General features: G+C 31.4%; 1 protein-coding gene across 1 annotated transcript; it reads left to right on the top strand.

The window, feature by feature from the left end:
- Positions 1 to 2705: 2705 nt before the first annotated feature.
- LOC127728231 (kinesin-like protein KIF28) lies at positions 2706 to 39060 on the top strand. Its single transcript, XM_052235477.1, has 24 exons — positions 2706 to 2877; positions 6173 to 6378; positions 6968 to 7100; positions 8323 to 8402; positions 8810 to 8921; positions 9592 to 9703; positions 17432 to 17539; positions 18104 to 18234; positions 19173 to 19243; positions 19730 to 19790; positions 20170 to 20340; positions 20964 to 21082; positions 23250 to 23419; positions 24845 to 25131; positions 25813 to 25961; positions 26322 to 26456; positions 27164 to 27247; positions 27439 to 27501; positions 28337 to 28486; positions 28906 to 29031; positions 29777 to 29929; positions 30260 to 30340; positions 32352 to 32490; positions 33221 to 39060. Exons 1-24 carry the CDS (start codon positions 2832 to 2834, stop codon positions 33520 to 33522), a joined length of 3189 nt encoding a protein of 1062 aa, XP_052091437.1. The 5' UTR covers positions 2706 to 2831; the 3' UTR covers positions 33523 to 39060.
- Positions 39061 to 53904: the final 14844 nt, after the last annotated feature.

Below are 53904 nucleotides of genomic sequence, written 5' to 3'. Positions count from 1 at the left end.
TGGAATGGAATATCGGTTACATCCACCTATTATTGTACTTACAAGTCTCGTATTTCTCTGTTTTAACATTCTATTACTGCAGCTGCAGCTAGAAGAAGTGGAGGAATTGGATAAGTCTCATGCATGTAATATGCTTTTGGCTTGGGTTACGCACATACAGAATATTACGGGGTTCAAAATTTCTATGTGACCTCAACCCTTATCTTTACCTAACAGGCAGTGTAAATAAATGTAAAAGCCCTTTTATTGTTGTGCTTGACAGATTCTGTAAATATTTTTTTCTATGAGCTTAAAACTTCGCAGCAAGATCAATGAGGCAGTTATAGTAGCGTCGACTTTAAATGCGTTAAAATAGTGAAAAATTACACTTAAAATTTGGTACGTACGATCGAAGCGTTTTTCTGGATTTATCTTCATCGGGACCACTTAGAAAATGTGTGTCAGGTCAGTGAAGAGGCTTCTTAGCTGATGATATCCTCGCCTTAACAGTCTACCAGCAGCGGTACGTATTGACCCATTGCAAGAAAATGAAAATAACTCTTTGTTAATTTGGTCACGGCAGCGTCCGAAGTGTTTTTCTATATTCATTAGAATAACCAAATCCACGTTATGCCAAGTTTACATGAGATACTCGAAATATTTTGGTTTGAGAAGGGATAAATCGTATTTTGTAAAAACCAACTCTGATTCCAACGAAAAATTCTATGAACTTGACATCATCAAGATGCTTGATTTTTTTATTGACAATATATTTGTTACGTTTTTCACTAGACAATCGGCATTCCTGTGTGAATCTGCTGTGCTCCTCTTCTTTTCGTCTTGTCTTTTTATTCATATGAGGCAGACTGCATATATGAGCTTCTCAAAAAGCATAAAAAGAATTTGCATTACCCTTGCACTCCACGTTCCGTTATATAGATAATGTCATCTAACTAAACTAATCAAAGTGTGTTGACTATGTTGAACGCATCTATCCCATTGAACTTGTAGTAACGGATACCACAGGTACAGTAAATTCTGTCTCGTATCTAGAAATTGACAATGAGGATCAGTCGGACACAAAACTTTACGACATAAAGAGCTGATTTCAACTTTCCGATTGTGAACTTTCCATGTCTATATACAGATATATAGGTAGCAATTTAACATTTCCAGCAGGGTCTACATATGCAGTATATACCTTCCAGTTGTTATATAAAACAAGTCTAAATTGAAAACAACGTTCAAACCTATGATTGCATTGGATAAAAACCGCAATTTTTATACGTGTGCATGCAAACCAAATTTCTTGGTAGAGGATTCTAAATACAGCACAAACAACATTTTCCAAAAGACCAAATGAGTGAAAAAGTATGATTTTAACAAAACGCATTTGACTTGCAGGTCGAACAACTGATGTTCTTAAACCCTGCTGACTGCCATTGGCGATTGCCAAATAAACGGATCACAAGATGTAACAAAATAGATCTTCCAGTTGTTATGATATTCCAGAGCTTGCGCTTTCTATATATCATGATTTGCTTAATAGAGGATTACTGCGTACATGGAAGTTATTGAATTAGAGTTCTTAGTGGTAAAGTTAAACTCACCAATTCGAAAGTTTTACGTACGCCATTATGACGGTCTTGACCATTATGGAATACTTGTCAGATGACCACGGGTATGTTCCAATTGTCGTAGCCACCTCCTCCTTTTCTAGTCCTTTTAGTTTAACTGCGCCGGCAGAGGTGAATTTAACTGAGGGGACAGGGGGTCTAGTTACACGAGCATATAATTTTATGGTCAATACCAGGATTTGAGAATTTCTGAATATATGATGATTTATGATAGTTTGTATGAGTGTAACCAATGCAACCAATGTAACCATTATGTCAATGGGGGTTACAAAACAAGGTAACTTAATTCTGGTGCACATTTTGTGCCTTATATGGACTATAGAGATTGCGAAATATATATATATATGATCAAATAAAAAATGAAAAACGTCACAACTCATTCTACGTCACGATTTAAACTTTTAAATGGTTCTTGTCATCGGACCACTGAGTTCATATTGATTCGTAACCATAACTGATGAAAACAATATACCCGACAGTCTTGATTTTGAACCTTCTTCAAAAGTGTCCAATGGGTTGAATAATCCACAAAATTGTCAAACATTACCAGACTATTCAGTTTTGTTTTATCTTTATCGTATATAGTTTATTTGATTTTATCTGGGACTATTATACTATTATGTTAGTATAATAGTCCCAGATTTTATCATTATTAAAAATTTATATCGGGTTTGGCGTTTTTTTTCACCGAAGTTTGTGTTTTTTGGGGGGAATTTTCAGCTGCGGGTTATTTGATTTTACTTTAATGTTTCGTTTATTCTTTATTTTTCTATCCAATTTATTAAAACATTTCTGTTTAATTAGAGCATCATAAATTCGGCTAGATCTACATTGATTTGTACAGAAGGTTTCAAATAAATATGCTAGTTTTTCAGACGCTATATTTTTTCATTAAGCAAAAAAAAAGCATGAAAAAAATTAAGAGACTTGTGCACTTCAATCAGGAATTGAATAATTTAAAAATTCTTGCTTTATTGTACTATTACATTTCCACATTATTGTCTTGTTTCGACATGTACCCTATATAATACCCCATTGTGTGCTATTGAAACCAATCGAAGTATTTTGACAGGCTCCCTAGCAACCAGCCAATGAAATAAAGCTTCACAATATGGCGACCACAATTCCGACAAGAGCTTTCGATGCGAAATGACATAAACTTTTCGAAATAGAATATATTTTGAAAATTTAGGACACTGTTAAAAACCAGGCAAGATGTCGGAAGAAAATGTGAAAGTGGCTGTCAGAGTCAGGCCTTTCATATCCTTTTTATTTAAACAAAATATATTTTTAAGTCTATTATTTCGTTTCTGAAACTGTCATGTTTGACTTGATTTTGTACGGTGTATTCGCTTTTATTTATAATAAGCTGTTATAATGAGACGCTTATAATATAAGGTAAATTTATTCACCATAAATCATCGCATATTTGTGTTGAGCGTGGAGGATACATAGTGATGTGAATTCCTCTCGCAAGTGTAGACATGTTGATTATTTCAGTATTTAGGGCAAATTATTAGCGTCATATTGGATTGTAAGTTAACGGGACGGAATCTCTGTGAGGCACTAGGCATTCAAAGGCATGGACACTGTAAAAAAAAGTGATATATAAACATAACAAGGCAAGGTAAGTCAATAAATGTGCATCAAACCAGGAACATATATATTGATATACTGTTCCCTGATCAAACCATGCAAGCATATCATATGATAAGACGTTGCCTTCTATTTCTACCAGATAATGGCTATAAATGGCATAATCAACGAACTGATTACTCTGCCATGACTGGTGCGCATACAGACCCCTCACCCCTAATAATGTTTGAAATTTAGTTCAGCTTTGTCACCGAGGCTTTTAAAGCCTTGACTGATGTTGCTGATACAACCCCAGGAGTGTTCCAATCTCTGATGGTTTGTTGGAAGAAAGAATATTTCCGGTAATCACTTGATGATGCTGGAATTTGGAAGCAATAATTCTGTCGTGCATGTTCCTTGACAGTCGTTTTGGTAGCATCAAACGACCTTTCTTTGTCACAGCAACTTTATCATTTATTTTTTTTAAAGAGCATGGTGAGTCTTGCATCTTTTCGTCTTTGTTCTAGAGATCTCCATTTTAATTGATTTAGCATCTTGTTTACACACGAGTGGTCATGGTGTTTATTCATCACATATTGTGCTGCTCGTCTCTGGGCCATCTTTAGTTGGTCAATTTCTGTTTTAAAGTGTGGATCCCATACTGGACTGGCATATTCTGTTATAGGTCTTACAAGTGTTTTATACACATTTTCATTTACTGAAGTAGATCCAATGTTAAGATTTTGTTTTAGGAAGCCAATATTTCTATTGGCTTTATTACATACATGTACATTATTAAGATGGTCATTCCATTTGAGTTCAGATGTGAATGTGCAGCCTAAGTATTTGACATGTTTGGCCGGTTCTATAGTGTGACCATGTAGATTATAGGATGCTGTAAAGGTATTGTTTTTCCGGCTGATGGTAAGTACATTGCACTTGTCTGGGTGGAAGTCCATTTCCATTTGGTTTTCCATGTAGCTAGTTTATCAGATCTTTTTGTAGGTTGTAACTAACAACCAAGTCTTTGTCTGATGCAGTGATGATATAGTAAGGTATGATATAGTGTCATCTGCAAATAGGAGGATAGTGGATTTAATTCTATCAGGCATGTCGTTAATGTACATGTAGAACAGGAATAGTGAAGGCCATAGGACTGAGACTTAATATGTGATGAGCTCTCTCTGTCCACTACTACTGCTTGTGTCCGATGCGACAGGAAGCTAGCAATCCACCTATTGACATTTCCTCTGATTCAATAGTGTTCGAGTTTATGTATAAGGAGACTGTGACTGACCTTGTCGAACTCTTTAGAGAAATCATTAATCAGTACATCTGTCTGTTTACCTGCACTCATGTTGTTGGTGATGTTGTCCAAAGTAAGGTTTTGCAAGATCGTTTAGAACCAAAAGCATGTTGTAATGGGTAGAGAATTTTGTGGCGATCTGCATGGTTCATGATGTGGCATGTGATAATGTGCTCTATGAGTTTGCAGCAGATTCAAGTCCGAGATATTAGTCCATAGTTCTCTGTTCTATATTGCTCTCCTTCTTGACGACTGGGCTAACATTGGCAGTCCTCCAGTCAGATGGTACGTCCCCTGTTTCAGTTGATGTTTTAAAGATGATTGTAAGAATTGGGGCTATTTCCAAAGTCAGTTCTTTTAGTAATCTTAGTCTTATAATGTTTGGTCCTGCTGCTTTGTTTGTAATTTTCGTAAGTAATTTTAGTATTCCGTTTTCTGTTATGTTAATTATAAGTTCCTCTGCAGAAGGGCAATACATGTACCTGAAATCGAGATAAGAACTCACGTTGATTGTATGTATCCTTGATGGAGAAAGCTGATTGGAACTGTTTATTAAGGATGGTTGCTTGGTCTACTGGGTGTGAATGTAGTAATCCCTCACTACGTAGTGGTGCCACTCCAATGCTCTCCGTTCGTTTATGTTTTATGTATGTCCAGAACTGTTTCATATTACTGTATTGGTTGTTTTCCTCTTTAGGTGTTACTATGTTTTCAATATAATTCCAGTATGCACGAGGGAGTTGCCACTGTAACAGATTTGAATAATAATTTCGTCAACAATATATGTACAATGTACCGAAATAACTTACAGGATTTTACCAGAAAATTATGTTCATTATACAGCAAGAGTCCCATATGGCACCCCATCATAAATTAACACAAGAACACATTACAGTTTATTCTGTGGAGGTGCCTTATAAGAAACTTTCCAAAATTTCATAATTGGCAATGCTGAGAGGTGTAATCACCTTACTTTCAAAGAGGGGTGGGGATTTTTTGCTGTACCTCATCTTTTCAATTGAAAGATGACAAAAAACAATTACACAACATGTATGTATATGTAGTGATGCTTTCCCTTACCTTGTACCGGTATATACTTTAGCTGTGCTAGAGGAGTACTCCTTTATCTACATTTTATAAATTGGTAGAGCTGTGGCTTACTGTTTCAAGGGTCCATGGATTAAATTCAGGCTGGTACAAGAAATTTTTTTGGAGAAAAGTCATATATACTCATCAGTTACAAAATTGGAGCCTAACTAAAAAATCCATAGTAGACTTCAAAGTTAGAGAAATGATGCCTAGCCAGGGTAAGTGATGTACATTTGTACATGTAGATATTCTCATTAGCTCCAATAGAGGATTACTCATCTAGCTCAGTTGCCATTATATCTCTTCCTTTTTGAACACATATTCTATACACTTTATTCCATTAGGAACAAATAATTTGTTCCAATGGAAATAATATTTTGAAGGAACTCTTATTTCATGACAGAGTGGTGGCTCCCTCGATTATATCCCAGCTGGTATAGTAATATAGACAAGTCATGTTTTCCGGTTATGATTACATAAAAATAAGGAGAGTATGCTAATGACACAACTTCATGTATCCATCATTTTTAGAAATGAGTAATCAGATATTAAACATGAAAATTTAATTTCCTTAACCTTATTCACAATAGAAGAGAAAGGGAGAGAAATGCAAAATGCATTATTGATATGACTGGAAATACTACTAAGATTGAAGACCCTTCATCTTCTGATGAACCCAAAAAATTTACATTTGACTTTAGTTACTGGTCACATGATGGATGTAAGGAGGAGTCTAATGGATACTATGGACCAGATACATCACATCCCAATGGCAAGAAATTCTGTGATCAGGTATACTTATTACATGTTAACAGAAAAACCTTTTGTTTGTTAATTCAAACAAACAATTGTAAATAAATGATTATTTTACAAAATTGTATTGACCAACCATGCATTTATTAAATAATGTGATACTTGTCGCAAACAGTTGACTAAATGGTGCTAAGAGAACTGAAGGAATACATGTACAAAAATATTTGCTTTGTTTAAAATGGCAGAATGCAAAGAAAATTGTGTAGTTACAAATGTAAAATAGACCCCAAAATTTAAAAACAACATAAAAAAGAACAAACTTAATAATTAAAAGCAAGCCTAAGATACATGTATATATAAATAAGGAGATGTGGTATGATTGCCAATGAGACAAATATCCACCAGAGTTCAAACGAAGTGGATAGCATTATTTAAAAAATAGTTATATGGTAACCTTAGAAAAGTAAAACATAAAATTTTTTAGATTCAAACTAAGCTAAACAATCCATAAAGAATACTTTAGTATTACTGTAAATGTTGTTTTATTTCATAAACCAATTTTCATTGTTCAGTGTAGATATATTAGATTAATGAATTTCAATTAATGTATACACTGATTTGGTTACAGATGAAAGTTTATAATGAGCTTGGCGTAGGTGTTCTAGAGAATGCATGGGAAGGCTACAATTCAACTTTGTTTGCCTATGGTCAGACAGGATCGGGAAAAAGTTGGTCTATGGTAGGATATGGTGTAAACAAAGGTAGGTTGACATACATTAGTTTCTTATTACCATTAAGTTATTCATAGATATATGAGAATATGTGATGTAAGAGTTAGTAATACAGCCAACTGAAAACTTTTAGCAAAGTAAATTTAACCTTTGTATCTTTGATGGAGTCTAGTATAGAGGATAGATGAATTTTGTGGCTGAAAGGACTCTTGATATATGAAACAACAATACAAAGTTTATAGTAAAATAGAACAATTAAAAAACAGGAGGGATCTCCCAAGCTACATTTACATGTACAATAACATTTAAACAAGAAAATTTGATGAAATCAACTGAATAATTGTTGACTTTTAATAAATAGATTTTTAATACAAACATTGGACATGGTGCAAAACAGAGGTTTTTTTTATATACCAGTAATTCAGATATCTTCAAAACATCTTTTCTGGTCCTTGTCTGATCTGTAGAAAGGGAAGGAAAAAAATTACTTTTAGGATAATAATTTGTATTACATGTAGCTTATATCTAGACTGTTAACAGTTGCCACATTGTCTGTCCACAATGGCTGTTTTAAAAGATTTCTGAATGAAAAGTTAGTGTTTATTTTCCACTGGGAAATGGAAAATGAAGCTCAATTTTCCAGTTTAAATGTGAAATTTTGAAACCAAACATTTTCTGGGTGATGATTTTAGCTTGCTTTGGAATCCCATTATATGCTACTTCTTAAAATCTCTATGGTCAGCTTATGCTGCTATGACATATACATGTATAGCTAGTGTTATGCTTGTCATTCCACACATCCATTTCAAACTGCAAAAAAAGGTTTAAGAATTTTGCTTTCCTATCAGTGTACATGTAGTTTTAGGAGATTTATTGGCTATGCCAACTTTTAACATGTTTACTATTTTTTTGCCACCTTGTAAGTGTTCAAAATTTGCTAAAACAGCAATCTGTCTTTGTTTAAAACAATAGTTGATAGTTATTACAAAGAAACTACAAGAAAGAATCTTCCCTTTTGTTTCTATTAAGTACATGTACTCTGTCATATTTTGTATATGGCAGCCATTATCACCCTGTAAACTATGACCCCTACCCAAATAGTAACAAAACAAGTAATGTTAATTTTCATAGTCATATGTTAAAAAATGCATATGATATTTTACAACTGATTCTACTTTAAAATTAACAAACATGAAACTTTAAAGAATTTGAAGCATGATCTTTATACAATATATGTTTTGATTGATCACAGGAATTGTGCCTTTATATTGTGAAAACATCTTCAAACAGATTGAAGAAAAGAAGGCTGGTGGAGAAAAAACAGAATATGAGGTATGTTAAACAGTTGTTATAAAACTGTTAGGTAAATGATTGGGCCATCATGTATTGCCTTTACTCTCGAGCATTGAGAAACTCATAGCTTTGTACAGTCACATCAAAAGAGAACTGAATATTTATACATTTAGTTGCATATTATACTTAGATCATGGTTTAAGTAGAATATGTTTCTTTTAATGTTAGTTAAATAAAGAATATACACTATGAAAGTTTTTGTTAAGAAGAATTTCTTAAAAATTAGTTTTTATGTGACCTATGACACACAGGTCACTTCTAAAGAGATTGAACAAGAAATTCTCATTAATCTTTCTATTTAATTGTAGCAGAATTTCAGATTGACTATTGTTAAACTTCTCTGTAGTATAAATTGATAAAACATTTGATTTAAATCTTCATTATAGGTCACTTTCAGTATGTTAGAAATCTACAATGAACAAATACGAGATTTATTAGACTCTAAGACAAGAAAGGGAGGTCTGAAATGTAGACAGCATCCTAAACAGGGCTTTTATGGTAAGTGATTACATTTATTTGGAATCATTTTAATGAATAATCCATAGCAGTTAAAGGTATTTCAGTCATAAAAAAGATTTAAGAATAGTTTAATGGCTTGCAAATGAATTTGACAAAAAAAAGAGAGATAGAAATGCAATATTCAGATAAAACTTCAAATTACTAATAATGCAACATGGAAATCATTTATGCTAAGAGCACTACAAGTGTTTTAGTCAATTTTGCATAGCATTATTCATATGGAGAATTACTTATATTATAAAAATGCCTGTGAAAATTTGGTACTCTATGTATTAGCATCCATGTATCTAAGTCATAAGACTTGGTCCCTCAGTCATATTTATTGTAAAAAGGGGATTGCAAGATAGTGGTTAGGAAATGTAAATTCTTAACAGCACATTGAAAACATACTCCTTCAATTAGGTTTGCATAGACAAGGAACACATTATGTCTTCTTAAGAGTTGACTCCATTAAAATTCTTATATTTGAAAAAGTACTATTTGGAGGCCTTTTATTGCTTACTATGCGGTATGGGTTTTGCTCATTGTTGAAGGTTGTACGGTGACCTATAGTCATTTAATTCTACATCATTTGGTCTCTGGTGGAGATTTGTCTCATTTACACTCATACCATTTCTTATTTTTATATATACATCGTTTTCAATTTTAGCTGAGGGACTCAAGATTGTACCAGTCAGCAGTTATGTTGATATTGAAGCAAAAACAGAAGAGGGAACAAGAAACAGAACTGTTGCATCAACCGCCATGAATGCTACTAGCAGGTAAGAAACATGGATGATTTTTAGAGGAAGGGTCACTTCAAAATACAAAACTTGAACTATTTCCATGCCTTGGAAAATCTCTGGTAAAAAGTTAATAAACCTGCCACATAAGACCACAAAAAATATTTTGAATGTATATATAGATGTCCTCTTGATTTAGAAAAAAATATTCTCTGTCCGTCAATCATACTATTATGTTAATCTTTTCATGATTTAAAACCAAATGAATCTTGACAATTTCATAGGTTCTAATATGTGAATGCATAGATATAGATATAAGAAGCATACTTTGGTCCATTTAGTGTATCCAGAAATAGGATTTTTTGTCTTCAATCTTAGACAGCACTAGTTGGTTGATGTTAACATACATAAGAGTTTCCCTATCACTATATGTTATGGTTCTCAATGTCATGTTTGTGTTTATTAACTTCTGTCAGCTTACATTTATAACTTTAGTCCAACACATGTGCCTTTGATGTGTAGCACTTGGAAAAGTGTCTTCCTGCATACTAAATTATTTACTATATCTGTTTTTTTTTGGGGGGGGTATGCAAAAAAAATAGATATGCATAAACATAAAATCAATGTAATTTCCATAGATTGGATCTCATTCAGTTACATAATAGTAATGCCACTACATGTCAGAGGCCAGTTTTCCATTCCTCTTTCCTGGGTTATGGTCTGGTCACATGTGTGTCCAAAATAAGTATTTGTTTTGTCTTTTGAAAGACGTCAACTTTGACATATTAAATTCCGGACTCCAGCTAGTAGAGCATGAAGAACCTAATCCCTACATAACATGCACATATTGTTGTATGTGTTTTCCTAGCTGAATGTTTTCACTTACCAGATTTAACAAAATGTCTTTATCTTACATAAGTTGTGCCTTTGTTAAATACATATATCTGTGAAATAATTATATGAGAATAACATCAAAATGGGGTCTGATTTGATACAGAAAAATAATATATGGTGTGTTTTGTTCTGGAATATTTCATCACTGAGCTGGCAGTATTAAATCCAGTTGAAGATTAATATCTGTTATTCAACATCCAGTAAAACTGATCCACTATTATAGCTATTTATGTTTTTTTTTATCAGTGTTCACACTGTACTAACATCAGTGAATAAGGATTTTCCAATACGGAATTATGGCAATTTAATCCTTTCTGTCTCTGATCATTGAAGAATGTCATAGAAATGATAGGAGGTAAAAGTCTTGATGAAATAAAAGATATATTTTCTTATATATTACAAATGAATACTGCTATGATATAAAGCAGCTAGCCACTACATATAGTGAAAGATGGTGGCATGCAGGGCTTCCAAAATTACTTTTAGCAAGCCGGAAATTTTATATATTATCCAGATTTTAATCCCTTAAGACTAAATAAACAAAAGGCAATTATGGTAATCAGTTGCCGAGTTGGCCATCCCAATGATTGACATAAAAAAAAACGATATTAAACTTTCTTTGATTCAAATTCAAAGTTTTGACGTAAACTGTTAATTTGTTTAATTGGCAGTGCATCATTCGAAGTGTGCAACAATAAATTACATCAGCGTACTTATATTTGCCTTAGACTCTTTATTTGTGCAAAATAACGTTGTCAAAACTTTACTTTCGTTTTTAATCTAATACCGGATGTTATCTTGACAATGGTAAAACATGGACCAGAGACGGATACGTAAATTCTGTGTACATTTGCAAAGCATGAATGAGTGGAAGTAGTTCCTTCTACATTATTTCTTCAAGAAAATATTCGAAATAAACATGAGATAAAGGTATCAATGACAATTTACGCATTTTTTGAAGAAATTAGGATGCATAATTAAATTTCACAGATGCGCACATGTGTACTAGTTCAAACAGAGACATGTCACTAGTTCAAACAACGTGGTTATGACGATGTTTCATTTTCACCTTTTTAATTTTTTCATCAAATCATAATTGTAAACGTATTTCTGATAATTTAAATCTTTTTGACTAAATTAATTAGATGCAAACCACTGAAATGTAAGAAAATAACTTTGAATAGACCGATCAATGTCCGGTTCAAAATAGTTTACCTGTCACCTGAACAGGTAAATTTCAGCTGTTCGACAACTAATTAGCCTTGATTAAAATGAGAAGGTATTAAAGTAGGGGTTGTTTTGTTAGTACTTAATGATCATGTCACTTTATGACCGGAAATGTGTGGCTGTTAAAGGCAAAACGTTGGGTCAAAAAGATCGTGAATTCTGTTAAAATGACCGTCTCTTAAAGCCTTGCAAACTAAAAAGTAGATGAACATTTCATGCTTTGCCAAGCCGGACTTTTACCGGACATTATACAAATGTCCGGCAAATATGACCGTTTTGGAAGCCTTGGTGGCATGCCTCTATAGAATATCCTGACAGCTTTTTGGCAATTATTACCATGTACATGTATTATGTATTGGAATGATACATCCTCTATAGACTAAAATGCAATTGTTTGTTATGAATGAGTTACACCAGTTGACCCAAGGTCAATCTGCATAAATGACGTCATTGAACAATCAGTTCTTACTGTGATGTAATAACATTTAAGCATTATGACATAAGAAATGAGCAGAGAAATGCATGCACTTGAAAGTTGTCCATGCTGTATCTTTGGCAGTACAAGTTGAAAGGAAATCTGAACTTGTAAGCAGATGTATTATAGATAATGGTCAGTGTCTGGGCATAACTCTTTTATATGCTTCAATAAGTTTAGTTAAAATTATAAAGTTTTGTAAGAATTAGAAATGAAGATGTGCTTTTTGTAGTAAGACAGAAATCTGGCAAAATTGGAATGACATTTTTTTTTATATTTCACTGAATTTGATTCAAGTTAATTTGATATAAAAATAAGAAGATGTTGTATAATTGCCTACGAGACAACTCTCCACAAGAGACCAAATGACACAGAAGTTAACAACAATAGGTCACTGTACGGCCTTCAACAATGAGCAAAACATATACTGCATAGTCAGCTATAAAAGGCCCTGAAATGACAAATGTAAAACAATTCAGTATACATCAGATCTCTGTAAAGCTGTGCATTTGTTTAAAACTAGATCAATCTGACCTACTCTCCATGTCCATTGGCATTGTTATAACACAGAGTTAGGAGAGAATACATGGCAGTCTATAACTATATTTTTTGATTTATTTATTCAATCCTGAATTATTTTTGTTTATAAGTATTTTGAACCTTTGATGCATGGTTACATATGTCTGGATATAATAGCACTCCCTCATACCATTGTCAACCCTTGTATATTTCTTTTGAGAAAAAAAGAGCAATAAAAGCAACAGGCAACCCCTGAAATATGGTTGATAGCATGTACCCTTTGAAGTAGAGCTTATTTGCACTGCAACAGTCATATCTTAAAAAAATGCATATATATACCTAGTAGGCAAAGGTGGAAAATTAGATTCAAAGTAAATAAATCCAATTTTGGAAAGGTATTATAAAGCCATGAAAGTGTTTTAATCTTGTTTGCAATAATGTATTAGCAACATATAAAATAAGGGACTTTCTCAAAGTTGACAAGTACATCCATTACCTTAGTAGAAAGTGTTTATAGAGTGTTGAAATGTCTGTAAAGATAAATCAATTCTGTAATTAATGATCTTTATTACAGAATTATCTCCTTATTCAACCAACAGAACAAAATAATCTTCAATATAAGGCGCAGTACAGTTTAATTAAATACCTTGAGAGAACAATGGATTGGCTTTCATACATGTAAATAGCTTTTAGTGCTACCATGGCTTCAATATAAATATTTTGTCCCTAATCATATTTCTAGACTGGTTATTCTATAATGAGGTTTATTTTATTGATTGTTAATTTCTGTTGTGTACTTATGTACAAGCAATGATTCGTGAATAACTTAAATGTAATGACATAGCTCTTAAGTTACATGTACCGAGTATTAAGAGTAAACATGATGAAAGGACAAAAAATTCATGCATATTAATAAGCTTATGATAAAAAATATTTCTTTATGTATTGATATTCAATACTTTCTACTTTCAATCAAAATTTTAATGTTACATGGTCAGTAAATTCTATATCTTATTCATTAAGTAAACTAATATTCAAATTTTCAATGAAATATAAGTGTTTCATATTCCTAATAAAACCTATAATATTAATTTATCAGTTTTATATAAAAATTAAGTATAAACTACAGGGATAAAAAGGTGAATAATTAGGCTTAGTGAGGATGATTGCAAATAAAAATTAACATTGACTTATAAAAAAGATGAAATTATAAGTTTGGACCAAGTCACCAAGGAATTTATTTTATATTGATTATACAATCTAGCTGATCTTTATATGTTAATGGCCTTCATACAATATGAAGGTTATGTTTGTACATATATAACAATATTGCCAAATAAGCTTTCTTCCAAACATAAACATACAATCTTTCAATCAGTTTAATTGGGGTCTGGAGCTGGCATGTCAGTAACTGCTAGTAGTCCTTTGTTTATTTATGTATCATTGTCATTTTCCTTAGTTTCTTTTGTTACCTATTCTGACATCGGGGTCGGACTTCTTTTAAACTGAAATTTACTGTGCGTATTGCTGTGCGTATGTTTATTCTACATTGGCTAGAGGTACATGTATAGGGGGAGGGTTGAGATCTCACAAAACATGTTTAACCCCACTGCATTTTTGCGCCTGTCCCAAGTCCGGAGCCTCTGGCCATTGTTAGTCTTGTATGTTTTTTTAATTTTAGTTCATTTATATGTTTTGGAGTTACGTATGATGTCCATTTTCACTGAACTAGTACACATTTTTATTTAGGGCCAGCTGAGGCCCACCTCCGGGTTTGGGATTTTCTCGCTCCATTGGAGACCCATTGGTGTCTGCTCTTTGTTCGGGTTGTTGTCTCTTTGACATATTCCCCATTTCCATTCTCAATTTTAATATATACATATAAAAGCCCAAACAACAGCCACATTATGTATATATACACATATTTATAGATATGTATGCCAGAAATATTTAGCACCACAAAATTATTATACATTACAGGACTTTATGTTGATTCTATAGATTTACTTAGCAGTTAAATACATGTAAAGAGATTTAAAGCTTATTTACTGCTTATATAAATTTTCCATCTTTTGATGAGGGTAATTATGTGATAGATATGAAGTCATACTTTTTGACCGACTTTTTCTGCAGGTTTAATGTCAAGTAACACCTAAAGAAATTGACATTCATGAATAACTGCTTTGATTAACATGAATATGAAATGACAATGTTGCATTGGTATTATATTAATCTTATAAAACCTTGAAAATACAAAAATAGATTGTTTAAAATCTGTTATGTAGAGGAATTAAGTCAATCCTATTGTAAATTTAAAATGACATAATTTCAAAAGATTTAAATGTAATAATAGCAGTTTGTTTCACCTTACTTAATTTCATATATAATTAATTTATCATTTTTACTTACAGATTAATTTAATCAAAACAAATAGTTTATGAAGTGACCCTCTAGCTCTTCTCCCTTTTTTGGTTCAGAAAGATTATGTTTTTCTCAGACATGTTTCATTATTCAATCAAACGGAAACAAGCTATTCCAGTTTAAACGCAAGGCTGAATAATTAATTGCATTTTATCTTTTGTTTCAAATTTATGTGACTTTAAAGCTGCTTCTTGAATAAAGATTGAAAGTTGAAAATAGATTTTACAGTTCATACCTTCAATAATGTATAAGCCCTGTTTTAGAAAAGTTTTTTCTATGGCAGTTTATCTTAGGTGTTTCTAATAACAAATATTTCTGAAAAATTTGACCAATCCTATATGCTAGATTTATTTATTTTCTAATCATCACGCATGAGGTGTTGTTTAAAAAAAACTTGCTAGGTACATATATAAGGTATTAGTATGACACAATAACGGCATTTATAAAACACTCAATATACAATGGTGGGTCAAGGATTTTTAAAAAGTGTGTCGTGTCCAAATGGGACCACAGAAAAAAACGATCTAACAAGGTTATACATGTATTGTTTTATAAAAAAAACCCAAAAAACTCAAGTCTTAAAATGGGAACAGGCCACCTTAGCCCCTGGGACATTTTATAAGAGGTGTCACATTAAAGACAAGAGGAAAATCAATTATTATCCACTTGTCATTTCAAGATCTATTGAAGCAGTTACAAATGAAACTTTCCAGACATATGTATCTTCTGAGTTTGTAATCTACTGGTCATTGGACACATTGTAAACATACAAACAATTGTCTACTGGCTTGAATATGTTTTCAATAATAGAATAGTCTTCTCTACAAATATATCTTGAAGAAAATTACACAACAGCTGAATAAAACAAATAGATATAAGAAGATGTGGTATGAGTGCCAATGAGGCAACTCTCCGTCCAAGTCACAATTTATAAAAGTAAACCATTATAGGTCAAGGTACGGCCTTCAACACGGAGCATTGGCTCACACCGAACAGCAAGCTATAAAGGGCCACAAAAATTACTAGTGTAAAACCAATCAAACGGGAAAATCAACGGTCTAATCTATATAAATAACAAGAAACGAGAAACAATTATGAACCACATCAACAAATGACAACTACTGAACCTCAGATTCCTGACTTAGTAGGACAGGTGCAAACAATTGCAGCGTGTTTAGATGTTTTAATGGTACCAAACCTTCACCCTTATCTTAAACAATAGTGCAACTCAATTGAAATGGCTTAACTCAATCAAAAGACATATTAACACAAGTGAACATACACTGAACTAATAAATTTGATCTATGATACAATGCAAATAAAAATCAATAAAATAAGGGATGAATAATTAAAGTAACAGTCTTATACCGCTGTGAAATGTTACAATAATATTATACACAGGTAAATGAAAATAATTTTGTTGTTAGGTATACAGTTTAAATGGACAAAGGAAATATTTTTACAAAATAAATAATTTTGATGTTCATAGTTCAAAGAAGTGAAAATTTATTGTAATACCAAACACTTATCAAAGCTGGTATATAGACCAGATATAACCCTGAATAAGTAAACATTAAATAACAAAAAAGCATTACAAATAGTATCAACAGGTCAAATTAACAAGAAAGTACGATTTGAGAGTACTCGCAGTTACTGACAGCTAGTTAAAAGCCAAAAACAACTAACAATAAAAAATCATGCATCAGAGACTAAAATCAACTAAAACACATCCCAGGGATTTAGTATTTTAACGTCATGGACAGTCAAAGAAGACATGATTTGTGCAATGCCAAAAATAAGTGTATCGACAGGCAGTAGGATAGTTAGGAGTTAACCTCTTAATAGATAAAAATGAACGTGGGTGTGTCTTTATACATCCCGTTTGAAAAGAATACAAATTTAGTTATGTTTTAATTTGCTGATGACAAAATCGATACTAGTGCCAATGTAAACTATACTCAAAGATCTAATTACAACATTGGTAAGAAGTCCATTACTCAGATATACAGCATCCATCATGAATGGTCCTGCTTTTATAGTCATTTGGCTGGAGCTTGACATTAGGTTAGGAACATTCTGTAGTGTCTTGTTGATTGTCCACAGTCTTCTTTCTGTAAATGGCTTTAGGTTCTGCTTTAGACAGGTGCTACTGTTAACTGATCATAAATCATGAAAATACACAAATGTGTGTATTTAACTTTTTATTTAAATGATATATATAATTCTTTCAGTCGTGCCCATACAATAGTTGGTATTACATTTGTACAGAAATATATCAATGCTGCAGGAGAAGAAACAGCAAAGACTTCTATAGTTAACCTGGTAGATTTAGCTGGAAGGTAAGTTATAGTGGGAGGAGCTAAATAACAATATCATGACATCAGCTTATTTAAATGTTTTACTAAGTTCTAAGATCTTTTTGATTAAGTTTTTTAAGGGTGAGGAGGAAATTCATTTAGAATTTGTTTAAAACTAAGGTATACTTTTCACTGTTTTGAAATGTGGATTTTGTAATAATTGCAGATCATTGCACTAATGATTTTTTTCTTATTTGTGGATATGGTGCGGGCAATATGGCATTTTGGACTTTACTTCATTCACTTCTTTAATCCAGACAAGAACCAGTAAGACTTTCCTTCCTTTTGTACTTAGATAAGTACAAATGATTTTAGACTAACATTTTTCAAAACTATTAACTTAAAATCAATAAGATGCTGCAGTCAGACTAAAGCCAACCCCCACTATTCACTTGCGTTTGTCAGTTAATGCTTATGTTGGGAACTAATTAGGTCACCTTATTCAGGACATATATTCATAATAAATGTTATCTAAAAGTCTGATGTACTAGTCATTTTTTTAAAGATGATTTTGTAAGCTAAATATATGAAATTTGATTTGAACAGTGAACGTGCTGAGAGTACAGGAGCAACAGGAGACAGACTCAAAGAGGGTGCAGCCATTAACCAGTCTCTATCATGTCTAGGAAATTGTATTGCAGCCTTAGCAGACAATGCAGGAGGAAAGAAAACAAGAGGTAAATTACGTCTTATAAGAATTTATTGTTAAAATATTTAAGCTTTGATAGTTCTGATGTTTTATTTTACCTGTTAAGGTATTTTGCAGATTTATTAAAAAGAAATACAGAAATTTGTTAATTATTTTTAAACAAAAGTAAGTATGATCATACTATATGTTCCATGGTTAATATGTACTGAATTATGTTGTGACAGAATCATGGATGAGGTAAAGCATGGCCTGTCATAATCAAAGTTAAAACAGTAGGTAACATATGATAATGTTTTCATGTTTCAAATTGACCAGATTTATTGTACATTGAGTTATTTGGAACATGAAGTCAATATTACTATTCTGTATTCTGTATGTGATATTCAGGAAAATTTGTAAGAGGCTGTTGGAGAAGGGGGATGTTTGAAGAATTTTTCTCAAAAATACTACCTATACACATTTTAAACTTTGCAAGGGGGAATTCTGAGTACAATGTATTTTTAGTCTCCTACGGTCAAAGTCGAAAGGGAATTTAGGATTGTACTCCGTTCCTCTGTCGGTCTGGAAAATCAGTTTTCCACACTTTTTTTATTTATGCTTAAAGATATTGATTTGATATTTGGTATGTAGTTTTATCATGACCAGTTAAAGATCAAGTTTGAATTTTGCTCTGGTCTGATGATTTTGTGTAGAGTTATGGTTCTTGGACTTAGAAAATTCACACAAGTAATCAATTTTCCACACTTTTTTCATGAATTTTAACAAGTAGGGGACTATGTATTGCCATGCAATACTCTCAGAATGCTTGTTTTTCTTTGAATAATCTTTTGAACCTGTAGACACTCATACATTATAACATTGTAAATTTGATGCCTTCCGACTTTGCTGACAACATTCCAAGCATCAATCAATATTGTTTTAATTGGACCAAAAGTTGTTACATATTTTATTTTTTCATTGTTTCAGTGCCTTACAGAGATTCCGTCCTGACCAAACTCCTCAAGAATGCCTTAGGAGGAAACAGCAAAACTATTATGGTAAGGGGAGATAACTCTAAACTATCTCGAGTAAAAACTTTTTCCTATTTACATGATTGATTACAATCTTATCTTTTTTTATAAACAAGGTACATGAATATAACTGTCAAATATGAGGAATATAGAGGAATCACCTGTCTGTCTATAAACTTACACCTCACATACATATTGTCAATGAAACTACAATATGTTCAGAGACAAGTTTTTATGAGTTAAAGATGTTTATTTTAGTCACAATTATTGTGGTTTTATTAATTTTTATAAAATTCTTTGTAAATGATAAACAGTGTAAAGATGAATAAAATGATAATTGGAGTGTAAATGTCAATGAGACAACAACCCAACAACATAGAATCAATAGAGTTTATGCATAATAGAAATAAGGGGGGGGGGGGGTATTTTATTTTAGTAAATTAAATTTGGATTATTTATCATTATATAGTATATTGCTCAATTATGCATATGCTGTTCTTTTTGTTTTATTAGATTGCTGCTCTCAGTCCAGCAGATATCAACTATGATGAAACACTGTCAACATTACGTTATGGTATGTATAAGTAATTTTATAGAGAGCAAATTATAAATTTCATTGAAATTTAATGGACACTATTTTAACATATAACGCATTCTTTTGAACAAAGTTTCAAATGAAATTGTGGTTTTAATGTTCTATTTAAAATTTCAGTTTAAACATGTATGACAACAACAAAAAAGATTTAATGTTTGGTGTCATATTTTGAAGCTCAACTTTCTTAAACCCAGTACCAGGTATGTTTAATTATAGGAACAGGAACAGTTTTTGTATTGATTCACAAAACAAAATATCAAATTAATTGAAATTAGTTAACCTGGTTAAGAAAGCATTAAAATACATATTAATATACAATATAGATCTTCCATCCATAGTTTATAAACTGTCTTTATAGCTGACAGAGCAAAGCAAATTAAAACAAAAAGCTCAGTCAATGAGGATCCAACAGCACAACTGATTCGTGAGCTTCAAGAGGAGAATGAAAGATTGAAGAAAGCGATCGAATCTGGAAATCTTACAATAATCCAAGGAGATGGTGAAGAAGATGACGACATGAGTGAAGAAGGTAAAGAAACAATAGTAATATGAAAACACACAAGAGCATTTGAGCTCCTTGGACTCTTTGAAAAAAGTTGTCCTATTTATTGAGAATGAGACCTTATGAAGACATTCATGCATAGTTATTTTGTGAAAAGAAATACTTATACATTCTTTGAAAATGCCTCAAAAATGAGAGGGGAAATAAGGCTAAAAATTTTGTCATATATGCCTGCAGTATTTAAAAATGAAATTGATAACAATTATTAATGTGGAAACAATACCTCATTTTTCACAAAGAAGAATATACATGTACAACTATTTGATAGTAAAATTAAACAGCTAGTATTAGTATTAGTATTAGTATTAGCTTTCAATGATATTCTACAGTATGGAAATGTTCTGTTTTATTGAAATATTTTGATTCAAATCAAATTTAAGTAGTCAGTGTGACAATATATGTCCAGAACTTCAACTAGATTAAGTGGGCAAATTATTGTCAATGTAAGTCTTCTTTTAGTTTTAGTCAATATCAAATTATCTTGCTTTAAGTAGCAATGAGGTTTTGAATTTTCACATTTTTCAAGAGAACAATTGCCAATTAATATATTTTGTTTGTTCCACACAATATATATAACGTTGATTTTATAGAAAGGGAAAAGATTAAACAGGAGTTAGATGATGAATATAAGAGTATCTTAGAAAAAAATCAAAAGGAGATGGAAGAAATGAAGAAGACTTTTGAAGAAAGGTTAAAGGAACAAGGAACAGTAAGTATAATTCCAGTTTTATTGTCTTTCCTGTGACGAATAGGGACCAGTGTTCTCCCTAGATATTTCATATAGCATCCTGGTAAACAGGGAAATTTGAAATACCATCTGGTTTCTAAAAATTATAGCATCACATCCATAACACAATCTATAAGAAAATCAATTCAGATAGCATCACATTCAAGAAATATAGCATCACATTACCATGATGCTAACAGCCCCTCGGGAAAACACTGGGGACTACAATTTGTGGCTTTATATTTCCGAAGGTAGAAGACGTGGATGCATTATATTTGGTGTATTAAATGATTGTAAGGTGTACATGTCTGTCTGGCAGGGTTCATCTGATCTTGACCTCATTTTCATGTTTCAATGGACAATGTTCAGTTTTGAGGTTTGGTCTATTTTTCAGATATTATAAGCAATAAGTCAATTATATTTAGTGTATGGAACAATTGTAAGGTGTACATGTCTGTCTGGCAGGGTTCATATGACCTTGACCTCATTTTCTTGGTTCAGTGATCAATGTTAAGATTTTGTGGTTGATCTGTTTCTCAGGTACTATTAGCGATAGGACCACTATACTTGGTGTATGGAATGATTGTAAGGTGTACATGTCTGTCTGGCATGGTTCATCTGACCTTGACCTCGGTTTCATAGAACATTGATAATGTTAAGTTTAAGTGATAATTGTAAAATCTTCATATTACAGACTCAATATGAACTCAATGATAAGTAAAACAGTCGAGACATTTCAGCGTGTGCACTCTTTAATCCTGGAATGGAAAAATTTGTTCAATAGAATCTACTTAATTTAGTTGTCAATTGTCCGCTGTTTTTTTGCCCCGCCTATGATAGTAGTAGGGGCATTATGTTTTCTGGTTTGTGCGTCTGTTCGTTTGTTAGTCTGTTCATTCATCCGTCTGTCCAGTGTCAGGTTAAAGTTTTTGGTCAAGGTAGTTTTTGATGAAGTTGAAGTCCAATCAACTTGAAACTTAGTACACATGTTTCCTATGATATGATCTTTCTAATTTTAATGCCAAATTAGAGTTTTCACCCCAATTTCACGGTCCACTGAACATAGAAAATGAAAGTGCGAGTGGGGCATCTGTGTACTATGGACACATTCTTGTTACTTCAAAATTAAAATTGCCATGAAGGGGTGCGGATTATAGAGTACTATAAGCATAAAATAGGAGATAAACTTGATTTTGTTATGTTTGTCTACGTTGCACCATGTATGTTATTAAAATTGTAGAGGACGCCTTATTTCTTTTCAAAACTATTAATTCACCTGATCCATATCAATATGCAATTTTATTTTAAAATCCAATATAGAATGATATGTATCAATATCAAATGCTTCATTACAAATTTCTCATTTCTTTTCCTGGTATTGCATAACTTAAATTGGAAACCGCTTGTAAACAACACAACAAAAAGTGAAGAAGTCAGCTGGGAACCAGCTTATGCATAATAACGATGTATAAACTACAAAACATAATCAGTTATTCGTTCTGTTTTGGTGTTTCATATTGCTGCATGTAATTTTAGCTAAATGCCCTTCAAACATAAATGTGATGAATATATCATGTTTTGAAATTACATGAGTTTCTCTAGACGTTTTCAACAAGTCGCAAAAAGTTTTTTTCCTGAATTCCCTGTGGGGAAAAGGGGGGTGCAGACTTAACAAGGCCGATTACGGTAATTAAGTTTTATTGTGTTTTAAACACAAAAAGCAAAGGAACTGCGCTTTTATGCAGTATTGACTGTTTGATAAACATGTAGTATTGTGATAAGCATCCAATATTGACTGTTTGATAAGCATGCAGTATTGACTGTGATAAGCATGCATTAATGACTGTTTAATAAGCATGTAGTATTGACTGTTTGATAAGCATTCTTTATTGACTGTCTGATAAGCATCCTTTATTAACTGTTTGATAAGCATTCTTTATTAACTGTTTGATAAGCTTGCAGTATTGACTGTTACATTGTAAGCTAGCACATTATAAATCTGATCTACTCATGCCAAAATTAGAAAGGTGACAGATGCTACTTCTGCCTAAAATATAGGGGGGGATTCTGTCTCCCATGTACACCTACTGCTTTTATTTCGTTTTTTTTTATTTATACCTAATGTGAATGAAATGTTTTTTGTTCAAAGGGAGGTACAGATTTAGCTGATATCAAAGAGAAAAAGAAGACAATTCCACATATCTACAACCTAAACATGGACCCTCAATTAACAGGACACATGTTTCACTTTCTAGATGCTCCATCTAAATCATTCGGTGCTGCTACAGAAGGAATAGATATTACTATACATGGACCAAGGTATGGTACTAGTTTCTATTATAGAAATATGGCATTTTAATATAGTGACTGACCTGCACTATAAGTTGCATAATGCAAGACATAGGGATGCTAATCAGACAGGGACTTGATATAAACTATTTGTATAAAGCTTTATAATTCAGAAGCTAGAAGACCTGGATACTTCATATCTTGTAAACAGATGCTTTGTTTCCTGAGGTTTTCTTTTGTATATGCCTTGACTGCTTCAAAATAATTTTGTTTACCACATGATTTTCTAACTTAAAATGAGTTTCAGAACAACTATATTTGGTTTATAGAATCATTGCAAGGTATATCTGTCCTTCTGATAGGATTGAATAATCATCACCTCATTTCATAGATCAGTGATCAATGTTAATAGAAATAAGAAGATGTGGTATGAGACAACTCTCCATCCAAGTCACAATGTGTAAAAAGTAAACAATTATTATTCAAAGTACAGCCTTCAACACGGAGCCTTAATTGGCTCACACTGAACAGCAAGCTATAAAGGGCCCCAAAATGACTAGTGTAAAACAATTCAAATAGGAACAACAATGGTCTAATCTATATAAAAAATGAGAAACAAAAAACACTTATGAACCACATCAACAGACGACAACGACTAAACAGGCTCCTGACTTCGGACAGGTGCATACAAATGCAGCGGATTTAAACTTTTTATCAGGAGCCAACCTTCACCCTAACCTGAAACAGTAGTGTCACATCATAACATAAAAAGACACACTATGAAATATCAATTGAAAAGGCTTAACTCGATCAAAAAGACATATAGACAAAAACAAGTAAACATACACTGAACGAATAAATTTTGATACATTATAAATACAATAATAATAAAAAAGATTCAAAATCATGTCAAAAAGACAACTTTAACCTGGAACAAAATGACGTTAAATAAAATAATGTAAACAGGAAAATTTAAATATGATAATTTTGTTGTTAGGAGTACGTAATATTTTTTATATTTTATAAATTAAATAAATTTGTTGTTCACAGTATGAGTACAGAAGTGAAAATTTATCGTAATACTAATTAAAGGTACTTCATATTAAAAATAGTGAGACGAGATATAACACAAAATAAGTAAACATTGAATAACAAAAATGAATTTCTAGTTGTGTCAACAGGTCAAATTAACATGAAAATACGATTTTAGAGTAATCAGAGTAAAGCTAGTTAAAAGCCAAAAACAAATAAGTTTTCATGGTTAAGTCATGTTTATAAGCAATAGGTCAACAATAATTGGTATAAAATTATAATACTTGAACATCTGGTATGGTTCATTTGATCTTGACCACAACTGTATCTTTTGCATTTTAGATTAAGACATATCTGGCAAATATAAATGTTTCCGAAACCCTTACAATCAATAAATTACATGTTTTCTTCTACATTTTTCAGTATTTCTATGAAGCATGCTGTTTTCACTGAGGCAGATGGAAAATTCAGTATTGAACCTATGGAGGCAAATGTACGTCTGCTTGTCAATGGGAAAGCAATAGGAACAAAAACACAACTTTCACATAATGACAGAATTATTTTTGGTACTACTAAGTATTTTGTTTATGTTAATCCTAAAGAAAGAGACAGTTCTAAAGAACAACATAAAGAAATAACATTTGAGATGGCTCAGGAAGAAATTGCAAAAAAATCTGGATTTGATGTGGAAGGACAAAACAAATCTAGGGGTAAGAATAGTTATAAGGTTGGTTTTCTTAGTAGATATGAATCATTTAAACCTCAGACTTTCATGAGATTAAGAATACAATGTCTAAACAATATTGTTAAGAAATGTATGAAAGTTGATTTAACAGTTAAAAAACTTTATTCCCTGTATAAATTCCCCACTATCATGATATTATATATCCTTTTGTTTGTATTACAGATGATGTAATTCTCCTACATCCTGATATTAGATATCCTTTTGTTTGGATTACAGAGGATGTAATTCTCCTACATCCTGATATTAGATATCCTTTTGTTTGAATTACAGAGGATGTAATTCTCCTACATCCTGATATTAGATATCCTTTTGTTTGGACTACAGAGGATGTCATTCTCCTACATCCTGATATTAGATATCCTTTTGTTTGGATTACAGAGGATGTAATTCTCCGACCTCCTGATATTAGATATACTTTTGTTTGGATTACAGATGATGTAATTCTCCTACATCCTGATATTAGATATCCTTTTGTTTGGATTACAGAGGATGTAATTCTCCAACATCCTGATATTAGATATCCTTTTGTTTTGATAACAGAGGATGTAATTCTCCTACATCCTGATATTAGATATCCTTTTGTTTGGATTACAGATGATGTAATTCTCCTACATCCTGATATAATATACTTTTGTTTGAATTTTAGAGGATGTATTATTACAAGAGGATTTGTTAGAAATGTTACCTGCTGTGGAGGAAGCTAATGCCATCAGTGAAGAACTAGACAAGAAACGAAAGTTTGAAATCATGATTGTCTCCCCTGAGGCCAGAGGTGAACTGTCTGGACGAACAGAGGTAAGAATCGAAGAGCAGATTTGTGTTCAGAAATGTTGATTTGAGTATTGAATGCAATAATTTTAAATTGCAGGTGACAAAATTTTAAATAGTTGTATATTTTCCATAAGGCAAATAAAAGAAAAGCTGGGATTTATCGGTGAACAGGCAATACTAAAAGAACCATCCAAAATGTGACATATAAGAGGTTAACAGTAGACATGTGCTAATTTTATAATCTAATCTAATAACATTCTTAGGGAATAAGTTTATAGCACTAACAAATAATGAAGACTTAAATAATAAACAAAAATCAGTATCTGTGAGAGATTATATTTTTGAGAAATCTCAAGACAGTATCCTATATTTTCTTCCTTATAGGTAATGGTAAGAATGAAGGACTTAGAAACTAATCATGAATGGGTGTGGCCAAGACAAAAGTTTTTTAATAGGAAGTTTGTCATGCAGGAAATGTATAATGAATTCCAGGAAGGAGATCCATGGGAACTTCCAGCAGTAAGTAATTATTATTAATTTCTTCTAGTTCCAATGTTGCATAAATCAATATGCCATTTTGGTGTGAGTGGGCTTGTTGTCTTATGGACACAGAAAATTGTTTTTAACAAGCATAGTTTCCCATCTAACTACATTATTACTTAAATGTTGGATGAAAGATTTCAACTTATAATTCAAATAAACCAGCATTAAAATAATTCAACACTGTTAACCAACTTGTTTTTTGTGAATAATTTATGTACATGACTTTTGCAAGCAGAAAAATAATGCAAATATAATCTTCTATTACATGAATATATCACTATACAAATGTAGTTCAAAAATTAAGAGAATAAATCGCCATGAAGTTGGCTACAGAGTACAGACGGGTAAATGTGAAAATTAATAGCTGTAAAAATATGTTGCTTTACAGTTTTTCTGAATGTAGTTAATGAATTATACATAAAGATTTCTTCCAGTTAGGGGTCTCCTAGTCTTCCATGGATGTATTTATAACAAAAAGTAAACTTTAATGTACTGTACTGCAAAGTGATACTATACAATGTACTGTACTGCAAAGTGATACTATACAAGTATTGTAAGATTTATGATTTAATTGACTCTAGGAGAAAACGTGCATATATTCGGCTGTTGTCTGCTCTTTGGTCGGGTTGTTGTCTCTTTGACATATTCCCCATTTCCATTCTCAATTTTATATATTATTTCAGGAGAAAGATCCGTTCCTTGATGATCCTAATGCAGAATTTCACATTGGAAGTGTTAAAGTTTGGCTGCAATCTATAGCATATATGGTAAGATTTATATATCAATAATTTTGTTGGTGATCGATTTGGTCCTATTATCTTTAGAGGTAAATTAATATTTTAGTAAAATTTCTATTTATTATTGGATAGTGATATAATCAGAAATATGTCAGAAAAAGGATCCAGTTTCATTTTATGCTGTAAATTGCTTATTTTTTAGTATAATTGTTTTTTTTCAGATTGATACTAAAGAGCAATTAGAAGTGACAGATTTTAAAGGAAATGAAGTGGGTCTACTTAATGTAAGTTTTGAAAGTTATGTTTACATAACATATGGAATCCTGTTGTCCCCTTTCAACTAAAACTTACAGAATATACTTATCTCCTCGGTTTTTAGACATATTTTGTATTTGCACAGTGAAGTTGGACATATTGTAATATATGATTAATCTCATCTACAAAATGAGGTAGCATGGCAATATTTCTCATTCACTAATTTTCTACTAAGATGATAATGCTCTTATGATATCTATACTTATGTAAACTTTCACTTTGCACTCCTTTATCACCGAATTCATTTATTTTTTTGTGGTTAATGATGAACAACTGTATTTTTATGGATATTTATTTTTGTGGTTGTAACAAGTTATCCACACAAACTGAAAGGTAATTTGCCTTTTGTTGAAAATTTAGATTCATAGTTAACTTCTAACCCCAGGAATAGTATTGAATCCACAGTAAAAATAGTTTTTCCCGACTGGATTATTTAAGGATTTCCAGAATGTATATATTTTATAGAGTTCAAAAGACATTGTATCATAAGAGAACCAATATGATATAGCTAAATTCTATTTAATTTTGTTATATCATATTATGATGGTTGTACTTAGTGCCATGCTGGTTCGAGTTCTGCAAATTTTTTTTTTACAATATTGATTGAAAGCTGTTGAATACAATGTCAGCACATATGTGCTATGTCATTGCAATGGAGAAATATGTATTTTATACCATTATAATGATAGTGTAGTCCAGATTTTAATCGGCTTGCTGCAAGTCATAAGTAATATGCATATTTTAACCCATCAGTTCTGTTTGCAGTTTATTGTAAAATTATTAAGTTTGATATACAATTTATAGCTTGAAGTTGTACCATGTGACAAGTCAGGGAAAAAGGAGATAACAGAAGATGATGATGTGTTTATAGAGAGCCCTGATGAATTAGTAGGCAAAGAACTCAACTTTAATGTCAAACTTCTTGGATGTAAAGGACTCCCAAATAAATTTACAGTAAGTTAATATAATTTAATGTAAGTGAAAAGATTGTCAGACCTTTTGTCTTCTCCCACATGATTCATTATTGGAAATCACATATTTTGCGCAAATATAAAACACCTAGAAACCATGCACTCTTATATACATTTTGTTTGACTTGAATATGAAACCTTCTTTTATAATGTTGTTTTACAAGAATTTGCTTTTAAGACTTTGTAGACTAGAAGATGAAATATTTAGATTTCCGAGGACTTTTTTGTACACATGTACTATTATATTATCCTTGTTGTTACTTGTCTGTAAATACATATACAGGTAGCTATTGCCACACATAGAAACAGTAATAATTATAATTACAACAATAGTCTGGTAAGAAAAAAAGTGATGTGTACTTTATTTTTTTAAATATTATTCAATTCTTTTTTTTTTTTCAGGATATCTATGCTAAATATACATTTTATTTGGACAAGAAAGTTATTGAGACAAAGAAAATTCCTAATACCATTAATCCAGATTGGAATTTCACACAGCTTCATGCAACACCAAAGTGTACCCCAGAGGTAAATATTGTACATAAAACTTTAAGGTTATAAGATAATGTTTTTGATGAAATTTGACAAAATCCTCTGGATTTCTACCAAATTAAGTCCTAGGAAACATGGAGTGCAGGCTTCAACAATCTAAATATTCAAATTCGATAAATAGATATTATAAAAAACAGTATGTTAAAAGATCTGCCTTATCAAACCTGCTCCTTTATATGAAAATTCAGTTGATTGATAATGAATTTGTTTATATTTGTTATCTCAAATACATACCTGCCAACTTTTCAAAATCTCCATGGGGGATTTTAAGTGCAAGAGGACCTAATGCTCCTCTTATATTGTCATAAGTGCTTTTAATTCACTTCTATATTGTTTGGATGAGTATGTATGTGCTAAAATACCCTTTTAACTCATTTGAATGCCTGTTTTGAGGTGTTCAGTTTGTATAATAAAGAATTTCAAAATTCAGGTCAACACCTCTCATGGGGGATATCCCCCATAAATCGGGGTAGTTGGCAGGTCTGCAAATATTGTATATTTTTCCTTTTCATGTCTGCTTTTTTCACTGACGAAATAGGCAATTTAAATTAAAGACAATAATTAGACAGCAGGCCAACAATAAAATTTCATCAAATGCAGACATCTACAAATGTATGTTGTATTGGAGATTCTTAGTTGCCATATTGTTAAAAGGTTATATGTCATTTATTTAAAATGTGGTATATTATAAATTATGACTATTTGCATTTGTATATTTTAGTTCATCAAGTATGTTAGTGAGGGAGCTATCATGGTCCAAATCTGGGGCAAGTTTAAACCACCAAAAGAAAAGAAGAAAATTAACACAAAAGATTCCATGATTAATGCTGGTCTTCAGAAGGCTGCTACACATAATGCTAATACTAATGTGAAGGTTTGTTTATCTTCTGTCTTTAGTTATATTACATTATGCAAAAATATCATGTTAAAATCTCTTTGCTCAAAAATTTTACACCTCTCCTGTTTACCCTTTTGACAAAAATTGTTTACAAAAACAAATATATGAATCATTTTGAAATTTCAAAATTTTTATAAAATGTGTACATTCAGGATATTCATTTTACCATAAAGTATAGTTGACATTTAACAAATACTTAGAAAAATTATTTATTTTTATTTTAGAAATATTTTTCGTCATGTAAAAATTAACTGCATGTTTATTTGATAGCAGTTTTAACACTATGCTATCTGTGTGACTTTTCAGAAATATGATGCAGACAAGATGAAATACATGATGGAAACAGCAATGTTAAGAAAGAGACAGGAAAAGATGGAGAAGAAACTGGTAATATTTCTGCTTTTATCTTTTGCGACAAAATATCAAGTTGGTGTTTCTTTTTTGGCATCATTGTTGTTGTCAATAAATTTTCTTATCAAGTCTATATCAGAATTAGTACTTAACTATTATTAGAACTTAACCTAGCGCTTAGTTTTTATACGCCCGTTTACGGGACGTATTATGGTATACCTCTGTCCGTCCGTCCTTCTGTCCGTCCGTCCGTCCGTCTGTCTGTCGTCAACATGTCGGACATTAACTCAAAAATGCTTAAACCAATTTGCATGAAACTTTGGTGAATTGTTTATATCTATTGACATGAGCTCGCTTTCATTTTTTATAAAATTTAGATTTTACGTTTCCGAGTTGTGGGGTTTTATTCATTAAAAAAAGGGGGATTTTCCAGTTTTCAGACAATAAGTCAAGAATGCTTTTACCAACTTGCAAGAAATTGTGGTGAATTGTTTATATCTATTGACATGAGCTCCCTTTCGATTTTTATAAATTTTAGATTTTACGTTTCCGAGTTACAGGGTTTTATTCATAAAAAAAGGGGGGATTTTCCAGTTTTCGGACAAAAACTCAAAAGTGCTTTCAGCAATTCTTATGAAATTTTGGTGAATTGTTTGTGTGTATTGATGTAAGCTCCCTTTAGAATTTTATAAATTTTACATTTTACATTTCTGAGTTATGGGGTTTTATTCATTAAAAAAAGGGGTGATTTTCCAGTTTTCGAACAATAACTCAAAAATGGTGTCACCAATTCTCATTGAAGCTTTGGTGAATTGTTTATATCTATTGATGTAAGCTCCCTTTTATTTTCATAAATTTCTAATATGATATTGAGAATTAATTGAACTTTATTTGTTTATAGTCTGACAACAGATTTACTAAGTATTGCACAACAGCAAGAAATCTTTAATTGAATATAAATTCAATTCATATAACCAATTTCAAGTTCTTTGACTACATTTATTCAGAAACCTGTAATATGTCAAATATTTAATTACAATCCAAATTCAGACCTGAATCAAGCTTGAATATTGTGTCCATTTTTGCCCCAACTGTTCAGGGTTGGACCTCTGCCGGCGTATCTAGTTTTTATAGATTTAATAAAGATAAAGAAAAGATGTTGGTCTTCTATTAATATTGATAATAACTTCTTTATTAGAAAGTTAAGAACGATGTGTGCTTTAATTTTCTGCAATATTATATAGTAGTCAATGTTTTGGGCAGTTACATTATTTAAATTTTACATTTTTTTTTTTACATAAGGCCAATTAAAATAAATTGATAAATTTTCATCCCAGACCGACCTCTGAAATCGTCCATCCCCGATTTATTTTTATTTATAAAAAATTCTGATTTCAGGATTTCCTTCATTTCTGTTACCTGTAACCTAACTGATAATTTGTATTTCTTCTAGTTATTTAACCGGAATAATTAATTTGATATATTACTCTGCTCTATGATGGCTATATTGACTTGCAAGTAAATGTCACTCTCTGTACTCAATAAATTTTTTATACTAATGTGTGCTGTGATTCGTTCTCTTTCAATATTCTTGGGGGGTTTATCAATCTGATGTGGATGGTATTCACTGCAAATAAGGTTTTGGGGTCTATGATTTTCCTGAAGCACTACTTTATTTTATTGGTGCTAGCTCAGAAAGCAAAAGAAATTTGATGCAAGTTGTTGAAAAGAGAGTATTCTTCCACATTTTTGCTACTTACAGAAAATTGGTTTCTAAAGCAATTAGAAGAGTTGTTGCCAATCATAAATAAGATTTAAGAATTTGGAAATAATTCGAAAAAGAATATAAAAACATTAATGGTACCAATTGAAGAAATACTAAAAGGTTTCAGAGGAAATGAAAAAAAAAAAATAAAATCCTCTCACCTGCTCCATTTTTCCCGAGGTTGATGAAAATTTACTAATTAATTTTAGTTGGCCTTATTGGATATTTTATTGCTGTAGGCCTCCAAAAAAGTATAAATGAATTAACTAATGATATTTTCAGGTTTGGTTGAGGAAGATGCTTGATGTAGCAGCAGAACACAAAAAAAAGAAGATTTCTACGAATATTATAAAAGGAGTGTATGATGCAACAACAGCTGATTCAGCAGATAAATGTATAGCTTTGATTCCGTTGGAGAAAGGTAAATATTGGTACGTGTTTTCAACAAACTTTGTAGAAAAAAGAAATCAGTTTGTGAACTTCACTATAAAAGACCATTGTACATTCAGTTTCTGTAACAAGTATATAATATCAGTCAAAACCATCATAAGTATTTTTATTAACACAGGTGTTGATAAAACATGGAATTAAGCAACTGAATTTGAAGTTTCATTCTTTTGTACACATTTATCAGACCTAAACAAATAAATGTGCATTTATCAAAATTTACAGGAACAGAAAAAAGGATTTAGGGGAAATTCTTATTTATTTAGAAATTATTTCATTAGTAATTTTCAAATCAAAATAGAACTGAAAAGATGTAGCATCATTCAACAAAGTGTTCTGTAAACATGCTGTTGAATTTATGCTATTATAGACATAAGGAATAGAGCAAGTTTTATTCCCTATGACACATACATGTTTTCAAAGTCTTGGACATAGCAGGGTTTTTACACAGCAAGTTTTAGCATGCATGTTTAAACTTACTGTGTAAATGGTAAGTTGGGTTATTTAGTCTTGTACATTCTTATAGCCATGATTTTTTAAAAGTCTATATAGAATTTACTATCCTGAAATTAAAAGTATATACAAACACTTTGCAAGGGGATTATGAAATTAAAAGTATATACAAGCACTTTGCAAGGGGATTATGAAATATCAGATTATCTCCCCTGTATTTGACTGACTTTTTTAATACATTTATACTTTAGATTCAGATGATGAAGGTAGCAGTAAAAGTTCATCTAGCAGTGATAGTGAGTCTAGTCATTCATCAAGTGACTCACACACAAAAACAGAAGGGGTTGAAAAAAAGAAAAAGAAGAAAAAGAAACGTAAGAAAGACAAATCAAAATTGTCCTCACCAAAAGAAAATTCCTCTTCACCAAAAGATGACAAGAGAAAGGAAGAAAAATGGGAGAGAAAGAAATCTTCTCATGATACTTCCAGACAAGAAAATAATAGGCAGAAAATTGCTCCCAAGAACACAGCCTCAACATGTGTTTTACTCTAGACTTATCACTGTTATTTGTTTGACACTTTTTGCTCAATCTATGCAATAAAGATATGTGTGTATTTTATTATTAGATTGTTTATTACATTATTGTATGCTACACAGAGCTGCATATTTGTCATTGATTAGTATTTTAACCCTAAGGCTTTGTTAAAATCCTACTCAAAGACAAAAAATAAGGATAGACATACTGTACTGAAAAGCCCTATTCATTTAAGTTTGAGCATATAACAGGGCAAAAGTAGTTATGTTCTTATAAATTTATATCATAATTATAATAAATACACATATATTTTTATTTCTGTATAGTAATTATGTATAATTAGTTACCATTTGTTTTTTTCTAAAGTTATGATTGTTTCAAGAATGAAATAAATGTTGATTTGTAATTTAATTTGCTTAATATGCAAAACCTTTAACTTATTTTGTTTGCTATTTTTTTGTATAAAGATATAGTTTCTGTTCAGTGTGGAAAAACATATTTAAAAGTTGCATTCTTTAATTTAATTTCATCACCCTAAGTTAAATTGCCTGCTTGTCAACAATATATTCTGTTTTATGGTATGTAATGACTTTTCCTTCTGTTTTATGCATATTTTTCTACTTTATTTTATTGTAAAGATGTTCCTACTAATGACCAGTTAGTATTACACAAAGCATTCATTTAAAACTAAAAAATAATTCCATTTTTTGGATCCAGTCAGGACTAAAGACAGTATTACAATTTGTATTTCCTTGGTGCCAGTTTGCTCACCAATTTACTGTTATATATGTTTGTTGCAACAATAAAAATAATAAGATATTTTAATGAACTACTTTGATAACCATAACTGTGTTTAGATACAACCAAATTCAGTCCAATAGTACTATAGGGACTGTCTAGACTCTGTTCAGAAGAAATTTTGTAACATCAGTCTGTTGTTTGGTAGATGGACTAGAATACACAAAAAAAAAGAGTATGTGTACTCCATATAAATCAAACAACAAAGTGAGATATTTATACATGTCATTATATTGTAACTTAGGGATTGTTGACATAAGCATATCAAATATTTATACCTGTTATTAAATGTGTTGAATTTTCAAAATTTAGTTATTTATTGTAAGGTATTTAGATATATTTTGTTTTATGACAACTATAGATGGTTCTGTATATTGATTGACATGGAAATTATGATTCTTAAATGTTATAATATAAATGGTTGCATAATTCAATCTGTTACATTTGTTTTATTTTGATTGCTTTAATGATAAAACATTTCACTTAAATAAAAACCATGATTTTCAATGTTTGATTTACACCACTTATAACAACATAACAATGAACTTGCCTGTAAGAATAAATATCAGTTATGACCTCATACTGTTTGGGTTTGCAATAATATAAAAGGAGATAATATGTAATATTATCGTTGAATGCCAAAATGTCCAAGAAAGATACGAATAATTATATAAAACTTAAGAAGCAGTGACATCTTTTGCTTAGCTTTAATGTTGTCTTTTGTCTGTAAATGTTGTTGAAAAATCAAAGAATCCATGCATCAAACTAAACCAGTAAAATATAAACATGTCCCTGAACAGTTATAACTTAATTTATTGTTGTTAGATTTTTGGTGTGTTTACCTCTTCAAATTGTTTAAAGTGTTTGAAATTTTAAACCAGTAAATTTTTAAATAACAGCTTATTTATTTGTCTAAAATAAATTCTGGTTGAGTTGTGATCTGTGGATTCTTGTTTTAGCTTTATAACATAAATATAACTCGGTTTGTGTTGTAAAGTTCAAAAAAAAATAATTCATGAAATTGTGCAATATCAAAATCATATTTTTTGTAGATTTATTTTGTTGTTTTTATATGTTTATGCAGAGAATTGCTCTTGCATCTCTTGGTACAATTAGTGCTTAGGTTTCAGTAACTTATCACTTTAAAGCTTGATGTATTGTGTTATTTCATGTTCTATCAAAGAGCATAAATGATATTGATGCATCATTGCTGGTGGTATTATATTCATTATCTCATCTTTCCATTTTTTATTTAATGATTTGAATTGTGTTCGATTGATTTTTTTCACTTTCCTTTAAATTCCCCTCACTTTATTTGCATGCAGGACATTTTTATACCAAGTCTAATGAGTGAAACATTTGAAATTTAAGTTCATATTGAGAATTCTTATTAAGATGATAAGGTTTAAATCTTTTTCAATTTTATTTTTGGTTTTATACTTAAGCTTAGTTGAAAATTGTGAAGAAAAGAAATAAATTCAGCTATTCAATCTTTTGCCCCCCCCCCCCCCTTCTCACTGAGAATTGTTGTGTATATGGTATAGGTAGCACTTGCTGATTATAACACTGGCTTGATTTGCCGTGGTAGCTAGTTTTATTAACAATATAGATTATACTACCCTTGTTCTATCCACAAATTATGGATCGTCTCCTTTGCAAGAATTGCCTTCTTTGTTTTTAGTCTGTCAGAAGGATGTAACTGCTTAATCTGGAATTACTCTAGAATTCTTAAATTCATATACTAAAATTAGTTATGTGTTGTTTTGTTAATGTTGTGTGTAAAGTGATTAGCAATGCTTATCAACTGCTGCAAATCTAAACTTCTTACATTTTTATTTATCAATCTTACATTTTTATTTTAAAATTCCAAAACATTTAGTCCCATGACATGTCTTGCTTGCATGTTGATCCCTGATGATTGTGTTTGACATTGTGGATATAGTAAGGGTTTGGGTTTGTAGTGTATTAACATATTAGTGTGTGTTAATGGAACATGTTCCAAATTTTTACACTGCCAAAATATTTATGTGACTTGTCGTAGGACAAGCGAAGGCTTATCAAAGCAAGACTGTGATAAATTGTAAATAAAATAATCATTTTTTGTCATATTCATCTTGACAAATGAAGGTTAATTTGGTATCCATAGAAACTTGTGATATTTCTATGGAAACAATCAAATTTAATCTCAACCGTCAAGGTCATGTTCATTTGTTATTGGAATTATTGAAAATTGATAAACTCCAGTTGGGCCACTTTTTACTTCCAATAGTTCATTATCGAAAAGTAACTAAATTATCAAATCCTACAAGATATTGAAAATGTGAGGCTTATTTCTTTTATGTGCATCTTTATCTTTTTTGTTTCTTATTGTCTCATCTGCAAGTAAAGTTGCAGAAGCTAAGCTTAGTCCAGCTGCTGTAACTAACTGTTTCTACTGGTGGCATCAGCAGTTGTTAATGTTACACTGTCAAGACATTTCTCTGTGTCAACAGTTTATTGTTGAGAAATCTCCAGTTTTGAAAACTAAAAATTGATTTAATACAGAAACAGCATTCCATTCCTGGCATAGTTTGCCTGAGTTTTCATGGACAAGTATTTAATACTTGTTTTGTGTAAAAGTAATAAGTGGCCTAACTAAATTTATATTGAGTTTTGTTGAATGAAGATGACATTCAACAAAATATTTGTTTTATAAGTATCTAATAATAATAATAATCTTGATAATAAAAACAAAGAAAAGGACAATAAACTAAGAAACAAAGTCAAGAGAAGAAAAACAGTATATCCACATGTTGAATGGTCATTTTTTGTGTGAAAATTAATATTTTCTAATCATAAAATTATAATAATCTTTGTCAAATATCAGTTGGATGGCATTGAAAAAACAATCTTCCAAAAAATTAAGAATATTTGGGCAAATCCTGGGAAGTATAAATTTAGAGGTCATATAAATAAATAAGGCAAAAATGTTATGTTATATTAATGCTCCTTACAGGCAAGTTCATTTATAACAATATTCAGTTAAATTTTAAAAGTATATTAAGACTTCCTGACAAAAATTTATCTGTAGGTTTTTTCTTATTTAGATGTTATATTACTGATTATATCTATGAGTTGTTGAGATTTATTTTTACACATTCCGTCCAGTAATACCTCTTATGTCTTTGATGTTGTTTATAAATTATTTATTTTATACTTATTGTTATTAACTTGTTGTATTACTGAATAACATTATTTTTACAATGTTACAGAAGACCTATCAATGAATGATTAGTTTTTCAAGTAGAAATTTAAATTTCCCATTGAATGAACACCACAGAGAACAATAGCTGGTATTTATTCAATGGGACAGTTCATTTGCAAAAACTAAATTGCCAGGTAAACACCAACTGATGCTGGAGAAATATTCATTGAGCTGATTTTCAACAAAAAATTGCATTGAGGAGAATGGCTATTAGAATGGCTTTAATTTTCCACCTTATCTTGGTTTAAATATCCATGTAAAATATACAACATAACTATCTGAAAAATTATTTCTTTTTTTAAGGAAATTGCTAGAAAGTGTAATATAACAGTTTTCTTATGATATAGTACATAAACATTGCCTAAAGTCCAGCTGCCTATTCTGGACAGGCTAGCATTGGCATAATGTTCATTGTTGACCAGAGTTGGTGGTAGATTTCACATGACAAAGCTTTTAACCAAATCATTTTATATTTGTTGTTTATTCAAATGTTTATCTGTTTTTAATCCAGAAACGTTAATTTCAATATTCTATATATCCTAGATGGATTTCAGAATATTTATATTGTTTGTTTTGACAAAATTACTTGTTTGGTATTATTGCTTCCCTTTACATGAATTTAAAGGTAACACTGCAAACTTTTTAGTGTACTATTTTCTATTTTTGATTCACTGATATAGTATTCATTTAAAATACATTCCAGGCGTTTTGCTTATTCATTGGATTTAGCATCATTTAATTCAAAGAAAAAAAAAGAATTAATAAAAAAAAGTCACAATCAAGCATTCACTTTATTGATAAACTTAATATTGTTTATAGATTTGTTTATTTTTTATATTATGTTTCGTGGTCAGGAGTCATGCTGTTATATGTTTAAGAGTCCCACTTACAAAACAGAAGGGGGAAAAAAGGCAAATGTTTTAAAGGTGGGACTAGCCAGCTTCAAGTAATGTAAGATAGTGGATAACACATGAATGGAGGTTCAAATCAGATATCTAACTTTTTTGTTTATTTTTTCCGTCCATAATTTTGCAATATTTAATATATTTGTTTTCTTTTTTGTTTAACCTAGTACTTATATGCAATCATACTGATGAATGAAATATTTTTAAAGATATGTGCATTTGTACTATTCAAGAAAATTTTCTAGAAATGCAGTAATATTAGTGTTCGGTTAAAAGGTTCAACATTTAATTTATGAACATGTTACATGGTACATGTATTGAAAACAAATTGTAAGCTTTTGGCATGGTGTTACCCCATTTAAAACTAGGGAATAGTTCAAGAACACATTGCTCACCAAGTTTATTTTAAAAAAAAATCATAAATTTGCCCTCTATTTAACTATGATCATTGATCTAAGATTTTAACAATTACTATGTAATTTATGTATTCATTTTTTTATTTGTTTGCACCTTTGTTCAACCATTGAAACTGATGCACAAAGACGTCTAATTAAAAGAGTCAACTGTAAGAACAAAAATACAACAATTAAATTATTACAGTATTCAAATGCCTTGTTTTTACTTGTTTTACTATAGATATTTCTTACTAGTGCCCTTTGAACTGATGAGGAACTTATCATATTCTATGACAAAGCTAATAATGATAGCAGTAGTGGATATATTTTAAGTGTAAAAGTTCTCTGGTAGTTTTTGAATAACAAATTTCTTTTAGGTCTAGTTTGTTTGAAAATATTAATTTTCATTTTGATCTGTAAAGCATATAGTCAAATGATCGGTATTCTGACTACCTGTGCACATTTGATGCTGAACCTGTTCCTTCATTGTTTATGAATTATTATTATGGCATAACTTCAAAACAAGAGTGCACATGCTGAAATGCTTCGCCTGCTGTCTGTAATATTAAGGTTTTAGTATACAATCATGCTGTACACCAAATATAGTTAACTTATTGCTTATAGTATCTGAGAAACAGACCTAATTACGAAATTTGAACATTGACCAATGAACCATCAAAATGAGGTCTATGTCAGATGAACCCTGACAGATAACATGTACTCCATGCAATCATTCCATACCCCAAATATAGTTAACCTATTGCTTAAAGTATCTAAGAAACAGATATAATTATGGAAACTCAACATTGACCAATGAACTTTGAAAATGAGGTCAAGGTCTGATGAACCCTGCCAGACAGAAATAAACACCGAACAATAATTCCATACACTAAATAAAGTAGACCAATTGCTTATGGTATCTGGTATCTGAGATACAGATTAAAACACAAAACTTAACATTGATCAATGAACCATGAAAATGAGGTTCCGGTCTAGGTGAGATGAAACCTTCCAGACAGACATCTTTACCAATCTTTTCATACACCACATAAAGTTGACCTTGTGCTTATAGTACATAAAAAAAAGAGACCAAACCACAAAAGGTTTAACCAACATTACTTGCTACCTTAGATGAAGTAGTTCGCACATTTTACCATGCTGTCCAAACTATGTGCCATCTTTTATTTCCTTGTCCAAACAAGTAAGCAGTCATGCTGGTGGTATCTGCACTGGGCAGGTTTTGTATTGTATGTTTTTCCTTAACTTCATATGGTCTTTAGATAGGCCAAAGTTGTTTTTGCACAAGTAAAACTGGTTTACTCCCACCACGTTTTGTACCAAGTGTCCTACCTAGACCATGTGTTATATGTTGTTGCTCGTCTTTGTTGTATGTCTATTTTTTTTAGGATTTTGGTGGTGTGGTTTGTAGCACTTTCCAATGTTGTAGGATACTCCTGTTATCCTTTTAAGGTATTATAAGCTCTGCCATGTGAGCTATTGCCATCATTTTGTGTCCACCTTCTGTCTGTTAGTTGTAATCCGTTGTTTATCTTCTGTCTGTCTTCAACTTTTCTTTAAAAATGTTCTCCTTTGAAAGCAGACAAAGGATTGAAACCATAGTTTGTATGCTTTATCTTTGGGATGTCTACTATAAAGTTTGTGATATTTGTTCAGGTTGATTAACAAGCATGCTATCATGGCTACAAAAAGAACATAAAGGTCAAAGTCAAACTGCAGTTTTTGGGCTTATATCTTGACAACAAGAACTATGGAAACTTCCTAACAACGTATTGTAATTTCACACATATTTTACTGAATATAAAATGTTTTAATTCAAATGATGTCTGATTCTTATGAATATAGAAGACTTTTCGAAAGAAAAATTGTATGAAAACTTAGTTTGGACATTTTTATAGCAATTTTGAGAGCCACTTTGAGATGACCCCTATATAAAAATCTGTAAATGTCATCATCAATGTAAACATAAAAGTTTTAAACAGTTTTCGAAAATCATGTCTGATAGATGATTAATAATGATTAATTTTTCATTATAACATTGAAGTGGATTTAAAGTCTTAAAGGATTGTAAGTATGCTTTATTTTATCACCTTGCACTTTCACAACTTGACTGTGGTTTTCTACAGCAGTTTCTTCAAATTTCTGACCAGTTGAACAGTTTGGTTTTACAAAACAAATTGCAATTTGGTCAGAATTTTGAATAAATTGCAATTGGTGGAGAGCAACACTAACAGTCAAGTCACAGTAAATCATTTTGTAAGACGTTTCGGCCACTGGCATACTCCAGTTTCTTTATTATTCTTCTTAACTACACGACATACATGTCACTTTCACAATCATAATGATACTATCATTAGCAGCATATTTATGATTGTGAAAGTGACATGTCTATCACGTAGTTTAGAACGATAATAAAGAAACTGGACGGTAGGTCAATGGCCGAAACGTCTTACAAAATGTTTTAATTACTACAATAGTGTAAGATGTGTTCCCTATTGCTTGGTAGACGTGTTTTTTTTTTCAAAAGACAGTCGGTATTCTTATTGGAACAATCGTATTACTCTTCTAACTGACACGTTCCGTTATTCCAGAGACATGTGTATATATGTCTCTGGTTATTCATATAAGGATGACTTCTTTTCTTCGTTTCTGCCATGATGTTGTGATTTTCTGTTGGACTTGTGAGTTTTGAATGTCCCCTTGGTATCTTCCGAATTTGTTATGAAAATCTCTTTTCTGTTGATCTTGTATTGCTGATGATTTTTTTTTCTGTTTACAGTTTCTCTCTACCATCTTTAACTTTTGCCCAAAACACAAAATGAGTAAACAAATTGTCATTTAAAGGCTATCACTCATATAAAGAGACTACTAGCGATATCGGCAAAAGTTGACTTATTTGTAGATTGTGTTAATGATCATTTTTGTTATCTAAAGTTTCTCTTTCTTTTATAGTTTTCAAGAAAATAGGCAAAAATGCAAAACATTGGTAAAAATCGTCATTAAAGAGCAATAGCCCCAATAAGGAGTCGAATGTTGATATCGGTCATTTGCCTTTTGTGTGGATCTTGTCTTGCTGATCGTTCTTTTGCAATTTAAAGTGTCTATCTATATATTATAGTTTTCAAGATAATAGGCAAACATACTAAAAATTGGTAAAAATCGTCATTAAAGAACAATAACTCCAATAAGGAGTCGACTAACGATTTCCGCCATGTTGACTTATTCGTAGAACTTGTCTCTCTGGTCATTTCTGCCTTTACAGTGTCTTACCTATCTATTATAGTTTTCAAGGTAATAGGCAAAAGCACGAAAAATTGGTAAAAAATCATCCTTAAAGTGCAATAACTCCATTTTCGACCCTGTTGACTTATTTTAAGATCTTATCTTGTTGGATCATTTTTGATACATGTATATAAAGTGTCTATCTATCTATTATAGTTTTCAAGATAAAATGCAAAAACACTAAAAATTGTCATTTAAGAGCAATAACTCTAACAAGGAGTCGACTGACGATTTCAACCATGTTGACTTATATTGTATATAGACATTGTCTTGCTGATCATGTTTGCTTTTTAAAATTAATCTATTAAGTACAGTTTTTTAATAATTTATTAAGGAAAAAAACTTTTAAAAAAACGAATAAAAATCGCCATTAAAGGGTAATAACCCATATAAGGAGTTGTCTGACGATTTCGTCCATTTGATTTATTTGTACATCTTGTCTTACTGATCATTTTTGCTAACCAAAGTCTCTCATCTATAAGTGTTTTCAATATAATATGCAAAAATGAAAAAAAAAGTGTAAATTCATCATGTAATGACAATAACTCCTATAAGAAGTCGTCTGACTGTTTTGACGTAGATGGACAGTAGGTAGATTACAACATTCTGAACATTTTTGCTCCTTCCGATTTTCTCTTTTCATAGCGGTTTTCAATAGACAAAACTTGCATTTTACCCCTATGTTCTATTGTTCGCCATGTCGGCAATGTTGGTTGACAGGCGGGATCATAGGACAAAAGTTTTAAACCAGATTCCATTATGCAGATTGTGGCCAAGTTTTGTTAAATTTGGTCCAGTAGTATCAATTGAGAAGATTTTGTAAAAGTTAACAGACGATGACGACTGACGCCAAGTGACGAGAAAAGCTCACATGGCCCTTAGTGCCTGGTGATTAAACATTACAAGCATGTAACAGTGGCCATTCTTGTAAAAACAATTTAATGCTGACAACATACACAAGTTATAGTTATTATATTTGAAAGATACGAATACATATCACATATTCTGCAGAAATTCAAGACACACCAATCTCAAAACTCAAAACTAAGATATAATCTTAGATAAACTGAGAATTTAAATTATAATGAAAAGTCATTTAATTGTCTTTTTTTTTCATTTATTTCTTTGTTTATAAGGATAAACATTTGTTTATCCAAAGATTTAATATAGCCATTATTCTATTATTGTTTAAAAAGTTATATTACACAGTTAAATTTCGACCTGCTTAAAGATGAAAGGATATGCACATATTTTATATTGGTATATAACATTGTGTATTAATTAATTTATTTATTGTTACATATTTCCATCAATTTTTCATATTCACAATTTTTATAATGTAAATTACTTTTACAATTGAATGACATTGCGATTTTTTTTAAAAATACAACCATTTACATAAATTACTTTCCAATTATTAAAACATAACCGTTTGCATAAAATATTGTTGATATGTTAGGTGGGCGAAGTTAATAATTCTTTTATCTTAGGTTGCTTTCATACAAATTAAAAACATATCACGAAATGATTTGTCTTTCAGTCAATGAAAGATCAGCATTTGTATGAATTGGACATCTACTTTTAAGCTTTTAAAATACTTTTAATGTTTTCTGTATTAAATGTGGAATGTTGAAAAATGTGTAACCTGAATTTTATACTTTTGAAAACTTTTGCTAATTTTATGTTTATAATCATCTAGGAAATGATATTTATGCAATTCATTTTGAAATACTTTCACAACAATGAATGCAACTCCATACGTGCTGTAAATGTTCTGATGATGAAAATCTTAATATTTCAATAAACTATTACTGAACATTACAACTAACGAAAAAAATGAAAAGCTATGCACATCCGAGTGAGGACAAGAAGAAAGCATTCTTACTGTTTGAGGATGAAAACGTTTTGACTTTTTTAAGATGAAAACATTTTTGACTGTTTTAAGATGAAAATATTGAACTGTTTTAACAGATGAAAATTATATCTGCCACTAGCACTTCCGTTTTGTAACAGCATCGTCCCAGTTTAAAACAATGACACGGAACACATGTATGGAAAATGTCTTTTTGTAAGTTGAACGATGAAAACAGCAATCTGTTCATATATAAGATACAGTCTTCCTCATATCTGAGGGGCGTTAGACCCAAAGATATGAGACGACTACATCTGATTTACATAGAAGAAATAAATAAATATTTTATCTTGTCTCTTGTTCTTAGTTTTGATAAAACAGGAATATTGTCATTATCTCAAATTTTCCAGATGCAGTAACACTTTCAGAAGATGTTTAGTAGTTGTGGACTTGGAATGATATCTTAATTGCGTCTTTTTTCTGTCATCAAATTGATACATAAATATCACTGCTTTTATATGGCAGTATGAATCCTTGTACTATGTTGTCTTTTTTCTGGTTTAATTGCCAAAATCAGAACCTTTGATGATATCAACACTGCTCTTTGCTTTTCTGCATACAAAATGTCTGTATTAATGTAATATGTTATGGTTGTAAATCATTGACATTCAATAAAAAGTTAATATATGTATTTGAACGTTTAGTGCTTAAAGACGGTATATACGACCAAAAGTTCTTCGACGGTTGTTTTACGCTTAGACTGATCATTATCAGAGTCTCAGGTCAGGGGTGCTGTTCGGTTGAATCGATTTCCTTTGGCTTTTTCTCTCTATTTTGATTATTCGTTTATCCTTACATACAACGTAAACAGCAAATATGGCTGGAACTGAAATATGATAGATAACGTGCGATGCCAGATGAAACATTTCTATTAATTCATGATAAAAACTTTCTCTGGACATTTGATCAATAAGCAAAACTTCAAATACAAGTCGTGGCATAAGGATGATTATGAAGATCAAACTTATCATTCCAATAAATCTTGTCTGTTGTAAACGATCTGCTTCAGTATTCTTCTTCTGTTTTGTCAACAACTTTGACTTTGATTGAATCTCTAGGAATAGTATGATCGTACCTGCTATCATAAATACAAAAGGAATTACGATGCCTATGGTCATCGGAGCCACTATCCTGATAATGTTATATAAATGAGAATTGACGTCATAAATTGCTGATGGTACCATAATGCAGGTATTAACTCTTACGTTTGACCTTTTATTTAGGTAGGAAAATTCTTGAAACATGACGTCAAAATGCATGAGAGATGATATCGCTGTCGAAACAAGGAAAGATACGACTAACAATGTGGTCAAAAAGCGTTTCCGATACAACCACTGAGCTTTAGTGGGGTAATATATGTAGAAACATTGAAACACACAGGTAACAAATTTTAACCATTGGGACTGGTAATACAGCACTTGCGGTAAGAAAGCTGCCAGTATGCGGTATACTTCACACCATCTGAAAGGCACACCGCCATAGTATGGGTCAATAGGCAAGAAGACAAAATGAAATGGAAGAGGAAGCAGTACTCCTATGATATCGGTCAGCATAAATGTCATAGTAAGAACGTATGTTTTAAAGCATTTATCTTTCCTAATGTAAAAGGCCATAAGAATGAACGTTGTTACAGCAACAAAAAACACCACTGGCTGGGCATAAAGTCTGTACATGCGTTCTAAGGTGGACAAATAGGCAAATGGCTTCAACACACTTGAACGCCTTGCATTGGCGATGGCTTTCGACAAAGCAAACAATTTTACGAAGTAAGAACTTCTTGACGAAACATACTCATCTACTTGATCCTTTGACATATTATTGAAGAACATTGAAACATTCAAATCATCCAGGAAATGTGATGAGAGTAAAACGGACATGATGTTTCTCTAAAACTAAAACAAAAAGTACTGGGTGAGATATTAAATGACATTGGCAAAATTTTATACGTTTAAAATAATTTCAGAACAATCTTCACATAAAAGTTAAACATAAAATAAAATAATATTGGAAAAATGTTTAATTCACTGACCCGAATGGAAGTCAAATATTTCGATACTGTGCCAAAAGCTAACATGGACTTCAGCTTATTAGAGATGACACAATATCGTCAATTCTGTAGTTAGTCCAAAGAAACTGATATTGAACAAACCTTCACAAGCTATTTCAACCTGCGACTTGAATATTTTCTATTTGTCTTACCTTAATTGACATTGATTCTGGTGCAGATTGTTGACAAAATTAAACGTGTATACTTAGACGTTTAAAAATACATCTTTATTGTTGAATATTCGAAAGACACATTTGGTCCGTCCTCTTAGATTTTCAAGAACATCAGGATTTTTATTTAATTTAAACATCGGATATGAATGAGTTGACTCTACAAATGGCGATATGTTATTGTTGAAAGCAAACTTCCTATAAATGTCAAAACATAAGATATGTACACAGCCATTGAAGAGGTTCCTAACTTTGGACAGGTGCGTGGTCATATCAAAGAATGATCGTATTTACTGAAGGCAATCTCAAAGATCTTTATTAACCTGCTGATATATGAAAGCATGCGCCAGCCCCCATTTTTATAACGGAAGTTCTACTTGGAGTACATGATAGAAATTTAGATGGCAATTAACGTAAAAAAAGAACTGTTGTGTTTTCTCTTATTCTGAATTGTTAATTTTGCTTTTCAAATCGATAACGATTCCATAAGACATATATACCAGTGTATATTTGAGAGTATATATGTTAAATACATTACTGTCGTACCGTTTTGGTTTTTCAGAATCCTAAAGTCATCTAAAGAAATCAAATATCATAGTTATAAGTTGTTCAACTATTTATTTTTATTTTATTTCAGTAAGTTTATTCGAGAAAGAAAATTAATCGTACATACCTTTTCCTTGGTGATTGTTTATCCTTGGTGTTTGTTTATATCAGCAAAGGCATATACAAGTCTTGTATAAATAGTATTGGTTGATATTCAGATGAATGACGTTCTAATCCGTTCAAACGTACGTACACCATTTTTCGTGATTACAAATACGATACATTTCTAATTAAAGGCGAAAATCTACATGATTTTATAAGCTCGTCGTATTAATTGTTGGCGATAACACATATAGTATAACATCTAATATATGACGTTCTTCAAACGCTTTGAGTACACACCCGTGGTAAAATATGAATCTATCATGACTATTAAAATGAGAAGACCTCATTTTGTGTGTCGCTTCTCTTAAATTAAGTCAATCATCATGCTTTTATGTCCTATAGGTACCATGCATAATCGCATTTGTCATCCTCGCTTATAAATATTTCGTTTGGGTTTTTTTTGGAGAAAAACGAAAATAAAGACGTCCGGATATTGTTTCCGTCCTCGGACTGACTTTTAAGTCATAGATAATAGATATAGGAAGATGTGGTATGAGTGCCAATGAGACAACTCTCCATCCAAGTTACAATTTATTAAAGTAAACCATTATAGGACAAGGTATGGCCTTCAACACGGAACATTGGCTCACACCGAACAGCAAGCTATAAAGGGCCCCCAAAAATTACTAGTGTAAAACCATTCAAACGGAAAAACCAACGGTCTAATCTATATAAAAACTAGAAACGAGAAACACGTATGAACTACATAAACAGACGACAACTACTGTAATCAGATTCCTGACTTAGGACAGGTGCAAACATTTGCAGCGGGATTAAACGTTTTAATGGTACCAAACCTTCTCCCTTTTCTGAAACAATATTATAACATCACACCATAGAAAAACACACTAAAAAATATCAATTGGGAGGCTTAACTCAATCAAAAAACGTAAATTAACACACAATGAACGAATAAATTTGACCTGTGACACCTGAATGCAAATACACAGTTAATAAAAAATTACAAGGGATAAATAATTAAAGTCAAAAGTAAATAAACAGGTTTAAAAAAAGTTAAAATATGATATAACCGTTGTGAAATGTCAAACAATTTTTAGAAAATCATCACTTTTGAAGAAACCTGCGTCACATTATACACAGGTAAATGAAAATAATTTTGTTGTTAAGTATACTTCTTCTGTGTGTATAAAATCTTCCGTTTAGGAATACCAAGAAATTTCTTTAATATCAATAAAACTTATCTAACACTTGGTCATATGGGGTGAATATCAACAATAAAACTATACAATTAGTGCTAGATAAAACTTCCTGTACAGGTCCAAGAACAGCATCTAAGGAAAAATGAAATAATTTTGATGTTCATAGTACGAAGAAGTGAAAATTTGTAGAAATACCAAATAATCAAAGCTGGTATAAAGACAAGGTCCATGTTAACATTAAATTACAAAAAAGCATTACAAATAGTATCAACAGGTTAAATTAAAAAGAAAGTACGATTTGAGAGTACTTGCATGCAGTTACTGACAGCTAGTTAAAAGCCAAAACAATTAATAATAAAAAATCATGCACCAGAGACTAAAATCAACTAAAATACATCCCAGGGATTTAGTATTTTAACGTCATGAACAGTCAAAGAAGACATGACTTGCGCAATGCCAAAAATAAATGTATCGACAGGTAGTAGGATAGTTAAGAGTGACTTCTTTATAGATAAAAATGAACGTGTGTATGTCTCTATACATCCCGTTTGAAAAGAAAATACAAATTTAGTTATGTTTTAATTTGCTAATGACAAAATCGATATTAGTGCCAATGTAAACTATATTCAGAGATCTAATTACAACATTGGTACGATAACCCTTACTAATAAGTTTGTTTAAAGGTTCGACGAGTTTACACGGATCACATAATGATTTCCGCGCTTTAAGTACAATATTACCATGAAATAAAAAGATTTCCGTTTAGGACTTAAACTTACACATTATTTTCATAGGTACAAGGGGACAGGACAATTATTTTCGCGTTTTTCTGTATACTATGAACAAACATACATGTATACTATATAAATATAGTGTATTTGCTATTTGCTATCAATCCCAAGTTTAATTCCATGGATTGATAATAAATACCAAATAAACTGTATTTATATAGTATATGTTATTATGTATGTTCATAGTATACAGAAAAAACGCTAATATAATTGAAATTAACAGAAAACAACAAAAAAATAACGGGCTTTGGAAAAAGGGGGAGGACTTTAAAAAATGTACTGTCCCCAAGTACCTTTGACTTTTGATACCTTTCCTGAAATACTCCAGTCATAAAATATTTTACAAAAATTCATCCAGCAACAGTTTACATACCATCAACAACACTCTAAATGCCCGCGATTTCGCGGGTGTGTTCTAGTATTGTTGATGTGTCAACGTCATGGTTTGTTTGGGCTATTCCAATCTTACTCCCACGTCGTTTGCTTTTATGAATGAGTTACCCGTGGCCAAACGGTGTAAATGACGTCATTGAAAGATGACGTAAGAATATAAGCAAAAGACGAAGAAAACTGAAGAAGTGACATGCTTAAGGGCATACGATACAGTAGCAGGGGCAGATAATAACGTTTTCAAAACTTTTCGTGTTGTTTTCGCGACGTTGTTAATCAGAACGTTGTAATTTCGCGATGTTTCTAATAAGAACGATTACATTTCGCGACGTCGCTTTAGATGTAGTCACATTTGCGGAAAATCCACTGACGTCATAATCCCGATTGCGCGAATTTGAAAAAAGTACCTGCAATGAAAATCGGCCAAATCACGAGAATTGTTATATTTATTCATTAATAAGGAAGTCAACAATAAGTTAACTTCGAATGGGAAAAAAATCAGATCCGCATTCTTAGCTTTGTATGTCTGTCATTTCATATAGGAAATGAATAACAGATATGAACAACATAAGACGTCGATGAGAGAGAAACCCAACTACACAAAAAAAAAAAACCAAAACAATAAGTAATTTATATAGTAACTTCACCATTTGGCTCACAAAAAAACGTAATAAATAATGACAGCGCATCTTACTGTTCCTGACTTTGAAAAGGTACAATAAAGAGTTTAACGACAGTTTTAGAATTTAACCCGTGGAATATATATGTGTATGAAGAAGAACTGTCAGTTAAAATGACAAAATTATAAGCCCCGTATTATAGCCCAAAAACAAAAACGCACCCGTTGATGTGCTAAGCATATCCTCTATGTACATATTGAGACAGAAAAATCGGCACACAGGAATTAGGTATTTGACAGACCAGAGTTGAAACTCATTGATGTTAAGTTACTGAACAATACGAAGTCTTTTTGTAAAGAAGTTTCTCAGATAAGAAACAAAATATTTGTTGGACCGGACAAACAATTAATGTGGTTGCACTCACTCCTAGATTGAAGGTATAATACAGACAAGTAATTCAATGATTATATGTACCGTAGTAAAAAAAATACCCTGAATACAAGCTTAGGTAACTTATCTATTGATACAGAATCATTAAACTTCATGCTCTTATATCGATTGCTGTATGAAATGTTATACTACACTGTAATGGACTAAGCTGACCCGATTTAATGTGGGTATGATTTTGTGTTCATGTAATTCCTATAGAGTAGGTCGTTAGTTTTCTTGTTTGAATTATTTCACATTTTCCTGTCGGGGCTTTTTAAAGCTGACTATACGGTGTGGCTTTTTTTTTTTTTTTTGTGTTGAAGGCCGTAGGGTTACCTTTAATAGCGTTTATCTTCGTCATTTGAACTATGGTTGATAGTTGTCTCTTTTGCAATCATACCAAATGTCCTTATTTTTATATCATCCCCCTTACTTTATAATTGTTGCACATTTTGTCATGTCGGGGCCTTTTGAATAATTAAAACTATGTTCAAGCTGTGTTGTCTACATGAATTGTATGACTAATGTCGGACATGCAGAGATGCAAATTAATTTTTTTATTATATATATATCTGTTTTGTTTCCAAACATGTCTTTTCTAAAAGTAATTTACTAGAATACTTTTTCTATCCAAGTTTCGTAACAATTCATAAAGGTTTGGCAAATATGATGCTATTTACGAGGAGCCAGCTTTATTAATTTTCATGATTAATATCATTGGTTTAAAAAAAAACACCTTGGCTCTACCACTGAAATTGACAACGTAGTAGTCAACGGCGGGAAAGTTTCACGACGTTGTTGCGAATAAAACTTATTCCAACGTAGTTTGGCGCCTTATTGGCAAAACGTCCCGTTTGCCAATAGAAATTAAGGTTTATTGCTTTTATTGAAAAAACAAGCACATGGACCCCCAGTTTTTTCTTTTGCAATCAATCAAGTTCTGTTTCAAGAACGCTCCGCCAAAATTTTAAGAAAAAATCAACGATAGAATTTTTTCTGCACTTTTGTGTAGACGCAAAAATATTTTCATCTTCTTTATTTCACTTGTATTAAAAGAATTTAGGATATAATTATTTATTTCAACCGTTAACTTGTTACAGCATGCTGATGCCATGGATCAAGGGAACATTTTACAAAAAACCCGGTTAAATTATGACTGTTCGTTCAAAAGTATTGGTACTTTCCTTAAAAGTCCTGATTTAAAAAAATTCTGGGTTTTTCCTTCAAATATGCAAATTTCGAACCAAATTACCTCAAAAAGTAAGTCATGAAGATATATTTTTCTTTGCATATTTCAAAAGTACACATCGAAATTGACCTTCTACGAAAATTTTAAGAAAAAATCAACGAGGGATCTCTACTGTATCGTATGACCTTAAACGAATATTACAATAACTTACTCATCCAGGTTTGGATGAAGTTAATTGATTAATTTATGCTCCGCCTGGTTTATTTAAGAAAATGGGCTTTACAAAATATAATTAATGTTTGTTTATGTTTTCATGTTTTGACGACTTCCAGTTTCACATTTGTGCATTTTCCCGTAGAATACTTATATTATAAGATAAGAAAACTTTATTTTGATTCGGCATAAGTTAAAAGACACAACACAAGCTCTAAGGAGCTTTTGACCGAATATAAAAACATATACATAACATAAAAACAGTCTAATTTGACATACAAAAACAACCTGTAATACGAAGTTAAATCTCACTTACATAGGTTGCAATAAAAATTTAGCAACAAATTTAAAATGAAATAAAACATGCTAGACCAGAGCAACCAAAAGCAACATGAATAATAACAATCTCAAGAATTATCTGCAAGCAGAACAGCGACATTCCAAACCGTTCCAGGACTGAACAAGACTTTTAAAATATAAAAAACTATTTTCAGTCCTGAAATGGTTTGGAAGGCTGTTCCATAAAGTAGCGGCAGCAAATTTGAAAGATTTTTTACCGTAACGGGTTGACTTTACCTGTGGAACATCCAGAATATTTACATACCTGAAAGAATACTTAGATTTTTTGACACTCACCAAATTTTGTATGCACACAGGAGCTATATTATTTATAATCTTAAAAGTTTCTAGAGCCATTGTTCTAATCCGTCTGGTCTGCAAGGAGGGCACCTTAGCTTTAAGTAAGAGGTCCTCGTAGGGGCTGGTAAAATCCTCATATACAAAACGGAGTGCTATTTCCTGCACCTTTTCTAATTTTTTGGAATTTTTCTCAGTGCAAAAATGCCATGCCAAAGGACAAAAATTAAAATTACTAAGAATAAAAGTATGAAAAATAGTAAGTTTACTAATTTTATCAAAAACTGAGCCCAAACGTTTTAAAACATTTAATTGCTGTGATGCCCTCCTACAGATTGAGCTGATATGAACATCAAAATTTAACTGATAGTCAATTTCAATGCCTAATAATTTTACTGTTTTTTCACATGTAAGGTTAGAGTTTTGAATATGTATAGATGGGTTTTGTTCAAAGGTCTTTTTGCCAACAGCCAAAACTTGAAACTTGTCGGGATTTGCTTGCATTTCATTCACACGGAACCACTCAATAAGTATTTTTGACTCAGATTCCAGAGTTGAAATTAATAAATCAAAATCTGGAGTACAGAAAGACAAAGTATTGTCATCTGCATAGTTATATAAACTACCATTTTTAACAAAAAGAAAAATATCATTTATAAATATGTTAAACAACAATGGCCCTAGTATAGAACCCTGTGGTACGCCTTTATGGATGTCAGCCCAACCACTCAGAACATTGTTGACTTTAATTTCCTACTTCATCGTTCAATGACGTCATTTACACCTTTGACCTCGTGTAACTCATTCATAAAGAGCAAACGACGTGGGAGTAACATTGACTGCTCAAGATGATTTTTGTCAACTCAACAACAAAATCAAATTGAGAAGAATAGTGCTGGACTATGTTTTAGTTTGCACCAAAAGCGTGCATCAATTTTATGATTTTAATATGAAGCAATACACAATTATGATATGATCTGATATGGACAAGATAATTTATGTGATGACATTTAAGGATGCAAATCTAGAATTTGAACTTGATACTATAAGTCACAAGAGCATTAGGTAAGGAACAAAATAAGCTTAAAATATTGATAGGTTATGGAGCTCCTTTTCGAGATATTTCATTTTTTTTTAAATGGCGGGAAAAGGCTGACTCGGACTTTTACCTTATATTTGCATTGGTATTATTTGGGTCTCAATCGAAAGAAAAGAAATCTAGAATCTGCTTAAATTTTGGTAAATGACCTTTTATGAGCTATTGCAGTCTTACATGAAAAGAAAAATGGGTGTTATGGGGCAAAATATTTTGCCCTGTATCGTAGGAAAAAACCAAGGAGTCCGAACATCTGACAAAAATTCATAAACCTGACCTACATCCTTAAGGTGTAGTCCCATCAAAAATGGGAGCTGTAATTTTGTAGATATAGTGTTGGTGAGTTATGCACAACTCAGTAATTGGTTTTAAAAGTGCATCGATTTTATCTGT

Source organism: Mytilus californianus, unplaced genomic scaffold, assembly GCF_021869535.1.
Source record: "Mytilus californianus isolate M0D057914Y unplaced genomic scaffold, xbMytCali1.0.p SCAF_2, whole genome shotgun sequence".
NCBI classification, from domain to species: Eukaryota; Metazoa; Mollusca; class Bivalvia; order Mytilida; family Mytilidae; genus Mytilus; species Mytilus californianus.
The sequence above is the reverse complement of the archived record's forward strand: the minus strand, read 5'-3'. Positions and strand labels throughout refer to the sequence as shown.

Bases quoted from the DNA above. Each gene is read 5' to 3' on its own strand.
- LOC127728231 (XM_052235477.1), top strand. From the start codon at position 2,832: ATGTCGGAAGAAAATGTGAAAGTGGCTGTCAGAGTCAGGCCTTTCA. The intron at 8,922-9,591 runs GTAAGTGATTAC...TTTCAATTTTAG, and splicing joins TCCTAAACAGGGCTTTTATG to CTGAGGGACTCAAGATTGTA. The intron at 9,704-17,431 runs GTAAGAAACATG...TAATTCTTTCAG, and splicing joins GCCATGAATGCTACTAGCAG to TCGTGCCCATACAATAGTTG.